Genomic DNA, 72,089 nt, shown 5'->3' with positions numbered 1-72,089 from the left:
CAGTAGCATTGGCATAAAGTAAGATTAGCTCTAGTGAGGAAGATGGATAAGGAAAATGATCATATTGAATGGCAGAGCACAAGAGCAAGTTTTTAGAAGTAATCAGTAATTGTTTTTTAACACAGTTAAAGCAGCAATGTAGGATGAAGCCTGTCTTGATTTAGTATTTTGTAATAATCAGGATAGAACTGAAGATATAGAGGTAATTGAACCACTAAGGTCAAGTGACCATAAAATAATACAATTCTCAGTGTTTTGGAAGAATGAGGATGCAAAGACTAAAATTGTTAAGTTTAACTTTGGTAGGGCAAATTTTGAGCAGATGCATCAAAGGCTAAAGAAGATAGACTGGGATTAGCTCTTAAGTGTGGACACAGTCGAGGAGCGGGGGAACAGGTTTAAAAATGTTTTACATGTAATGCAGGACAGATACATACCTAAATTTGCAATTCATAGGAAATTTAATAAACTCAACAGTGTGTTAATAAAGAGTTAAAAAAAGAAGCTGCAAAGGAAAAAACAGCTGTATAAGGTGTATAAGACTAATAACTCCAAAGTGAATCATAGGGCATATGAGAACATGAGGGCAACCATTAAGAAGGATATTAGGGAGGCTAAAAGACAGCTGGCGAGGAACACCAGATAAAGCAAAAGATTCTTTCAGTATTTTAGTAGTAAACAAACAGTCAAGGAGGAGGTGAAGTGCATCAGGAATAGTAAAGGGGAATTATAAAATACAGACAGTGAAATAGAGGACACTTTAAACTTCAGTTTTTCTGTGGTCTTCACAAGTGAGGAAGTGGATAACCTCCCAGTGGTAAATGGGTCTACTAAGGAAGTTCTGAGTGATTTAGAAATTGTAGAGGGAGAAGTGCTGCTCATATTAAATAGGCTGAAATCAAACAAATCACCAGGACCAGATAATATTTACCCTCGAGTTCTTAAGGAGGCTAGCGAGTACATAAATAAACCCTTGACACCTATTTTTAGGAAGTCTCTGCACACTGGGGAGATTTCAAAGCACTGGAAAATGGCAAATATTATCCTGTTATATAAAAAGAGTGACCGGGCAGATCAAGCGACTATAGGCCACTAAGCTTAACGTGCATCACCGGAAAATTAATGGAAGGAATTATTAGGGATAGGTTTGAACAGCACATGGAAAGTACAAGAGTTGTTCTGAACAATCAGCATGGGTTCAGGAGAGGAAGGTCATGTTTGACTAACATGCTAGAATTCTATGAGGAAGCAACAAAAGGATATGATCAAAGTGGAGCATACGATATTAGTTATCTTGACTTTCAGAAAGCATTTGATAAGGTGCCACATGAGAGGTTGGGCCTCAAACTAAAACAATTGGGAGTTCAGGGTGATGTTTTTAGATGGGCGCAAAATTGGCTCAGACACAGGAAGCAGAGGGTGATGGTGCAAGGAACCTCATCAGAACTGGCTGATGTTAAGAGTGGTGCTCCACAGGGGTCACTGCTAGAGCCACTGCTGTTTTTAATATATATAAATGGTTTCCACAGGAATATAAGTAACAAGCTGATTAAGTTTGCACATGATACCAAGACAGGTGGATTGGCAGATAATTTGGAATCCATTAAATCATTACAGGTAGACTTGGACAGCATACAGGCTTGGGCAGATTTGTGGCAGATTAAATTTAATGTCAGTAAATTTAAGTATTACATGCAGGAAGTAAAAATGTTAGTTCTGAATACACAATGGAGGGTCTGAAAATCGAGAGTACACCTTATGAGAAGGATTTAGGAGTCGTAGTGGACTCTGCGCTATTAACTTCTAGATAGCCAGAAGCCATTAAGAAGGCAAACAGAACGTTAGGTTATATAGCACGATGTGTGGAGTACAAGTCCAAGGAGGTTATGCTCAGGCTTTACAATGCACTCATCTAGAGTATTTAATGCAGTTTTGGTCTCCAGACTGCAAAAAGGACACAGCAGCACTTGAAAAGGTCCAGAGAAGAGCGACTAGGCTGAATTCAGAGCTACAGGGGATGAATTATAAAGAAAGATTAAAAGAGCTGAGCCTTTTCAGTTTAAGCAAAGGAAGATTAAAAGGTGACATGATTGAAGTGTTTAAAATCATGAAGGGATTAGTACAGTAGATTGAAACTGTTATTTTAACATTAGTTTATCAAGAACACGGGGACAAATTTGGAAACTTGCTATGGGTAAGTTTCGCACAAACATTAGGATGTTTTACGTTACACAAAGAACCATAGACAATTGGAATAAGCAACCAAGTAGCATGGTACACAGTAAGACTTTAAAGACTTTCAAAACTGGATTTGAATTTTTTTTTAGAAGAATTAAGTGGACAGGACTGGCAAGCTTTGTTGGGCTGAATGACCTGTTACTGTCTAGATTGTTCTAATGTTCTAATATGTACAACAGTCACCAGATGTTAATTTCAAAAATTACATCAAAAGGAGGTAGACAAAAAGCAAAGTAAAAACGCAGGCAGAAAGTCCAGAAAAAATTAATTTCATAATCCCAATAAGCCAAAATAAAATGCTTGAGATGACTAATGTTTATTCATTGATGGAGTAGACAGAGGAAAACAACAGATATGCAAAGTAACTTGCGGAATCTGCATGTGACCAACAAATGATTATAGTTGCCTGGCAAAGGCAAGTGGAAGACAGGTCCAATGGACAGTATAAGCATTGATAAAAAAAGAGAATATGAAAATCCTGATACCACCAGGTGTTAACTGTAAAGTGGCAATTGTCTGTTCACTAGGTGTGTATACAAAGGTTTCTAAATGAAACACTTTACAGAAAAAACTTTAGATTTTTCAATTACTGTTAAAGTGCTTTGTGTGCATTATGCTGTCTTGTTCATTTCATTGTTCATCAAATGGATTAATAAAAATGTAAATACAGAAAATGTGCTATTGTCCTTTATAATCAAATAAGTGTTTCTATATTTAATGAGGCTATTAACAAATTGGATTCAAGCTACTGTATATTGCTTCAAGAGGAAATTTTTCAAGGATGTTATTGAATCATACATACCAAGAAATATTTTAAATATTATAAACTTAAGGTAATTTATCAATAAATTAGCCATCAAGGAAGAAATCAATTTATAATGACGAGTGTACAAATTATTTTTCTGATTAATATGATATATATTATTTTCCTTGAGTGATTCTCATTTAATTTATTTGTGCCTTAAACTCAGTTAATTTTATCATAATAGGAAATGTAGATTATTCTTACCGACCTTCCACAAACACTGATGTATAATTTGCAGAATGAGATAATTTTGGATTGGCTGCCAACAAAGTTAATTGTGAGCTTATTATTTTTATTTTGTAATAATTTCCCATTATAATCACAGCAGAAATTTCACAAAAGGAGAAATGCTACACCCCTCCTGACAGGTATAGACAATAGTTTTTTAATTACACGGGTAAAGAAAAATAACACATTTAAAATTACATAAACACAGAGAAAGAGTCTGTACATGTAGGAGGCAGCTTGTATAAAACGGAATGTGGAAAAAAGTCAACAATGCAAATCAAGGAGAAATGAATTGAATGGAAAGCAGTAAAAGTTGTAAAACCAACAATACATGTATATAAAATCAGAACAAAACATTGAAAACACTTATCTAACATATGTTTTAACTTTAGTGCCAGGAAAACAGGACATGAAAATATTTAACAGACTGCTGGCTGGATAACAGAGTTAAAAAAAACGATAGCGGTTACTCAGTTTTGGAATATAGGAAGGACACAGCATTAACATTTCACTATAATAACATCAGCTTGGCCCTGGATACTCTAACCAAATGTTTCATTTCTTTTGAAGACTAACAAGGTGGATTGCTACAGCAACTAGCTGAGGACTCCTGAACTGCTGAGCTTAGACATTATGCCCCTGGCAGCTTCTCCTTCACACACTGCCCATCTCTAAAAATCTGTAAGAATAATCAGGGTGCTTTGTGAATTGCAGATCTTTAAATTTTAATGCAGCTTAATATGGAGACATTGATCAGTCCATTCAGTTTTGCAGCCCCACTTCTCAATTACAAGAGCTGCAGCCTATCCCAGACGATTTCCCAGAAAGGCAGAAAAGTACCTCTAATTTGACAACCAGTCCACCAAAAGCCAAACCCACACACTGGACCAGTTCAGATTAGCCAAGCAGCCTGGCCACAAGTCTTTGGATGATGGGAAGAAACCAGACTGTCTAAAGAGGTTTATGTAGACACATGAAACTTTAAAAAGGGGTAATCATGCCTTTTGAAATAAAAAGGGCTGCAAGTGTTACAGCCTGTTGGCTGTTGCACCTTAATAAAAAAGTGGCCCTTGGGACAAACAAGTCTGCAAGAAATATGGTTTTATGCAATGATCCATTAATTTACAGCCATTAAATCAATCACTAAAAATTAAAGGGACCAACTGGATGCCACCTTTGTTTCATTATGTGATCCTAATATAATCACCTAACCTGGTCACACTATAAAACTATACCTTGATCAAAGGAAACTCCAGAAAGACTGAGGGAAAAAAGTTGTTGAAACCTTCCAGCCAGGAAAGGGTTAAAAGGCCTTTTTTTTTTTAAGGCTCTAAGACTCCACCGGATACAGTGAGAGCTACAGTATTAACTCCACATGGAGAAAGAACATTTGGAATAATTATGAATATTCCAATCAAAGGCCAGACTGGCAAAATTACCCTAAGGGCAGAGTGACGACTCATTTAAAAACTTACAAGAGTATACTTGAAGCCCATACAATATACTGCAGGCCTCTCTGGATGAGGTCAGTGTTCATAACTCCATGATAAGAACGAGAGTAAAAATGGGATCCATGGCAGAATAGCAAGGTAAGAACCTCTGCTATTCAAAGGAAACATCAGCGCTTACCTTACATTGGCAAAGAAATACCTGGATGATCCCCAAGCTTTTTGAAATAAAAGTTCAATGGACAGACAAGTCAAAAGTAGAACTCTGGACAACACAGGGCTTACTATGTCTGGCATAAAGCTAATACAGTGTTTGACATTAAGATCATCAGACCTACAATAATTCACCCTTACAAACCTACCAATGCAAAGAGGAGTAGGCTACAATCCCTCTGCAATTTTATGAAAGTCTCATATAAAACTATAGGAAATATTTACTTGTGATTATTGCTGCTAAAGGTGCAGCAACCAAGTATTAAAAACTATGCATTACTTTTCACATGGGTGATAAGCTGTTGGATAATGTTGTTTCTTGATTAAAGAAAATAATGTTTTAAAATGCATGTTTACTCAAGTTTCCTTTCTCTAATCTTTAATTTTGTCTAAGGTCTAACATTTATTGTACAAAATATGCAAAAAGAGAACATATTAGGAAGCAGACAAGTATGTTTTCACAAGATAACTCTACTCTTCATTTTACTCAAAAGGTACCATCATATGCCTAAAAGTACCTGGTGAAAATAAAACAACCTGTGTTCCTTTCTTCTTTCATCAAATATATAATCTTTTCAAATGTTACTGAATCATCAGTTTCATCATGTAGCAAGCCAAGAAACAAATGTCACTGATATTAAATCTTTTTATGATGGGAATTATCTACTGGTACTGTAAACTTGCAATAACTTGCAAGAGATTTCTATAAAGCTCTATGAGTCTAAAAAGACATGGTGCTAAAGAACTAACAAGTTCACTATACAAAAAAGTAAAAAGATTTACTGCTGGTTATCAAGAGCACATTAAGAAAGGAGACAAAAATAATAATTACAAACACAGGTGATTAAAAGGAGAATACAAAAGAACATGTTACTTGCAAAATTTCTAAGAAAGTAGCACAAAGATGACATCAAACAATTCAAACGAATCGTAAAAGCCGACAATTTACCTACTGTAACAAGCCCCTCTTTTGCTTGTGAGATCAAAAACAGCTATGTTACTTATTTTTCATAATTTCATTATATAGCACTGTACTTCTCCCTGAGAGCACATTGATTCTCAATTCTTACACACAAACCTCACCCCTATGACTTAAGATGAAATCAAACACTGATTTTGTTGGGAAGATTTGCAGACTGGTTGGACTGAGTTGCTGGGCACATGCCTGTCCGTCACTGAAGTGTGCCATGACTTCCCCAACTTGCTCAGATTATCTAGTGAAGTCTGTGACTCAAAATCACTGGGGGCCTCATATACCACTGTGAGTTGAATTCACACTAAAACATGGTATATGGGCAAAACTGGAAATGTGTGTACGCAAAAAAAAAAATCCAGATGCATACAACTGTTTATGCGCCAAATTCCATGCACTTCCCATTTATAAATCCACAATGAATGTGAAATTTAATGCATGTGCACGCACCTACAGCCCCACCCAAACTCCTCCCAGAATTATGCATATTTGAATATGCAAATCAATATAAATAGCCCCTTCAGTTCAGTGTTTTGTTAAAAGACAATAGCAAGAGCAAGTGGAGGCAAGAAAAGACATACTATTTGTTGGCTTAAGCAGTGGTATAAGCAACAAAAGGAAAGTGATGGAGTAATACAACATGGCGGAGACACTAAAAAGTTCAAGTTCAGAAAGTGAATGATATCAAAGTCGATGTGAAAAGGTGAGTCTGCCAATTTCTGTTTATTCTGTTTCAGGCAAAATTACAAAAGCTGACCCCCGTGCCAAGGATGCAAATCCCCTGGTGATGGTGCTGTTGTGTCCAGCATATCTTTGGGTGCTGGCTGCACACACACCTCTACCTTAGAAACCACCGATGGTGCTGAAGGACGCTGTTCTGGAGTCACAAAATGCAATAGTGGATGCTGTAAGAGGTGTGGTCAATAAACTAAGGAATATAAGGGCTGTATTATGTGATATTGACCACAAATTAAATGAATTGGTTAAAAATAAATGCTGCATCTGATTACCTGTTTTAACATTCTACTAATTATATTTAAAGTTGTAACATTGTCTGATTTGGCGGATCAGGGTCAAGTTCATCATACAGCACCTCTTCAGGTATGATTGTGTGCCACATTATCCATCCATCCATTATCCAACCCGCTATATCCTAAGTACAGGGTCACTGGGGTCTGCTGGAGCCAATCCCAGCTAACACAGGGCACAAGGCAGGAAACAAACCCCGGGCAGGGTGCCAGCCCACCGCAGGGCACACACACTAGGGACAATTTAGAATCACCAATGCACCTCACTTGCATGTCTTTGGACTGCGGGAGGAAACCGGAGCACCTGGAGGAAACCCACGAAGACATGGGGAGAACATGCAAACTCCACGCAAGGAGGACCAAGGAAGCGAAGGAACTGCGAGGCAGCAGCGCTATCCACTGCGCCACCATGCCTCCCATGCCACATTATGCACCACACTAAATGCTTGCCCAATGTGAGACACTTACTGTGTGCTATGGAGCAGCACATTAATTGAGTGGAATTGCTTTCTATTTACATAAGCAAAATCATTCTCTGAAGGCGACTTTATAGTGTAGCATAGGCACCAAGTGCCACAACGGATATATTCTCTGCTCTTTACATGGTTCTTCAGGTGACTTGCTATCCTTAAAAGGACTGCTTGCCTTTTGCCCCACTAGCTGGAAAAAGCACCTGCAACTGTGTGGAGCTGTCTTTTTATAGGCTCTCCTGTTACAGATGATGCAATGCCAACTCATACTTTTGGTGATTCATCCCTGGCTGATATATCTTGGCCAGTACCGTTGCAATAGCAATGTGAAGGGAAACGACACAGAAACAGCAGCACTGCTTTGATGCTGGGTGCTGCCCGTTTGTAAAATCGAGTAGAAAAGTCCGTTCACACGGTGTATGGCTGCAGTGAAAATATGTGTGGCTTTACAGCATACATCTCAAAGTGAGCGTGGAAACAGGCGTACACAACATTTTTGTGTGTACACACTGTTTATACATGAGGCAAAGTTATGTAATGTTGAAGGGCCTTTAGGTATCTATTTGCTTGTCAGCAACAATGTAGCCACAGCAAAAGACATCTAACTCTCATAAAGACTTTAAATGAAAAATACATAATGTCTTTAAATGATGACCAAATAGGGAGAAGGAATAAAACTTAACTCAGGAAGGGGAGAGAAAGAGACAATCAGTGAGAAAAAGTCTCACTGACTTTGGTCACCAGGATAGTTGTTTTATTTTACTTATGTTGTTTCATGATCATTAATAAAATGGATATTGATGAGACACAAACATTCTTGATGTTTTCCATCTATTTGTGTCAATACTGTATATGGATTTAACTCATCAAGTAATACTAAGAGTCAATAATAAACAAATGCCACAAGTTTCTGAGCAGACTATACAAGATACGAGGGGAAAAAGCTCGCTTCGCTCGCCAACCCCCGGCGTTTTGAACCCATGCCCGCTGGGCAGCCGTAGTTTCAGACGCGCGTTGTAGGAGCTTGCGTTGTTTTGAACCCGTGCTTGCCCTGCTTCTGCGGTTTGAGACGCGCGTTGTAGGCGTATATCCGTCAGTCGAGCTCGTTCAGTTTGAACCCGTGCCTGCTTTGCCTCCACAGATTCAGACGGTGGGTCGCGTTCGGTGTTTTGTACAATCCCAAGCAGCACATTATTCCTAACTTCACTCTGCAGTAGTGCCACGCACAATATGGCGGTGACGCCTGCGCCTTCACCACGCAGTAGTGCCACTCACAATATGGCGGCGACGCCTGCGCCTTCCGTATTATGTCGGGTTATACCATGCTGTGTAGGCGCCTTTGCCTTTCGTACTTTCCCGCGCCTTCCGACGCGCGATGTAGGCACCTGCACCTTCCGGGTTAGCCTCCGCTGTGTGGTGTGGACGTTTAACTGTCGTTTTTTCTGCTTTTATATTCTGTATCTTGCTGTGCATGTGTTTCGTGCCTAGGTTTTTTTGAAGCTGTTGCATTCCAGTTTTCATCATCTGTAACCTGCTCTCCATGTGTTTGGCCCAGTTCTTTAACCTCTTTATGACGTTTTACTTTGTTTTCTACTCTGTCTTTTATTTCTGACCTCGCTTTATCCTGCTTTTGTTTCAATGACACCTGGTCCGTGGTGATTATGTTCTCCCTTTTTCGAGGCATGTCAGACAATTCGTAGTCTCTCCCGTTTCACTCTGGGGAGGGGGGCTTTGTGCGGCGCCTGCGCACTATGTCTCCTGCGTCCACAGGCAGGTCCCTGCGTCCATATCCGGTTTACCATTCTCGGTTAGTAATATAGATCTTTTGACTGTGGTAACTTATTACCACCATTTTTGTATGGAGAGCATTACAAATTGATTATGATCAAGGGAAATGTTATCCAGTCGTTATAAAATATTAAAGAATACTACGAGTCAAAATAGGTTGTGAAGTTTGGGAAAGTTCATTTAAGAATGTTGCACAAGGTGTTATATTATTTAAATGTTTCCAATGTCTCTGACATGAAAAAAAGATATTTAGAAAATGGATAGATAGGTTTCTCAATGATGGACTTTATTTTTACTAGTTTAACAATGGAGGGATCTTTAAAATGTTTCATTAAATCTTCCTGAATAGCATTAAAGATTAATAAGAATAAGTTCAAGATAAAAATTGTATTTATCATTTGTGATTACTTCATTAGGAGTCTTGTTTATGCTTGTTAAATAAAAAGGAAAATATACAATATACAGTGCAGAAAACAATGTATACCAATACAGAACAACATACACTTCACCCATTCACCCCTTCATTCACTGTATCTGCTTAATTCAAATTTGAGTCACTGTGGCCTATGCCTAAACAAGCACTAATGGACAAATGGCAGAAACCAACTGTTGACAGGATAACTGTTCATCATAGGGCCCACTCACATACACACCCACACTTACTCATATAAGGCCGATTTATAGCAGCCAATTAATCTAACATGCAAATTATTAGGAGGTGAGAGGCAAACCAGAGTACAGTACCTAAAGAAAATCCCGACCAAATGTGGAGAGAATGTACAAACTCTATACAATTAGCAGCCAGCCTTTAGATTCAGACTTGGGCAGCACAAGTGCACAGCATGCAGTACAACAACAAGAATATTCAACAGTTACAGTGATGATGGTGACCAATAAGGAAATCAGGGTGTGTTTAATTATTTATGGAGGTGGAAACGTTTTGGAACCTTCTGGGCCGTAGCTTTGATGCTTTGGTTCTATTTGCCAAAATATATAAATGAGAAATGAGCACTCCTAGCATATTTGGATTCCTAGCTTTTCAGTGGCTTTGTGTGCAACTCTTTTAAACTGATGGTAGGTCAGATCCTATGATTTTTGTGCCAAGGCATGATTGCACTGTCTCTTTGAGGTACTGCATCTCCTGATAATGCCACCAGTTAAGACACTTGTTGCTGTTATTAAAATTCAAAAGTATCTAATTGCATTTCCTCAGGCTTCTCATAAACCAAAGGTATTATAACTATATGATTTCAGCGTTGGGGTTTCATTCAGATCCTTTTAGAAATCAAGCCAACAAAATCAGAATTAGATAAAACTTCTTCAGAGATGTTGTATCTTTTGCATTCCATTGTGTTATCACCAGGGCTGGATTTTCCTATAGGCTAACTAGGCTTCAGCCTAGGGCCTCAAGATCAAGAGGGGCCTACATTCAAATTGTTAGCAAAATTTTATTATCTCTCATGTAATTTACAAACTTAAAAATGGAAGGTGAAAGGGCCTCATAAGTGGAATAGCCTAGGGCCTCTTTTCATATAAATCCGGCCCTGGTTATCACCTCATTACTGAATTCAGCCTCATCATCATTGCTAATTTGTGCAGTTAATGTCGAGTGATTGCTACGGTAATTGGTTGTATAGTAATGGGTGAAAAAGAGCACATGGAACTGACTAGAAATCAGAGTGCACTTACCTTTAGCATTTGCGGTTTACTGGCATAAAAAATAATGTGTCCGGATGAAAATGCAATTACATAGAAGGAGAAGCTCTACTGAAGGTCATGTGGGATTAAGTAAAAAAAATACTAACATAGTGTCTCTCAAGTGTCAAATAATTTAATGTCAAAAAATTGGTGTCAACAGCTTTATCAGAAATATGATGTTATGATCTCTAGAAAATCTAAGTAGGTGGCAAGACTGGGAAATGGCTCCGGATGAAACAGGCAGTAGTTAAAGTTGAAGAGGTAGTCAGCAGTCTTTTACCGGAGAACGAGAGAGAGCAATCCAGATAAACAAACCGAAGTCGTAGAGAAAAAAACAGATGGGGTCCTAGCACTCACATTTTTCTGAAAGCAACATTAGACTTCCTCTAACGTTAAGGAGAATAAACTAACAGGCATGTGGTCAGAAGCAGACTAAAATGACAGAATTTCGGAGGGATGCCAGAAGAACCATTTGTCAAAATCCAAATGGCTAGAAACAAAATTCTGATATATGGTGGGGTACAGAATTTGATTTTGCATGTACTTTGTAGTTTAATGTCCGTTTTAAAGTCGTTATTAATTGCTTTATGGTCGTCCTCGTTTACAGTATTTTCTTTTTCTCTCTCTCTCTTCCAAAAGACTTTTTACTTACCAGCTCGGTGGGGAGTGGCGGTGTCCAAGGAGAGTAGTCGGCTGGGGTCGGCCTCAGCATATGCACCCTGTTTGGGTGCGTACGTGTATGGGATGTATACTGTATGTCACTGTCGTTGACTTCATATTCCGCAGCACAGTTGCCAGTGAGAAGCAAGGTGAATTGTTGCAGATGGCGGTGAGGTGTTTGCCCGCGAATAACAGGCGGCGGAGACGATAGCATATGAACTCATAAACGCGCGCGCGGATGCTATTTAAATAATGCGCGTGCGTATGATCCGGGAGAAAGCGGCTTCAGAACCGAATCAGGTGTCCAGTCTCGGTGGTTTTTAAAACCGTCAGCGTGCGACAAATGGTTCAGTTAAATGCGGAGCTGGAGCTGTCGTACTCAATTTTGTGATGCACCTAGAAGATTCAGAAACGTTGGCCATAGATGTTGACCAGCTCGAGCTAAGCAATAAGTGCAAATATGCACCTGACTTTAGACTCGTAAAACAAAGGTGAAATATTCAGTTCAAAATATTATTTGGCGCTGCTTTGGGCTTTCTGTGTTAAAGCGTCTAAACTGATCCAGCCGATGCTGCTCACCGCATATCTCACTGGCTCATTCACCATGTGATCGCCTTCTCTGGTACATCATATATATCTGCAATCTGTTGTACTTTTAAACCGCATAAAAGAAAGTGTGCTATTCACTCAGCTGGAATGTCAAAGAATGAGCGTCACGGGCAGGTAACTTCGTCACCTGAACTGGCGGGTATCTAGTCCGTTGCACCAGTTCTTCGATGTTTTCAAAATTAGTTTCATCAATGTCGCAGTCTAACAGGGCCGCCAACATTGTAATTTCCCCTGATAAATCTTCAGTTTTCTCCCTGAAATACGCGATAACTTCGGCATAATCAATTTCATTAACAGTAGTAAGGATTGTTCAAATTCGTGTACTATTTCATTAACCTCTATCTTACACACAGCCGTATTGAATTAGGCTTGAGCGATCTAGAGAAGCGATTCACCAATCAAAACACAGTATGTGGTAGAGCCCACCCTCTCAACATTGACGAGTGAAAGTGACAGTTTTATTTCAAGCTGTATTTCATGATACATTTGGAGGAATATCCATCCATCCATTATCCAAACCCCGGGCAGGGTGCCAGCCAACCGCAGGGCACACACACACACACACTAAGCATGTACTAGGGACAATTTGTCTTTGGACTGTGGGAGGAAACTAGAGTACTCGGAGGAAACCCACGCAGACACGGGGAGAACATGCAAACTCCATGCAGGGCGAACCCAGGAAGTGAACCCGGGTCTCCTAACTGCGAGGCAGCAGCGCTACCCACTGTGCCACCATGCCGCCCTTTGGAGGAATATTACGGACAAAATTAAATGAATTAATAAATAAGCAACAAAAACATATTTTGTGACACATTTATTTATGTTCACATTTCATTACACACTTATTTATTTATGCTTACATTTAATGACACATTTATTTATTTATACTCACATTTCACAGCATTTATTTATTTATTTCATTTTGTCTGAAATATTCCTCCATAGACTGGTTTCGTAACACAGACAAACTATATAAGAAAGGTGTTACGAAACCAGTCCAACCTTTCATTGATGTGGACCCCAAAGTACTTGTTGGAGTGCACCAGCTCTACATCCACTCCCTGAACAGTGACCAGACACAGAGGCTGCTTGGTGTGGCAAAGTCAATAACCAGTTCCTTGGTTACTGTAAGTGGTAGACAATTCTTTCTGCACCAAGAAGCAAAGTTGTCCACCTAACTCTTATACTTTGGCTCATTCCCCTTATTGATACACCCCATAAATGCAGAATCATCTGAGAATTTTTGCAAGTGACATGCCTTGGTGTTATATTTATGGTCTGAGGTTTAAAAAGTGAAGAGAAAAGGAAACAGGACTGTTTCTTGTGGTGCTCCATTGTTGCTTGCATCCGTATCAGAAACATAGTCCTTGAGTCTCATAAACTGCGGTCTGCCCAACAGATAGTCCATTATCCAAGACACTATAGACTCATCTATCTGCATATCTCTGGGCTTACCCCTTAATAGGGATGGCTGGATGATATTGAAGGCGCTGGAGAAATCAAAGAACATAATCCTAAGAGTGCTCCTAACTTTGTCTAGGTGAGGTTAAGCCTTGGTGAGGTTAAGCCTTGTGAAGCAGATATACTGTATAATATATAAATATAATTTTCTTAGGAAAAGATTTATTGGGGTACACATTCCACTGTTTTTTAAAATTGTTTGAGTGTTTTATTTTTTTTGTTTGGTCAATAAAAGAATTTTATTTTGTAAGTTCACCTTTAGTGGTACCACCCTACCGTTATATTAACATGTTATATGTGTATTTTTGTGTACTTTGTTTTTTCTCACATAATAATTCAGTTTCTTTGATTTATTTTTTATTTTAACTTAATTTGACAAAGATATGGTTTTGCTTGCATCATGTTTTCTTTATTAATGCAACATCGCTTGGAGGCATTATAAATCCACAGTCATTGGCTGATGATGTAATGAAAATGACAATATATAAATTCAAAAGACACTTTATGCGCCATCCTCCAGTGGAAACATTTTTTGGCAAAGGCTTCATTAGTGCAATTAGTTTCTAAAGTAAATAGGTCTTGTGCTAGGTTTATATTCCTGTTCTCCCAGCTTCTGATCAATATCTTGTCCCTTTTGTTTTGGCTTTTGAGTATTTCTCCTCTTACAGTTCTAACTTCTTGCTTTGCCTGACCATGTCTCCTGGCCTATTTCTCTCACATAGTAATCTTCACACTGATATGCCAAGCCAAGGTAAGACAAATTAAAGACAGAAAAGGAGAAGGAAACAGACAAGCTATAAGCATCACCAAAAAAGGTTCTAAACAAAGTTAACAAGAAAAAGCTGTGCAATAAAGTCAGAACATTACGGTAAGACACAGTCAAAAAGAAGTGAGATCATAGCCAAAAAGGAAAAACAAAAAAAAAACACAGTGTTTTTAGTTTTCTTTATAAGATTTGTACTGCAAACATGAATAATGTTATAACTGAAAGACCAATTTACATAGCAACACAGGAATTAAATATTGCCAAACGACCTCCAAAGACATGCCCCCCCAACAACCCATACAGGCTACACAGAAGGAAGCACAAAATAGCAGCATTAATAATAATACAAAATCACATTGTGACAAATTCCAAAAAAATATGAAAAGTTATATGGAAAAATATCCTGTCCATAATGCTCCATCATATTTCAAGGAAAAATACTTTAAAATCCATCCATTATCCAACCCGCTATATCCTAACTACAGGGTCACAGGGGTCTGCTGGAGCCAATCACAGCCAACACAGGGTGCAAGGCAGGAAACAAACCCCGGTCAGGGTGCCAGCCCACCGCAGATACTTTAAAATAAAACTCTAAAAATATTTATTGAAAAAGAAATACATTTTTAACAGACTCTAACTAGTACAGATATGCCTTGTTATTTTATATCAATTGGGGGATCAAGAGTGGGCTTCTCTGAAGTACTTCCAGGCTAGACCCAACTCATGGAATTGTAAGACCAGAGCTCCCTCTGGTGGAGCCAGGCATTCCTGCCAGACTATTGGCTTACTTTTATAAAAATGACATGCCAACCCTACAGGGACCCTAATAAAAGCTCTCTGCTGCCAGCAGTTACAAAGGTGAATTGTATATAATATTTTATAGTTCATTCCCCACTGTACATACATTATACTTACTTCCTTACAATAATTCAAGGACTGTCTTGCCTGAGTCACCTTTAGACATCCAAACCAGGGCAGGTAAAGATTGACCTCCCATCAGGATACAATCTAACACCTCTGATGAAGGGTCAGGTATATTTGCAACCAGAATGATGGCAAAAAGGCCATATTATAATGTATTAAATAAACTGTCATGCATGCACATCACAGAGTCATCCTCTGGGCTCTTTCAATTATGTAATATCACCACAAGCTGGGAGGGGGCATAGCCACTAACAGTCTTGTCTTCACTTTCTCCCGCATAGCATAGAAACTGCCCCTTCAGACCCACGGAGAATAAAGGCTCAATCATGCTGGAAGGATGCATCATATATTGACCAGAGGAGTTGAGAGACAGAACAATCACAAGACGGAGAATGGATAGCATTAATGTTTAAACAGCCACTGTCAATCACGGCTACCTCTTTTGTGTTCTATTTTGATGCCACCATGCAGTGTTTCTGTTCTATTATAAGAAGTAAACAGGGACAACCAGGTTAGCACCTCATAATTTCTTCACACCTGTAGAGCCTTATTTCCATGCAGCACCACAAGACAAAACACAGGGATGAGATAAGTGTGGGATTTATATAAAATATAAGAAACAAACTGAACAAAACATTGAACATTTAGCTTTCTGTGCCCACTTGTAAAGGTGTAACTCCCTATCAGTTTAGTTGGGAAGCTTGTCTACTTGCTCACTACTCCAGTAGAGTAAATTCTCTCTCTCTCTCTCATTCTCTCTCTCTCTCGCTCTGTAGATCCCAGAGTCTTACCCTCTGCCTGCTACAAGTTCACCCCAATTCACCATTCAATCATTTAACTTTTCACTAACCATCTTTCTCTCAGTTTCCAGAATTAAATTCACCTTTTTATACTTTGTACATAGTTGCCAGATTCCCAGCATCTTACTTTAATATTGCAAGTTGTTTCCAGGTTGCATCTTCCATTTTAAAATCTGTGAAGGGTATCTGGCATGATTATAGTTTATTGTATAGATGGGATGTTTGACATGAAGCTTGTGTCACTTTTGTGAATCAGATTGTGTCAAAGGTTGTTTCAAATTCCCATTATCATATGACTGATGATGACTAAAGCTTTGAACATCAGTTAATCCCTGGGAATGATCTGACTGCTTTGAGGTTTTGCAATAAAAGGGAATGTAAACCTATCAGTCTTATTTTATGCAGGAATAATAAGGGAATGTAAACCTATCAGTCTTATTTTATGCAGGAATAATAAGGGAATGTAAACCTATCAGTCTTATTTTATGCAGGAGTAATATTAAATTAAATATAGAGACCAGAAAAAAGTCATGAGTCTGGGAACATTTTGACCTGTTATTCAACAGTAAGGCAAATACTCAGCTCTTCTTCTGTAGTGTAGCTTATAATGTGTCATTGATGTTATAAGTCACTGTTGGAACATTCTTTAAATCCCATTGTGATTCTCTTCTCCCCTTAGTAATATTATTCTTGAAAAGCAATGAGAAAATATTAACCTTTTACATTTACTCAAAATGAAAATTGATTCACATGATATAGTGGTCACTTAATTGTGAATCATTGGTTGCTTATAATGTATTCACAATGGTTGTAGGCATAGCGACAAATTATATCTTTAGGTCAATACATTTATTTATTGTAGAAAATTGCTGCATATAAGTTGACATACAGTAAATATTTATTGCAGTATTTCAATGACAACATGATTATCAAGTTCTGAGACTTCATATCATATACTGGCACAATCAGAAAGAAGCCTCAAAAGGTTTATGATGTTTTCCCACACATCACTAGTTTATTCCCTTCCAGAGCTACCCTTTACTTGCATAACAATATAGTATGGCGCCCTCTATAGATGTACTTCTGAAGGAGCAAATTCATATCATTTCAAGTCCATAACAGCAGTATACCATGTTGGATTAATTCAATCTAGCTCCCTGTCATAACTGTTGTGAAAGAATCATATACAGTATATATTTAAGTAATCAACATAAAGAATCAGACAGGAGGAAACTTGTTCTTAGTGTCTTTAATTTCTGTCCACGAAGAGAGATACACTCCATCACAGCAGTCTGTGAAAGAATGGTCACAGAACAAAGACAGAAACTCATATTTGTAGACAATTGAGTTTACATAACAGTGCTGAATTATTACTTACACACCATTTTGACATTTACTTTGATTGGTTCTTTGGCTTGGACCACCTGAATATTTACTCTGATTGAATAAATATTTAAAAGTCTTATTCTACTGAATTCTTGTCCTTCTCCATATCTGTTAAGTTCAGCTCTTACTCTTTTATAGAAACTGTGTATGTTACAACTGATAAGTCGTACTGGGTTCATGAAAGAATATGACATCAGCCAACAACCACCTAAAACACCCTGGGCCTCATGTGTAATGGCGTGCATAGAATTCACACTAAAACATGGAGTACAGACAAAACTGGAAATGTGCCTACAAACAAAAAATCCAGATGTATTAAACTGTACATACGCCAAGTTCCATGCACTTCACCTTTATAAATCCCAGTTAATATGAAATTTAACACATATGCACACGCCTACAGCACCACCCTGACTCATCCCAGAATTTTGGATATTTAAATATGCAAATCAATATAAATAGCCCTGACCATTCAGTGTATTGTTAAAAGAAAATGGCAACAGAACATGGAAAGAAGAAGAATTTCAGCGGATGTGGAGTGGAGGTAAGGAAAAAGGTACTGTTTGTTGGCTTAAGCAGTGGTAAAATGAAAGTGATGGAGTGATACAGCAAGGCGGAGACACTCGAAAGTTCAAGTTCAGAAAGTTGAACAGTGCCTGAAATTAAAAAGAAGTGGTCAGATATCAAAGTTGATGTGAAGAGTCAAGTCACAGCTCACTGTCTCTTTATTCTGTTTCAGGAAATATTACTAAAGCTGACCCTCGCGGTGGGTATGTAAATCCACACGGTGATTGAGCTGTTGTGCCCAGCACATCTTCGGGTGCTGGCTGCACACACACCTCTGTCTCGGAATGGAAATTAAATGAATTGGTTAAAAAATAAATGCTACATCTGATTACCTGTTTTTACATTCTGCTAATTACATTCAAATGAAGTTGTAATATAGCATGTCTGATTTGGCTGAACATTTTGTGGATCAGGTCAGGTTCATCATACTGCATCTCTTTCAGGTATGGGCAAGCCACAATTGTGTGCCACATTATGCAGCAAACTATGAACTATAGAACAAACTATGAACTGTGGAGCAGCACATTAATAGAGTGGAAATGCTTTCTATTTACATAAGCAAATTCATTCTTTGAAGGTGTCTTTGTAGTGTAGCTTCAGAGCTGAGCGCCACAACGGACAGATTCTCTGCTCTTTACATGGCTTTTTGAGGTGACTCAATATCCTTAAAAAAGACTGCTTGCCTTTTGTCGCACTAGTTGGAAAAAGCACCTGAGACTGTGCAGAGTTGCCATTTTTATACGCTCTCCTGCTATAGATGATGCAATGCAGGCTCATTCTTTTGGTGATTCTTCCCTGGCTGATGTAATTTGTCCAGCGCCATTGCAATAGCAGTGTGTGCGCAGTTGAATGCTTCGATTACATTTGGAAAACCGGATGTGGCTGCAAATTGTGCTTTGATGTTTCCCAGTTCAGCCACAGTGTAAAGAAATCATATATCTCTATGGCAAGCAGATAATACCATCCTATACAGCTGGCATGGCATGAAGCAGTGATGATTGAGAAATAACCGATCAGTCAGCCAGTTCATGTTGAAAAGCTCCTGTGCCTAAAAACCCAAGAGTGGACAGAACTTGCAATGGAGTCTGCCTTTGTAAAGCTGGCGCAAGTTCAGCACACAGCACCAATAGGATAGCTCTTGGCTCTTGGAAATCGAAACTGACTTAGAACTCAGTCATCATCACCTATAAATGTGTGCTCTCTTCTTATTCTTCCATTTGCCATGTCTTCTAACAAAGCTAAAGCAGCTATGGCAGTTGGAATAGTGTGGCCATTTTGTGCACCATTATATTGTTACAACCTGTTATTCCATTTCCTGTCACCATTTTGTTTGCTATAAAAGCACATGCAATCATGCCTTTGTTATCAAATCTTTATTTTGGTCCGCTTGCATTTATTTTTTGCATCCATCCTTTGGACATTATATGGGGGTATTCCCCAATTTTTTTTGACGTGTTATCGTCAACTTATTGTGATTTATTTCACTACATAATGATTTTGAAAGTTTTTTTGGTTTGTGTTCATTTGTAACCATTTAAAAATGTATATTTGTGTTTCATATTATAAATTAAATTAAATTGTGTGTAGAAACACACTGCACTGAAAATCGAATTATGATATCAATTCTGATAACAAGGAAAGGAACCTCAAGATAAATCAAATATTTTTGCAAAATGCTTCAACATTTGAATGGAATATTAATAGAGACTTTTAATACACAGTACCAATCCTGGAAACATTTAAAAATGGGAGGCATTATTGGTAGGGAAAAAAATCAAGTAAAGTGGCTTTACATGAGAAGACAACTAATCTAGGTTTGTTTCTTATAAAGTGCAATGTTCATGCATCTTTTTATAATGTTTGACAGCTTTAATGATGATTTTAGTGTGACTTGCAGCATTTTCTTGTTTAATGGATTTATCCAGCAGGGACATTCGCTCCATGGGAATTCATTCCTTTCAGATATTTTGATGATGCTAAAATGCTATAACTCATTATTAATGTGTCAGTAAGGTTTTTTTTTACTGCTATTTGTACTATTGCTAAATATCAGAAACTCATTTTATTTTTTTTATTTTTTTATTCTCATTAATTTTCATTCATTTTTGGAATTTTTACTGTTATTTTGATTGCTATACATTTTTATAACTATTTTTCTAGGCACTACCATGTTGTTGATAACATCAGTTTCTGTTACTAACCTTGAGAGCTGGCATGATGTTAAAAAGTAGTGGCATTCACATACTCATGTCTGCATGCTGGAACAACAAAGGTATATTTCGCAATACTGATGAGCTGAAACAACTAAAAGAAAAGCGGAAATAATGTTTTTTGTTTGGTGATGTCTCATTTTGATTTTAAATTAGAAATTCTGTCTAAAGTTGGACTGTAGCATTACGAAAAATTAAAACAAATAATGACTAATTTAGTTTCTACATTGCATGGATATTTTGGCTAGGAATTTGGAAAGATATTTTAGCTTATAATTTTTGGGATTTATATGTAATAGTCCCCTGCCTGCTGACTGAGTAATATTTTGGCTAGTCACACAATATCTATGTCTCTCAAACACCTCAAAAGTATGCTTATAAGTATGCATTTTATTCTTTCCCCTACTTAATGGATAAAATAAATTGTTGTCTTCTTGTCTTGGTTATTATTTGATCTTCTCATTATGAACCTGTTTTTTTTTTACAATGCTTCATCTCCTGAATCTTGTTCCTAAAATGCTTACAATTTCCACTTTCTAGCAGAACAAAAGCTTTTCCCTGTACATAACAAAAAAAAGCAAAAAGTCTTTTATTACTGGAGAGGCATAATGTGTTCTTTCATCCTTCGGAAGACTCTTTCAACTCTCTTCTACCACTAGGACCTGCATGTGCTACCAAGCCTGCTGTAGATGATTCAAATTACAGCACCATGTTTTGTGAGATGGCCTCATGTCACTCCCTGTAGCAGCATGTATTAAGATCATATCCTTGATGCTTGACTAGAGAGTAGTGAATGGGTCAGCACCTATACATGTGGGGACATTTGTGAGGTCCTACACTCCTTCTTACATGCTCAGTGTTAATGTGGTTAATTTTCCAGCTTGATATATATATATATATATATATATATATATATATATATATATATATATATATATATATATATATATATATATATATATATATATATATACAGTATACAGTATATATATATATATATATATATATATATATATATATATATATATATATATATATAAACTGTATATACTTGGAGGGCAAGCCCCCAAGTGCCTTCAGCGCCCAACCCCCAGTTGTGGTCAGTCTGCCACTTATATTAAGAAGTGGAGGGCTGAACGCACCCCAAGGAGATATGATTGCTCCTTTGAAACCCCCTGTTAAACGGTGATACAATGGGAAACAAATAGTTTTTTTTTTTACCTCCTCTTTGCTCGATCAACTGCTGTTGCTGTCGTGCTGTGTGATCTGCATCTCATGCGCCGCTTCAAACATTTAAAAGCCTGTACAGCAGCTATCCTACTCTTTGTCTTTTATTTCTGGCCCCGGGCGTAGTTAAATCTCTTGGCACTCTTGGTTAAGTCTCATCTCGCGGGATGTGAGTTCTTGATATGTTTTAGTTTATAATTTAAAAACAGAATAAAAATCTGAAAATCTAACAACATCACATTCAATTTCAATAAATTCTGAAAAGAATGATACTAAACATATATATGTAGGTTTTAAAATGAGCCAGATTTAAAGCATGACAAAAATGTGACATACAAACATCACATAAAATCGTTGCACTTTTAGGCTTAGGATTTTATATAGAGATAGTAGATATATACATATCTTTTATGCTTATCCCTTGTGACAATTAAAGGCACTGTCGACTCCTTGAACCCTCAGACCAGACGTCAGACACCAGATAAAAGTCCAATAATAATTTTTATTATTATAAATAAGTGCACAAAGCACCCTCCTCTCCGCAATACCCAATAAATGTAATAGATAGATAATAACCAATAAACAATCCTCCACTCACAGACACTTAGCCACCCTGCCTCCCAACTCAGCTCATCTGTCTGGGATCTCCCACAGTCCTTTATAGTCCTCGACCCGGAAGTGCTTCTGAGCCCTCAGTCCATGTGATTATCCAGCACTTCTGGGTCAGGTAAAAACTTCTCTTTTTCTTCAGCCCGGAAGTATATAATTTCTTCCGTTCCTGTGAGTTGGAAATACTTCTGGGCTATACGGAAAATATAAATCCCTGGGCCTCCCTGCAGTGACTCCTGGCGGCCCCCATGGTATCCAGCAGGGCTGTGCATTATAACTCCACTGTCCATGATTCCCTGCTGGTATTTGGGGCACCTCCATGCTGCAAGGAGGGCTCCATCTGGCGGCCTGGGTGTATTGGCCGGGATGAATGGCCGGCCATATCTCACACCCTTTAAAACAAAAAGTGAATCTCAGATCACAGGCAAGAGGTAGATTCAAGTTCATTGTCATGTGTACAGTATAAAATACAATGAGATCCTTATTTGCATGTCCTACAAATGAATGTACCAGAGACTACCAACAACCTGTACTAGGTAAAAAAGGGCTGTATTAAAGAACTCATTGTGAAGAATTTTTACAAGTGATAAGTGAAACAAGCAAGTTTTGATTCTCACAGTTTTGCAAAACCAATACTAAAATTTGTTTCACAGGCGATTTCTCAGTTGTGACATCCAGTGCTCACAAAATACTTTTGGGGGGTTTTAAATGTTTTTGTTTGGGTGGAATATTCCCTAATGTCTCATTCACACTTCCATGTTTACCTTTGTTCCTTTCTGCACTCGTGTAATGCATATAATTCATACTACACCAGTAAAATCAATTCTACTTACTTTTTCACATCACTGTAAATGAGTGCAGTATTTTTTTTTTAAATTGTAATATGCTGTATATTTTACACATGAAGACACACCAAAATGCAATGTCATGCACACTACTTTGTTCTCTTCACAGGAAAACTTAGTACACATAAAGCTGCACTTGCCAACACTCCCATTATTTAAAACCCACCTTATTCTAGTTGGGGATATGCATGATATTTTTTTTACTAGTGGTGCTTATTAAATACTCAATGTCTGGCAGACACATGTGGAAAGAATGCACGAAAATCCTTCCAGACAGGACCAAACACATTTCTTGTTGTGTGAATGGTACACATTTTATTGGAAGTGAAACAATATTTTTTAGCAAAGTTTATTGCAAAGCAAAACACAGGGTTTGTGGCAACTTGACATTCATACAGATTGTTTTTCTCATCAATAACCTTACCATGCACCATGCAACTACACAACTGCAGTGTTTCAGGAAGGATTTGTCAGCTACATCTTGAATGTTGCTTAAGAAGTGCTCATGATTTTTAATCATTGCTTAATATTGTGACACCTATATATATATGGTAGAATGCTTTTAATAGAATATTCTACCCAAAAATGAACCTTTTTAAATATATTAGTTACCCTATGTATTTTGTAGTAATAGCCAAGAAAAATTTTAAATCTCATATTTTCATGCAGAATGGAGATAACAAAAGGTTCTAATTTAAAAGGCTTCTATGGTGACCAACACTGGAAAGCAGCAAACAATATCAAAAAATCACTCATATTGCATATTCCATATGTCAGGCCGACCAGTTATATTTACATTTACATTTACATCATTTAGCAGACGCTCTTATCCAGAGCGACTTACAACAGTGTTTGTTAGTTTTTTTTTTTTTTTTTTCGCATACCCCTTGGGGTCAGAGCGCAGGGTCAGCCATTGTACAGCGCCCCCTGGAGCAATTACAGGTTAAGGGCCTTGCTCAAGGGCCCAGCAGAGTAGGATCTCTTTTGGCACTGACGGGGATTCGAACCGGCAACCTTCGGGATACCAGCGCAGATCCTTAGCCTCAGAGCCACCACTCTCAAATTAGCCCAAACACATGCATTTTTACTAAAATGTGGTTAAATAAACCACATCCGGAAAACATTGTCATATTAAAACATTAATGTATGCAAATACATCATTTTTTGGTGGAATTCTTAATATCTGATAATTTTCTGTAAAAGAATTCCCTATAGAAATTCTAATTGGTGTCCTTTTTTTCAAAATAAAATAACATAGAAAAGAAACCAAAATTGAATGGAAAATTTTAATCATGGCATGTATGTCATCCAAGATGAATCTGTATGCCACTGCCATTAAAGGTGGTAAATAAAACAAAGAACGTGACTGTGATTCTCTGCACATTATAAGCTTACCTGATTTTAAAATGTTTATCACAGTACTTACTGTATCACTTTGTTTAAATTTTTGCTTACTGAAGATGCACTATGATTTAAAGGTAAAAAGCTAATGAGCTCCATTGCCACTGAAGCTCAGATGTGTGGTGCTACTTAGAGATATTCATCATATAAGTGATCTTGTCAAATTAAAAGTACTTTTTCCTTTGCTGACTGGAAATCTGATATCCGGATGTAAACATTAATGCTATGAAGAAACCTGCTGTTGCATCACATCAAACTGACTTTATAAAAGCGAGAAGCAGACGTGATTGCTTAAATGTTGCCCAATGCAATACTGTACATTTCAGAAGTTATCCGGAAAAAATATATTTTGTTAATCCCCTCAATATCCAAACAAATGCCAGAGGGCTTCCTAGTGGTTATCACAAATTAATTCACAAACTTCAGGGACTTGGGTTACTGAACATTCTCCCTCTGGGTTTTCTGTGTGTATCCTGCCTTCTTCCCACGTCCCACAGACATGTGTCTTAGTTTAACTGGTAACTGAAGGTTAGCCAAGAATCCATGAGTTGTGCCCTATGTGTGACCGAAATGTTTTTAGCGCGAGAAACAGATTAAAAGGGAGCAAAATAGAAGTTTAAATTATCCGAAGAATAAAAAATCGCCAGCCAGGTATTTTGTTAAAAGAGTCTGTTCTGTGGAGACACGGGGACTCTGACTGAAGCTACGTTATGTTATGTTACAAGAACATTTCAGTGCATGAGGAAATGTATAAAAGTGGAAGAAGGTTCCATGTACAGAAGTCGAAGATAGCACATTGGGGCTCTTCATATCCATCTGTACATCCATCCATTCATTTCAACTTTTATTTTCTTTTAAGTAGAAGAGGGGATTAAAGTCAATTCAGGCATTATCAAGCAGAAAGAAGGAATCAGGGCATGTTTACTCACTTACTGTGCCAATTTAGAATCGCTAATCAGACTAACATGCTTGTGTTTGGAATGTGGGCACCCAAACTAGCAAAGGAAAATCATGCAAACTCCATAAAAGGCCAGGATTCAAACCAAGGATCGTGGAGCTGTAAGGCAGTCATGATATCCACTACTCCACCCACCTTCACTCTTCTTTTTGATATCTGTTGGGACTGATTAATTTAGTATGAATTGATGGATTATTTTAGGCTGAATGAAGTGTTCTCATCATCTCTGTTTTTTCTCTTGAGTGGTGAGAGGCCTTTTCAGAGAACACAGCCACTCAGACAGTCATTCCATCTATTCATTCATTTACTAATCCTACATGATCTATTTTACGGTCCAGTGCAGCCGGTGCCTAACCTGGCAACATCATGTTCAAGACAGGAACTGTTCCTGGACAGGGCACCAGTAGTACATCATAACATAACTAGCTGAGATAAAATACAATGGAAGTAATCCAAAGGCTGAGAATATAAGGAAACTAAATTTTAGATCTTATGGAAAGTTCTGATATAATAAAAATAGTATAATACCTGTATCGAGGTAGCTGTAATAAGGTGCTTTACAAAAAGAAGATAACAAAGCCAGGGGTCAAAGTGACAGATGTCTGGCAGGACCGCCTTGCCTAAACACTGTCTATGTCACTTGGCTTAGCTGATTCATTTTTAACTTAACATCTTTGCTTGCATTGTTCTCTTCAGATTTTTCTATACGAGCTCCAGAGAGAGGTGCTTGATGTGAGGGTTTCTGCACTTATTATGATAAGTGCACTGATTTGGGTCTGCATTCATGGGCCTATGGGCCAACATGTTTGCTCATTTTTTGTGCAGTGTCACTCATAAAGTAAGAAAATTAAGAGGAAATGCATTTATTTATGACTAAAGCCAGGAAGTGTTTCTTCACATAGACATGTGGAAATATCTTAGTTTGAAGCAGAAATACTGACCACTTTTAAAAAGTAATGAAATACTTGGAGAGCTTACATATTAGCTAATTAAACAAGCTTGATGGTCTGAATGATCTCCTCTCATCTGTCAGTCCTCTTATGTTTTTCATAATAGAGCACAATACAATATTATTCAGTTGTAATAACAGTTATGAACAAAAGGAGTATGTTTCTGGGGATGAAACATCTGCAGAGTTTCAAAAGTAGAGAAATACAGCATGCAGAAGACAAAGAAGAGGTGACGGCATTCTGGCATTAAAGAATAATGTGCCAGAGTAGAAGATCTTTAGCTCAGTGCAATGTAACTGAACCATTGGCAGCAATTTCAAATGTGTGAAACTACTCCAAAGAGAAAAACAATATCAACATTTATTTGTATGGTACATTTTCATACAAATGATGTAGCTCAAAGTGCTTTACAGCCGTGGTCCCCAACCTTTTTGACAGCAAGGATCACTTTATTAGATGCAAATTTTTCCACGGACCGCTCTTGGGGGGTGTGAGAAAGAGTTTTATACACAATTTACATAACGTTTCTTTTATTATTAAGTTATTAAGCAGTTCGCATACGTTTGCAACCTGAGATTTTTCTTCTTTTTTTGCATATAACAAAGACATATGCTTTGCATTTGCCATTCAAACAGATTGCACATCACAAACATTAACACTGTTATCGTTTTTTTTGTGTCTGCCATTTCTATAGGAGGGTGACAATGAGTTAAATTCCAATGGATGTTTTTCAAATGTTGACAAGCAATAAGCAAAAGGTATCACTGAAAACCACAGAAATCAAAAACAGCAAAAAAAAAAACAGTACGAGGAAAGTTCGGAGAAAGAATTTTTTTTACAATGTTTCTGTTTGGGGATCGTTGTGCAAACGTGCACATCTGAGCTGCGACCACAGATCTAACTGCTCTGTGGATGATTCATTCAGGCATTTCAAGGTCACTTCGTTGTAATGAAAGCATCTGCTGAATGTACTTCGTAGTAACGTGATTTCTATAGACTCGTGTCATATGGGGAAACTGTCGGGACCGTAACAATACTTTGTTGTAATACTCTCTCCTCTCTCTGCGCCGCTGCAAAGCCCCGCCCACCAAGCGTTCTGAAAAGTCTGAGTGAGTCTCCGTTGCCGGCAGTTCTCTCGCGGCCCGGCTGTCAGACGGCTGCGGCCCGGTAGTGGGTCGCGGACCGGTGGTTGGGGACCCCTGCTTTACAGGATGAAGAAAGAAAAAAAAAGAATAAAGTAAGGTCCGATGGTCAGGGAGGACAGAAAAATAAAACCTCCAGAACTACCATCTTCAAATTAAAAATTACTAAAGTGCTTTTAAAACCCATTTCCTTGTAAAATCCTACATTTTTGAACAATTCGCTAACAGAAGAGAGACCGATACCATTAAAACTGTGGTGGCAAAGCAAGCCAAAAGGACATGAGATGAGAGTATCTATAGAAGAGTGCAAATCAAGTATTATATTTAAAGTGTATTTACTACATACTGTAACTAAGTGTTGTCACACACATGCGAGAAGGAGGCAGCTAAAGGGCCTGAGTAATTGTAATACCACCACCGACCAGGGGGTGGCGGAGTGTGCTGACTGTCTTTCTCAGTTACTTGCAGACCATTCCCGGGAAATCCCACCAGGTTCCGGCACCCTCGATGACATCACTTCCGGGTCCGGCCCCAGAGATGATGTCACTTCTGCCCCCCTCCCAAAATTGAAAACATTACTTCCAGCTCTGACCCCCCCAGAGATGATGTCACTTCCGGGCCTGACAACATCACTTCCGGTTCTGCCCCAGACATGGCGTCACTTCTGGTCCTGACAACATCACTTCTGGTTCCGGCCCTAAAGATGACATCACTTCCTGACCGGGGCTTTAAAGCCGCCATCTTTACTGTCTTTGATCAGTTCTGTTTTGGACTCAGTCTTGTGAATATCTCTGTTCAACTATCTCAATTTTAGCAGCCAGGATACAATATACGGAAGGCTGCCCCAAACCTTTATCATGTCTTTTGACATTTCTTGTTACACGGTTATTCTTAGCAGCTTCCCCACACTTGACATTGCCACTGCGATGAACTGGTACCATGTCCAAGGTTAGCTCCTACACAGTGACCAATGGCCCTAAAGAATATTACTTACATAAATGAAATAAGAATTTCTAAATTCTGCAAAGCCATCACCTCAGCTTGAAACTGAACCCATATCCCTGGAGTGGTGATATAGCAGAACAATCCACTGTTCCATTATACTGGTTCTAAGTATTTTATGATACATTTATTAGTGAATTTAGGTCCCGTATAGGTGCGCGTTAGCATGTGAGTGAGGGTGCCTGTTTTGGACAGGTCCAGGGTTGGTTCCTGACTTGAGGGCTAAGTTAAAGTTTGTTTGTGACACCAAACTGGTTTAAGTGGCTTTCAGAATGCTATTTGTAATATCCATCCACCCTTTCATCCATTATCAAACCTGCTTAATCCAGTTCCTGGTTTCACGGTCTATCCCACCAACATGTGACACAAAGAAAAAACAACCTTAGATGGGGCACCAGTCCAGATGTGGTGCAAATTAATGCAGTGCTTTCTCAGTCATGGAGGGCCAATGTATAGACCCCATCAGCCTAACCATTTATGGATTGAACAGGCATAACCACAAGGGTGCAGGGAGAATGAAGGCATTATTAGCATTCATTTCCCTTCAAACCACATAAGTTAAAAGGAACCCCCAATTGCACTTTTTATTTTAGGAGATGCCTAAAAAGACAGCCTTTGACTTCAACTCTCTCTTTGTTTCATGGGACGGATTTGAGGAGGGGACAGCATTAAGAGCCATTCACTTCCTTAAAGGGCATTAAAGGCGGTGACTCACATTTACAAAGGAAGGAGAAAGCTTTCCGAATCAAATCAGCCACACCTTCCTATACAGATTTACATAAATGCCCTTCTAGTGGAGACCTGTAAGAACTCGGCTGTGAAAAGGCACCAAACTTATCACTGAAAAAAAAGAAAAAAGCGAGCAACATGCAGCGAGCCAGCATTGTAGTTGCCACCTTGATTCTTGGTAAGTGCTCACATTGCCTTTTTCTCCATTTTTGTGTCTACTTATCAGTCTTTTATGTGCCCATTTAGAATTCATTTAAATATTTTTATTCTAAAATACTGAATAAATTTGTAGCTTTGAATGAGAAAAACATTTAAGAAACACCTCTAGTGTGATCAGAAGAAAATATTCTAGTTACCTGTTCTTTTCCACACTATATAATTTCTTCCAAGTGTTTGTGAACATTTGTCTGGTGTTTCTGGTGTTATTTATTTTTGCTGCCTCCTACCTATTTGCTGTTCCTCTTCTTTAGGTTTCACATTGTTATTATACAAAATTCTGACCGAGTGAGTGTTGTAAAAGTAAACTAGTAAGAGCTTTGACAGTTCACCCCAGGGAAACCTTCTCTTGTGCATACTACCCCAGAATTGCATCACTGACTTCCTTTTGCAAACTTAAAATAAGGTTAACACTCCTTTTTCATTCAAGCACACTTCTAATTAACTTCAGTCTGCAGTCTCCATCATTAAAAAGGTTTAACTTGTAGTTTTTCCAGGGAGCCAGTTCAGGTCAGGAGCAATACCAGGCTTAATAGAGAAAATTTTCATTTGGTTAATTCCCCCATCTCCTTCTTTTAGAAAATTACATTTTATATTGGATAAAATAACAAGTTTAACAATTATCTCATAAACCCCACTTTTTCCAATTTAAGGATGGCAGTGGCCATGGCTTAGCCTTCCAGCAAGCTTCACAAAGAAGAAATTAGCCATAGACAGAGTGCTAGTCTATCTCAGGGCACATTTACGCATTCCCACACTCACAAAGGGACAATCTAAAATTGCTTGCAGAACGTTGGTTCCACTACTATTTTTCTTTTGTTTTTTTTTAATTTGAATTACATTGTTGTATTTGTTTGACTAAACTGTGTGCTGTTATAACGTTAAGTTTTTAAATGAAGAGAAAAAGCAGAACACTCAAAAGAAAAACCCACACAGAGATGGAGAGAATGTGAAAAAAGGAAACAATACCCATCCATTTTCTAACCCACTAATCCGAACACAGGGTCACGGGGGTCTGCTGGAGCCAATCCCAGCCAACACAGGAACCAACCCACAGCAGGACACACACAAACACCAAGCACACACTAGGACCAATTTAGAATCGCCAATCCACCTAACCTGCATGTCTTTGGACTGTGGGAGGAAACCGGAGCGCCCGGAGGAAACCCACGCAGACACGGGGAGAACATGCAAACTCCACACAGGGAGGACCTGGGAAGCGAACCCGGGTCTCCTAACTGCGAGGCAGCAGCGCTACCACTGCGCCACCCCAGGAACAAACTTGATCATTCTAGAGACTGAATTGCTGAATAAAATGTCTTACTACAGTACATTTTAGCAGTTTTCAAATATCACTTTTTATACATCTAGACTTTTATCTAGATTAAATTTTTATTCTAGGTCATCTGCTTTATTGTGATATTAGATTATGCACACCTAATATGAAAAGTACCATCATCTAACCTATTGGTTCTTCTCTTAATGAGGAAAAGGAAGAAATGTCAGAACCTGCTATAAAGCTGTTACCTATAACCTCGTACCTGTCTCACTGTCCATATTTTACCCCACATATTCAACCCTAGAGACCTCTTACGGCAAGCTACTTGTTCAACGGAGCTGTCTATTACTTCCACTCCTTTACTTTTATCCAGTTTACCACCAATAGAGGGATTTAGCAGATCATCCTCTCGTGCCTTTAGGGAACCACAGTTACACAGGGAATGGCCAATTTACCTTCTCTGCCACACTAACAGTAATCAAACAAAGAGACACTGTTTTTTTAGCTTTCAGTTAAAGATTAACCAACACCAACTTGAGCCAAGGCCCTTAATCTGTAATTGCTCCGTCCTGGGTATGACGCTAATCTGCATCCAACCCTGCATGTAGGTCCTCCAACCTGCAGGGAAAAACCTGGGGGTTGATGGCAGAATTGGCACTCCAGCCACTATAGAAAACCTCACACTGGTTCCATTCCATTTTAACTAGTGTGGTGCTGAGGTGTCACCCGTTGCATGGCTGCACTCGGGTCCTAATATGGATCCTGAGTTGGTTTGTCGTGTGGTGGGTGCAGTAATGCGCTGTATCAGTGCGTGCTCCTAACCTCCTAATAAGAGGAAATATAAGCAATGCAAAGAATTAAACAGCCTGTGCGTGTTCATCCAGCTTTTCATGGTCTTTGGTTAAACTGTGCATGCATCTTTTCTACAGTATATTGCTAGAGATAATGCTCTCTCTTTCTCCTGTAGTTTAGCTTCTTTAACTATTACAAACTATTGACCTTAAACCAATTTCTTTATGTATAGGTGTTTATACACTTGGTTTTAATTATTCACAGTGATTCCTGTTCTACTTTGTACAAGAAAGCAAAACGTGTAGTTTGTTCAGCTATAGTAGCTGCCTTAATTCTTCAGAAGCTCCAAACATTTAAAATTTTGGAGGCATCTAATGGCTGATTAATGAGTTGCTATCTTCTTCTAGCTCAAGATGATAGAGCACCTCTGCAACAGCTACTTTGGTATCCTTTGAAACTCCAAATCATCAATACACAAAGTGATATTCATTAAATCAAAAAGCTAAAACAAAAACAAAACCAACAGTATTTACAAAACAACATTTAAATGATGAAAAAAAACATAATCAGAAAGCACACTTGAGCCAGAGAAGAAATTGTGGCTGAAACATAACATTGAGGTAGATGCCTCCAACCTGGAGTTTGAGTTGTGCTTTCCCAAAAGTAAAGCCAAAACCAACACTGTTTGTCCATTTGCCTTTTGTTCCAGGAAACTTTCACTAAAAGAAGTTATGATGTAGGAGATGGAGAGTAATTGGCTATTAAGCCAGCTTTACAAGGGGAGTGATGATGGCTTGAGGGTACTGAAATGTAATTGGTCATGTTCAAGGATTGTAAGAATCACACATATCTAAAGTAACCAGAATCTTAGTAATTTGCTATCTATTCACTCTTATTCTGCAAATAACTGTAATTAAAATTCTGTTTTTGTTTGTTTTAAATAAGAAGGAATGGTTTCCCAAAGTATTTTTAGGTAATCAGCATGCAGCCAACTAGTTGTTATTCTTTTATCAAAGTAAATATTAGTTTTAGATATTACCCGATAACACAAAAAGAACTAACAACAGTGAAATGTTTGTATTTCATTGCATCACTACGTACTCCTGCATTATGACATAAATGTTATCTTTATGGTGAAACAATAATAAAAACTTTCTTAACTAATAATGTAACCAAATGATCCTGCACGCCAGGAAAAAACATTCTTTATAACAAATGTCAAAAATGTAGGCACTACATGACACAAGTGGGAAATTATATTTTTCTGGGATGTACTTTAATATTTTAAAGTAAAAGCACTATTAGCATTCAAATAAAATTATATTATAATATAACAGGGTGTTGTACAGTGCTATTGCATTTAAACGTGTTAGTGCCTTGCTTCAGCTGTTCCCGTTCCAAACTGACCTGAACTTGAATACATATACTTTATACACATATACTGTATATTTTTTAAAAGAAGAATATCAAAAGTTGGAGTACCATCGAAACATCTCTTCACATGTAGCATAATGACAAGTATCCCATAAATACAACAAATGGTGAATTTATTACAGAAGGGAAAGCAAACCCCTAAAGCCTACCTCCCCTACAACCTACACAGGTTACTGAACACCCTGTCTCACCTGTAGTTTCAAACCTCAACATTGGCCTCTTCCTCCCACTAGTGAACCTTCGCAGCATCACCCCTTTTGACACATTATTTAGCATATTCTCAGCTATGATCTTAGGCTTTATTACCATTCCTGGGTCACTTCTGACCATTCCAGGAATAATTTTTGCAGAACATTAGGCCAGGACCTTAATAATAAGAAGTATAATTAATAAATTTGTTAAAATTATGAAATTAATACAACACAACACAAAGAATCATGACTTGATTTGGGAAATGTTGTCAGCAGTAAACAATCCACAACTAACACAAAGGAGTCCAACAGCTGTTCATCATTTGGACTTCGAACAGGTACCTTGATCACGAGCATTGGAGACTCCTAGTTGGACAAAAGATCAGTAGGCATTTAAGCACTGAAGAGAACTGTTTCCTATTAGGCCATTACTTTTTAGGGCCATATCATGCCAGGCAATATATTACAAATACATTTAAATTTACATAAGATAATGTAGCCAATACCGCCAAAGTAAACAACAATTCTGGAAACTTCTATCACGTTAAGAATATAGCTGTGACTGAGCCTTAGCTACTTGCTCATTTGCCCATTAGTGTATTGTTCTGTTTATTTGATTGTTCAAATGTGGTCATATTTATTTATTAATTTACTTGTCTCAAAAGATCAGTCTCACAAAGTTTTTTGCATTCTCTGAAGAAATGTGTAATTTCAGTTATAATATTTTTAATTCTGTTTAGCTTTCGGCATTGAATCCTCTTGGTCCCAGAGTGATGCCCAGTGTACACAGCAAGGAGGGTACTGCCAAGATGTTTCTTCACCTTGTAGTGGGTCCTACATGAAAGGACTTTGTTCCGGACCTGCCAGTCGCCAGTGCTGCACTCAGGGGGGCGATGTCAAGTGTACACAGCAAGGAGGATACTGCCAAGATGTTTCTTCACCTTGTAGTGGGTCCTACATGAAAGGACTTTGTTCTGGCCCTGCCAGTCGCCAGTGCTGCACCCAGGGGGGCGATGTGAAGTGTACACAGCAAGGAGGGTACTGCCAAGATGTTTCTTCACCTTGTAGTGGCTCCTACATGAAAGGACTTTGTTCTGGCCCTGCCAGTCGCCAGTGCTGCACCCAAGGGGGAGATATCAAGTGTACACAGCAAGGAGGGTACTGCCAAGATGTTTCTTCACCTTGTAGTGGGTCCTACATGAAAGGACTTTGTTCTGGCCCTGCAAGCCGTCAGTGCTGCACCCAAGGGGCCGATGTCAAGTGTACACAGCAAGGAGGGCGCTGCCAGGATGTTTCCACATCTTGTAGTGGGTCCTACATGAAAGGGTTTTGTTCTGGCCCTGCCAGTCGCCAGTGCTGCACCCAAGGGGGCGATGTCAAGTGTACACAGCAAGGAGGGTACTGTCAAGATATTTCTTCACCTTGTAGTGGGTCCTACATGAAAGGACTTTGTTCTGGCCCTGCAAGCCGTCAGTGCTGCAGTCAAGGGGGCGATGTCAAGTGTACACAGCAAGGAGGGCGCTGCCAGGATGTTTCCACATCTTGTAGTGGGTCCTACATGAAAGGGCTTTGTTCTGGCCCTGCCAGTCGCCAGTGCTGCACCCAAGGGGGCGATGTCAAGTGTACACAGCAAGGAGGGTACTGCCAAGATGTTTCCACATCTTGTAGTGGGTTCTACATGAAAGGGCTTTGTTCTGGCCCTGCAAGCCGTCAGTGCTGCACCCAACGTAAGTATATTTTCACTGAATGCTATCATCCTGAAAACAGACCTCACTTCAGCAGTTAGAAAAATCTCAGCGCAAAGTACACATGCACTATTAGCAGATACAGAGTAGAGGTCTTTTCCAAACTTTGTTATGACCGTTGCTGTCATTAAACAGTAGTAAAAACTTTAAAATCCAGTTTATAAAAATAAGCTGAGGTTGAGGGGATTTTGTTTTTTCTTTGTACGATGAGCACTAATGGATGCTCATTTTGGCTTAGGTGCTTATGACTGAGTGCTTTATTGCTATGGGCTGGGTCTGTTCATTACACTGTTCAGCTAAAAAGGAAGCTTTAAGAACGAATATTTTCCACCATAATTTTGTGGTTTACATAATAGTCTTATTCCAAATCTTAACTAATGGCTCTGATGTATGACAAATATCCTTTACCGTTCTAAAGTGGTTTTGGTAGACAGCATGAAAGAAGTTCTTTGTCCCTTGATGATTTTAATAAAGTCATTTTTTTCTTTACATTCATACTATTACCATTATTAGGATGAAAGCTCAGATTTATTAAAATGCTAAGTCCAAAGAGAACACAATTTTTCCATTGTGAGATTAATTTATTTTTCTTCTTTATACATATCTATTTGCTTTAATCTTCAATGTCATTTCATCTATCACTTCAAACTAACTAACTGATTAAAGTCAGTAGTAGGCTAATTCAGATCCTAAAATGCATACAGGGCAGTTTTCAATAGACTTGCTTTACCCATTTCCATTGAAGTTTTCTGTTCATCTACATTGAACATTTATCTGGGATGAAAACTAAATATATTTTTCAGGCACCAAGGATTATCAAAATGCCTGGGAGACTAATAAGGAACAGCATACAGTTATAAGCTCCACAATATCTTAAAGAACTCTATTTATTACAATCCACTACAAGAAACCTCCGTTTTACAAATACCTACTGCCTTCGCCCCCCTGTGACCAAAATTCATACAATGGGAGACTGAGCCTTTGCAGCCACTGCTCTATGGCTCTGGAATGCCCTACCAGAAAGCTTAAGAACACAGCAGATTGTGGGCTGTTTTAAAAAACAGTTACTTTTCTATTTAGGAAAGCTTATTAATAAGAATGCTATAATTATTGTTGTTTTATCTCTGTTTTTATCTTGCCTTGCTGTTGTTTAATCTTTTTATGTTGCACTTTGAGATTTACTGCTAATGTAAAGTGCCCCTATAAATAAAATGCATTATTATTATTATTATTATTATTATTATTATTATTATTATTATTATAAGCTCTCTTAAATGAACCTAACCTTTGGAAAGAAATTACCATGAAGTGCCTATAGATAAGTCCACGAGGGTTTTCTTGCCCACTTGACTATCTCCTAATCAACAACAAAACACCACAGTGCTGGAACAAAATAAACATTTATTATATTATTAAAACATAATGCTCTAAGACAGTTTAAGCTTCTAATTGTTAAGCAAAACAGCATCAAAATATAAACAGATGAGGAAAGCTGATGATCTTCCCATGTCTACAGGTCTCAATATACAGGGGAAAATGGCTACAATACTGTACAACTAGGGATGAAATGATACCTATACTAGTATCAGACTTTGGTCTGACACAGTGCTTATGTACTTGTACTCGTACTCATAAAAATACCCTGATGCCTATAACTGGTACTATTAACATGCATGTGTGATTGTGTGAAACTTAAGGAGGAGAGAACACAAAATGTATGCGATTTGGAAGTTTATTTTTATAATTAACGATGAAAAACAAAGCCTAATGGACTGTAAACTGTGAAAGTAAACATAAGAATGAGCATGATGAAATTGCCACTGGCGGAGCACGACATCCACCAATGTTGCGGCAGACTCTAGCAAGGGGAGGAAATAAAATGTCTAATGATAACCCCCACGTAGTGAAAATAACAGAAGCGCCTGCCCAGTATATTGTTCTTGACAATCAACCACTGTCAGTTGTTGATAATGTGGGATTTCGGTGCCTCCTGAATGTGTCAAAACCCAAGTACAACATTCCAAGTCATACCCTCATCACAGAGATCGCCTTACCAAGGAAGCATGAGTTTGTAAAATATCATGTTGGCCACTTAGTGCACGACATAACAGTGGTTAGCTTCACCACTGTCATTTGGAGCAGCACTGTTTGTCCAATGTCTATCATCACCTTAACTGCACTGTGGATAGATGAAAATTTAGCACTGAACATAAAATATTAGTTTTACTTGGTATGTGCGTATGCATCAATATTGACAACACTCCATTCAAACTGATTATTTTACTGGAGAAATGCTATTTTTGCTTTTGTCTAAGAAAGATTGCATATTTCTATCCCAATTCACTGTTAAAAATTTGTTCAATGAAATATATCTCATTCTCACTCAGATAGATAGATAGATAGATAGATAGATAGATAGATAGATAGATAGATAGATAGATAGATAGATTTTCTTTTGAAACTGTGTGTGTTAGCAATAGGTTTTAACAAATTGGTATCCTGAAAATGACTGTAAATAAATTAGAAAAATGTATTATTAATATCTTTTCTAGGGTGGCTAACGAAAAAAATTCTTAATTGCCAAATTTTCTTAAAAGAAATATGTAGCTTTTTGAAACAATCTTTTCAATGACTTTCATAAATGTCTTTAAGTATCAAAAATTGTAGATTGAATATACATAGAATTGGCATGCGTATCATCAGAAAAAAAATGCTTCCTGCCATATGTGTAAGGATCAGTTGTTTTCAAATATCAGTACAGCCAACGGAATACAACATCACATACAAATAACATAAGTTAAAAAGAAAAACTTCATACAAGTTTGATGATGTGTAAGTGAAAGTGTGAGTGTGTAGTGTGTATGCACATGCACACACATACGTGTACATATACTGTACATGATGCACACATTCATGGAGTATCTGACAATGCATGAAAATACAAAGAGGTCAAGCTAGATTACTGCTTTGAGAGGGCTATGGCTCTGGAAAAAAGACTGCTGAGCTTGTCTGTTAGTTTTAGTTTTTATTGACCTGAAGCGTTTACCAGAGGGGAGTTTATGGAATAAGTGATAAGCAGGGTGAGATGAGTCTGCAGTGATCCTTATGACATGACTAGTGACACGAGATGTATACAGGTCTACAACAGATGGAAGGGTACAGCCAAATAGTAATTTATTTTTGGAGTGTTCTGTTGCTGAACCAAACCACATAACAATGGAGAATGTGATTACCCTTTTAATTATGGCTTTGTAAAATTGAACTAGGATTGGCTGGGAAATATTTAATTTAATTAAAATGTAATTAAAAGCCGTAAAGAACAGTTGGGAAAGCAAAAAATAGCAACATTGTAATTGATAAAATAAAATGTTATTAGCAGCACTTCACATATTTTGCTTTTCAAATATGCTAAGATGCCACCCACATCCACTTTTCAAATAAAATTATGAAGAGGAACAATAACCAGTTATTGAATTTGTGTATTGACTGCACAGAGTAGCAGTCATTTTGAACAGAGATGGGATCAGAAAGTTGTAAAAAATAACAAGTCAAGGTCTAAACCAGTAAGACAAAATTTAGTAACACAGCCTAGGACATCGGACAGTAATCGTTAGAAGAGAATCAGCAAAATGTCAGACGCAAAACTCTTGAATAGAGTCAAAGCCAAAAGTCTAGTAGCAGAAAAGAGTTCAAAACCACAGATTCTTTTAAATGCTCAAACAAAATGCTTTATATTAGCTTGTATCCACAAACTTGAGCTGCCAGCTTATGAATTGTCACATTGATGATGCATGTCAGGCATGTGCATCCAAGGGTCACCATTCAGGCTCATCTGTGGTAAGTGCTACCACTCTGGAACACCAGGGGGCACGATCAGTAACTCTTGTATCACCCACAGCTCCGAGAATATGCCCACTCAGGGCAGCTGACCACACCCCTTGAGTCTTGGAGCTGTAAAAGCGAGGTGCTCCCAACAAGTGGCATCTCATTCAGGAGATAAGATCAGATCCTGTCATAACACTGCTTTCCAGAGCCTATTGCTGTGAAGTCAATTGTTAACTCTACGTTAAAAATGACATATTGTTTTTTTTTTTTTTTTTTTCAATTAAATGGGGTGGTCTGAATGGCACACCAACTTTCCGTTTGACTCCTCTGATTCCCTCGACCAACGACATGTCACTTGGTGTAACTTCCAGGAGCCCCTGTCCACATTTCACTAACTTTGTGTACTGAAGATGACATGCCTGTAACAAAGACAAGATAGCACTGTGGGAGAATATATTTACTTTTAAACATGTTTATAAATACTTTAGATTAAACAAATTAAGGTGATGACCAAATTCCTTGACCTCTATAATACTGAGTGAATTATTTTAGAGGCCAAAGGTAAATATTAAAAATAAATGCCAGATCATAGCAATATGGGCTGTGAAGCAATACGACAAACCCATTTCTAGTTAAAAACTATCAACAAAGATCGTATCGTTAGAGTGCCTTCAAATCAATTGCTGCACACCTACTTAAAATTATTTACAACACTAGGAAGCAATTTTCCATTAGTTTATGACAAAGTGCTGTCACTCAGGAACTTTTAAGAGTTTGCCAGTCTGAAATACTTGTTTAATCTTTCTATTAGGTTTAGGCCTGACATGGATTTTCTTATTCAAAACCACTAGTATTTCTTCTTTTCAGCAGTCATTCAGCAGCAGTAGCAGCAGTGCACAATCAGGACAACCTTAAGAAATTTTTGTTGCTGAAAAACCTTTTTTTGATTTGAATTGTGTATATCAGCATTCCTTTGGTCCTCTTAGGGAATACCCTAAAACCCCTCCTTTCTTCCATTCAACTCCCGTGACATTCAGCATGCACAAAGAGTACTTGCAGTCCTTTTTTCCATTTTAGGAGCTGAGTTAAGAAATTTTTAGCAGTGGGTGTAACAACTGAATTGCTCAAATGATGGAATTCTACTGAGATGCCAACTTACATGGAATGAATTTAACCTGGGGTATTTTTTAATAGTAATTTTACTAAAGGTAAAAGACTCCCTAATCTTTACTGAGGTGTGAAAACATTTTCTGACATGAGTGATTCAGACAGGACTAAAATTACAGAGGTTAGTGTAAAAATAATGTAGTCTGAATTGGGCTTAACAGTATTCATTGTGCATCAACACTACACCATTTCAGCAAACAAGAGGAAGACAAGCTAATTCTGGACGGCAATGTTCCTGTCTTTCATTGACTCCTATTTTTTTCTTCTGCCTTTGCCTTCCTTAGCTTAAATTAATTTTTTGGATCAAGTTTAGTGAGCCACAGGCAGAAAAAAACACACCAGTGTTAAGCAAAATCACAGGGACACAAGTGGAAACTTTTAAAGGTAGATTTTTCACAAATGTTAGAAATTTTTTCTTTACGCAAAGAACCATAGGCACAGAAATGAAGATTATCAAGTAGTTTGGTGGAGAGCAGGACTCTGTGGACCATCAGGTATTGATTTGATGTTATTTTAGGCAATCTTGGTGAATAGGATGGACAAGCTTGTTAGGCTAAATGGTCAGTTGTTCTAATGTTGTAAATCCCTATATATAATGGATTTGACTATGCCTCGATAGTGCTGCCTGGCTTTGTTGTGATAGTAGTAAGTGTTAAGTGCTAAAAATCAATATCCAATTCTATATTACTTGTTTGTTTAAAATGCCTTTGAAGTGTCTTTGCGCCATTTGTTTCCTTATGAAAAATTCTGTCTTTTGCAGTTTAATGCTTGCTCTGCTCTCATTAGCTTTTTCTATATTTATATTTATTTTTGTTTGGTTTACTCATTAATTTATTTGATTAGATTTGTTTTCTTACAAGCACAGTATAATTTAGAAAAATAATTCTGAATTGTTTGCAGTATTTCTGAAACTGGAAATTAAGAGTTTCTAGCTTTCACAGACTTAATGCTTTAAAAGCTGGGCTTCTAAGTCAGACAATCACTGTTTCATCCTGAAAGTTGCAGATAAGCATTACTTGAGAATTTTCACAGTTCCACTTTTGCCATTTACAGGCCACATCATGACCTATGTATAGTAAACTAAAACCTTACTAGAATGTAGAAAATTCAGATTTCTCACTTTTGCATTTTAAGACTAGGTTTTATAAACCAATTTTGATATAATAGGTGTAACTAATTAGTGGAACAGAGAGAATATGGATCATGAAATTAAATCTGCTTGAATAAATTATCTAACGAGTAAGTTACAGCATATCCAAGACTGTGCATTGGTTACATAGATAACAAAATGATTAGTTAGCCTTTGCTGGAATTGTTTGTTTTATTGTTTTGTTTTGTTTTTTTGTGGCGTATAATGAATGGCTGATATTTTTGTTAATTATTTTGTATTTTCTTTTAGAAAAATCAGAATTTGGCCCCCTGTGTAGTGGATACAATTCCAACATTCCAAGGACCTGTGACAGTTGGGGCTGTGGACAATACGGAGCAAGCCGAGGGTATACAAATATTACATTATAACTGATATTTTAGTATATTGTAGTTACTGATGATATTCAGATTAAGTGCAAGTTTTTATTGTACCTGCACAGAGTTGTGTCATAAATTGGAGTTGACTCTGCTTCAAAATAGGGTGTGAGACCTCCTAACCGCTCCACACACCAGGCCAGGCCTCCTTGGCTGTCTGATAAAAGTTTCACTCACTGGGCCCAATCTCAGCCGTACTGGCCTAACTTCAATGTTACAAAATTTATCCAGAAAAAGAAAACTGTTAAAAACTGTGATTGATAGATAATGGTTGATAGGTTCCAAAACCAAGTTCTTTAAAAAGTAAGTCTTTAATTTTCAGAAGGCAGAAAAATAATAAAAAAAGCAAAAGGAGTTGTGTACATGGCAATCCCAAAAATAATCAAGTCCCAATACAAAACCCAAATTATTATTTGCAATTTAGTGCAAAAGAATCAAAGAAACCAAGAAATCTAGAGAAAGCAAGCAACACTCACAAGAAGATTACACGTCACCACAGCACATTCAAATGAACCACAAGGAACTTGATTTCCCAGCCTGCATTTAAGGGCTAGCTGGGGGCGGTTCCCTGCAGCGAAATATTGATGGCCCAGGAACATAAGAGAACTAATTTAAGCATATGGAAACTGCATAATAAAGAAAACTGACATACTGTAAAATACATAACCAGACCAATAATAAAAATAAATCACAATATTGACATAAATAATAATAATACAAGAATCAAAAATGAACAAAGTGGACATAAAAAAGGAATTTAAGTGCAACCCAGGTGGAAATAAGTTGACAGATGGTTACCTAAAAACAGAACAGTACAGGCCATTACTCATTTAAATTTATCTGACACAGGCACATCTAATTATTTTTTTATTTTTGTTTTGCTTCTTATATGTTAGTTAATAACATTCAGGTCTTTGGACTTGTTTGATTTTAAAGTTGTCAGTTATGTTCAGGCATTCGTTTTTAAAAAATGTTATTAAATGATGGTGGATTAGTGACCAATGCTGTCTGTAAACTAAATGTACAATGGAATTAAAGATGAAGCTAATTCTCAAGCAGCAATTCAGTTTAGGGCTTCCCACTGTCACTTGTGGAATTGAAGATCAGACACTTTATGATTCATTTCTCTCTGAGTTTTTTTAGTGCTTGGCTCTGACTTGCCAACTCAGCTCCTGCCCTTGTCACTTCCCTCTCTATTTTAATAACCAACAGGAATGCAATGGTATCTGTTTTGGACCTTTCAACTGCAAGTGCCAATACTGTTGTCAGACTGCAGCATCTGCAAAAGAAAGGAGCCATCATGGTATTGTTTTTCTGTGTGTGCAATACATAAGACATGTTCTGGTGTTGTGGTGCACATTGCTGTTTGAGGACAGCCACTTAGAGAGATTTGGTTATTAAGTTTGAACCATGCAACAATCTGTCACATATCCCCATACTTGGAGCATTGTCATTGGTGACACATCTATGCCGCATTGTCCAAAAGTATAAATAATAAAATCAGCATCAGTGCTCAATTAAAAGGAGTGAACACAACGTATCGCTGAGTGGACAAGTAATTTTAATGTGATAATTTTTTTCTGTTACAAAAAATTTTTTTAAAGAGAAAAAAATCAAATTAATGTAATCAGGATTTTTACTCACAGCTGGCTCCATTTAAAATCTTTTTAGAATAAACAAATTAGCAATGCCATTGAGGGCAAAACCTTCCTCTGCAAAGAATGTATAATGGACTGAGACCAAAAAACATTTTTTAAATGTTTTCCTGTTTATATCTGGAACATTTTTATTGCCACAATTGGAAAGTTAAGATTACTTTTGTCAAAAAAAATTACATTTGATTGAGTAAATTGGAAGTTCCCATGTGCTGATATTTTATTATCAATAGATTTTGATCATTTAACATAGTATGCCAAATCTGTTCGCAATCATTAATTCCATTCAAAATTTATGTGTGTCACAAGAAGCCAAGAACACAAATATCTACAGAGATGTTGAAAAGTCAAAGTTGAGATTTTATTCTCATTTCTGTCGTGTATTAGCAGGGGTACCTGGTGCAGCCAGGGAGGAATAAAGTGCAGAGGCAGTCACTAAATAAATTACACAGAGAGAAAAATGTTGGCTTCAAACCAAAATTTCCCTAACTAAACCCACCATAGAAAGCAACTTGGCATACTTGTGCCAAATCACAAAAATGTCTCCTAGTGGCACATCCCTAATAAACCACAGGTGTAGTCATTAAATAAAGTTCCCCAAGGTAAATATTAGAGAATGAAACATAGCCCATGATGTTCCCTGAACAAACATTGATAGTATGTCAAATTTGGCAGAAATAAGTTCAAAGGTGTGGATTTCAATACTGGAAAACATACATTCAGCTTTAGATATTAGATATTTTAGTACATTGCACAACTGTCATTATTGAACATACCTGAATGACACTGTCCTTACTTATTCCTTAGATGGTCAACACTTTTGTGTTATTCTGTTATATATAAAAAATGTTCTTGTAAGAAAGACCAAATGATGATGCACAAATATAATAATCAAAAAACTATAAATTCATATATGTAGAAATGCATATATGTACATTGTGATAAAAGAAGAACACAAATAAGCAGATAAAGATTTGGGGAGCCTCCCCACATACTGGTTGCAAATCCCAGTTTCCAAAAAGCGGTTAAAATAAATCAAAACAGACATTTGACAGTCACACAAAGGGTTCCCGGAGCTTTTATGGAGGCGTAAAAGGAAATACAATTGACAAGAAATGAAATGAAATGGATATGAGGTTGATTGAAGGAGCCGGAGATGATGTCAGAAGTGGGTGGATGGCAGTGAATTCATCAGAATGAGACAGAAGTGAAGTAAGCCAGTGGAGCCGGAAGGAGAATCTTCAGTAGGGACTTGGAGGTTTTTTCTGGTATGAACATTATTTATTCTTTCGTTTTTCTGCTGACAAAAGAGAAAAAGTATTTATGCTCTGTTCCAAACCCCCATTCTGCATTCTTTGCCCCTTATTCATGTGTGTGTGACTACATATATATATATTTATATATACTCTATATATATATATATATATATATATATATATATATATATATATATACTGTATATATATATATATATATATATATATATATATATATATAAACACTTTGTACACTATATAGAATTGACAAAAATTATAATATCCTTAATTTAATATTTGCTGCACAACCTTTAGAGGCAATCACTCCATAAAAGCAATTCCTGGAGCTCTCAATGTGGTTTCTGCACCTGTCAACAAGTAGCTTGGCCCACTCTTCCTGAATATACTGCTCCAGCTATGTGAGGTTTGAAAGGGGCCTTCTCCAGACTGCATGTTTCACTTCTTTCCACAGATGTTTGATGGGATTAAAATCAGGGCTCAGAATAGTCCAATGTTTGGTTCCTAATCATTCTTGGGTGCTTTCGGCTATGTGTTTATGCTCAATATCCTGTTGGAGGATCCACGACTTGCGAGAGAGACAGAACTTTCTGACAAGGGGCAGTACATGATAGTCTTCACATTTCATTGTTCCCTGCACACACTCAAGGCACCCAATGCCAAATGCAGCAAAGCATCAACTAAATGTAACTGAACCTCTTCCTTGTTTCACAGTAGGTATGGTGTTCTTTTCTTTGAAAGCTTAATTTTTTCATCTGTAGACATAGAGCTGATGTGAATTGCCAAAAAGCTCCAGTTTTGTCTCATCTTCACGCATTGAAGAAATTTCCAGTATGGCTTTTTAAAATTTTTCTTTCAACAGTCTTCCTCCTGGGTCTTCTTCCATTGAGCCCACTGTCAGACAATTGGACACTGATAGACAGTGACCTTGGAGTTCACCTTGTATCTCTTTGGAAGTTGTCCTTAGGTTTTAGTCTGCCATTATCACTATTCTGCTGCCCCTTTCTGGAGTTGATTTTTCTCTTGTGTCCATGTCCAGAGATGTTGGCTACAGTTGTACTTTAAACTTCTTAATAATATTTGCAACTGTTGCCACAGGAACATCAAGTTGCTTGGAAATGATCTTATAGTCTTTGCCTTTAACATGCTTGTCTATAATTTTATAATTTCTGATCTCCTGAGACAACTCTCTCCTTTGCTTTCTCTGGTCCATGTTCATTGCGGGACACACGATGATACCAAACAGCAGAGTGACTCTTTTTCTCCATTTACTTAGGCTGGATGACTGATTGGACAATTGGAGATGTGTGATACTAATTAAAGAAAACAGCTAGATTAAAAAAAGTCAATTATTTATATTCTTTTCCAGGGTTACCAACAAATAATGTCCAGTTTAAAATATCTTTGTAGAATAAGCAATACAGTACTTTATTTCTTTTTACACTTGCTTTGCTTTACTCAATGACATATCCAAGGCATGCAGGTATATACGAGACAACAGCTTTTCATTTAATCACTTTTCAGAAGGTGTACAGCACTTTTTCAATGAGCTGTAAAGGTACCAACAAAATTATTAACGTCTATACATACATACAGTATATACAGTATATGATATTTTGAAGTATGTGTTGTTGTCTTTTTCTTTTTTTATGTGTGTAATATGATTTACAGTGATGACTGGTTAAATAGTTAGGTGTTAAGCCAGACTACAATTAATCAAATCCCACTTTCTTTTCAGTTCATTTAAAGAAATAAACTGCAGAAAGGTTATAGCCCAGATGAAAGCTTCCTGTAAACTTCAGAAGTGTTGGCAGTGGAGGAGTATGTTATCCATTTTAGAACATTCTTTTCATTCTGACAAGACATTGGCCCTTTGACATTTGTCAAAAACTATCTGCTCCCTCTTCTGACAAAACAAAAATTTCTCCCTGCTGCCTTAGACCAAGAAAATAAAAAAACGCAAACCTGAAAGGATTGAAAAGGAGTTACAGCAATGTTGTACTACCAAGTAATCATTACAATACAATACAATACAGTTTATTTTTGTATAGCCCAAAATTACACAGGAAGTGCCGCAATGGCCTTTAACAGGCCCTGCCTCTTGACAGTCCCCCCAGCCTTGACTCTCTAAGAAGACAAGGAAAAACTCCCAAAAAAACCTTGTAGGGAAAAATAGAAGAAACCTTGGAAAAGGGTAGTTCAAAGAGAGACCCCTTTCCAGGTAGGTTTGGCGTGCAGTGGGTGTCAAAAGAAGGGGGTCAATACAATACAATACAGTACACAGAACAGAACAATTTCTCAATATAGTAAGAAATAAAAAATATAAATTTTAGAAGTACAGAGCAGAATTTAACAGTAGATGATATATCCCATAATAAGATTTGGATTTGTATAGAGTCCTGGAGACCTCATCCTTCAAGCTGCCTCCCCCATTTGGCCATTCCATGGCTGAAACAGTGCTGGGCCAGCCAATCCGATGAAAGGACCCCTCTCTCCCATGATTCCTGCGATCCTCCATCTGGGATGACTTTTCCTTAGGCAGGCAAAACAACTTGGCAGGTGGGCCATGGCACCAAGTGCCACATTTAGAAAAGGGTACAGTTTGACACAAACATAAATCATTGAAATCTATGAAATGGTGATGTTATTTCTGTCAATTTGTTTTAACTCTAGCCATTCCCTAGGGTAATAGCCATCCAATCACCATCACTGGATGTTTATTTTCTGTTTTAAAGGTCTAAATCTTTTGAATCACAAAGCAGTGAACTGTTTTGAATATGTAAAGTTTTGCATAAATCACATTTTTGTTGAAGAGATAATGCTACTTTCTACAGTTTTCATTTTTCTTTTCCACTGATATAAAATTGAACCACTCTTTAAGAATACAGTTAAATGTTCCATCATCAGAATAAGAGCTTCCATTATTTTAGTTATTTACAACCTGTATTAACATATTTCAATAAAGAGAGTGTTTCTCTTGCATGTTTTTAGATATACAGTAGCTAAGGGAATACATACAGTTAAGAAGTCAATTTAATGTAATTTCTGTCATTGGGAGCCCAGTCATAAAGTGCAAAGAGCACAAAGGCCTTCAGTCAGGCTGACTGGCTTTTCTAAGCTGTCTCAGTGTATTTGAAGGTATGTAAGTGGGATGGCACCTTGCAATGGACTGATGTTCTATCTTGGATCATTTTCAATATTGTAAAAGATTGATAGATACAGACAGTTTTTACTTTACTGTGTGTAGGACATTGACAGCTTTTGCTTTACTGTATAAAACTATAACAATGTGTAAGACTTTTAAACAAAAAAAAACTTACTGTAAATGTAAATATTTCTATGTCACATTTTGTATTGCATTATCAATTAATAAGCTAATGACTTCAGATCTGTGCTGCATTTGCTGATTGTTTTCAAGGACAAATGTAATGCATTCTCTGCTGTATAACATTATTAGAGCTTTCCTGTATTCAGCATGCAGTGACATTCTCTTTTTCATACAGCAATGGCCGTAAACACGGTGGAGTAGATATTAAATGTGGAGATGGTTCGACTGTTTATGCCCCTTTTGATGCAACACTTACTGGCCAAGCTCGACCCTACGGAAATGGAAATGCAATTGATAATGGAGTTGGTTTATCAGGGCAAGGTAAAGTATTCATGTTTAAAATTCACAGTAGATATTTGATTAGTTTATTTTAGCATTTATAAGTGAGAATGACTTCAAAACCATTTTAACTGTTATTTTAAATATTAAAACAATTTATTAATTTATTATTGATTTTGAAAATATAAGTTCACATGATTCAGGTAAGGGTAAAGCTGTCAGGTTTTTTCACTCATTAATTGGATTTAACAGTTTTGTGTTATGTGATTTTCTTGTTTTTCTCTCATTTTGTACTGCTCAACTGGTATTCTTTCATTGTTCCATTGTTTTCTTTTCTTTACATTTTTTTTAGCATCATAGAGTTTCTTTTGTTTTATTTTCTCCAAAAAGATAGTTCAATGTTAATCAGGTACTTCCGTTTGTCTGTTTGAATAAATGATCAAAGCTAACCCTTGAGGAATCATTTATAAGAACCTTGTTTTAAGGGTTATATGTGGACACTACATGACAGAAAGCAGATTGGAAAAGCAGACTAAGGAAATAAATCCAAAATGTTGTTGCTGTGTGCCATCTTAAAATAGCATGTGCACAGGAATGCCATAAGCCTCATTTGTCAACTGAAAAAAAGGAATCATTAAAATAAACAACAATCCAGCACCCATAACAACAAAATGGTTGCATGAAAAGTAATACTGTAACGACGTTGAACAAGTTACACCCGCCAGGGATGATCCATAGTATGAGCTGGCATTTGAGCTTGTAAATGAGCAGCTTTAGGCAGGGTTTATACTTCATGTGACACGACTCATGCTGCAGCGGACGCTGCTACTACGCAAGCGTTGCAGTGTTTATACTTGCGCGCGTACTTATGTAAATCTGGAGGAATCCGCCAGGTGGCAGTGCGAGATATTATCAGGGTGAGAACATGTTCGGCTTCTCTGTGTTGTGAATTGCTTAGAACATCCATTAAATTCCAATGACACCTTACCGCAATGTCTCTGAAAAGGATGTTTATTGATTAAATCCAGGGATGTGTCCATTCCAGCAAGCATTGGGCACGAGTGAGAAACAATCCCTGGACGAGGCCTCAGCTCATCGCAAAGTGAATACAATCACATACATACACTAGCGTCATTTTAGCGGCACCAAATCCCCAAATCTGCATATCTTAGGAAGGAAACTGGAGCACACTGAAAACATGTAAACTCTAGGCATGGAATACCAGCGATGTGACTCCCTGCAAGACAGCAGTGCTAACGCTCCGCCACTGTGTCACCCCCTTGTGTGTAATTATTAACAGTATTCATTATTTAAACAAAATTACCAATTTATCTGTAAAATGTAATATATACTTTAATGCTTTTCATCGTGAAAGTGATATCAAGTATAAATCTAAGGACTCTAAATGTGCAGAGAGTTATATCATACATTTAATGTGCTCAGTGTGGTGATCTATTGCTGGCGATCCGCTGCTGTCAGGACCAGAGGAAGCCCTAGAAAAACAGACGGCACAGAAGACGGTATGTGGGACTATTAAAATGTATCGTGTCATTACGATCAGGAATATGCGACACTTGAATATAAAAGCACCACAAATACTGTACATCTGTATGTCGGCATTTTGCTTCACCACATCGAACCATTTATCAAACATCGAAGAGCACACACCGATCTCGTAGGATCCGCAAAGCGGCTTTCTGTCACATGTTGATAGTAAACAGAGACTCTGATGTCACATTCCAACTTTTAGCACACTGCGCCCCTCGACTTTTTGCTGGTACTGCAACTCGCGCATGCGTCACATTAATTTCTGAGGACCTGCTCAGAGGACGCATCAAATGAACGCTGAGAATGCGTGGCAGCCATGATGTGGGCGCGTACGCGTTCTGAGCGTGAAGTATAAACGAGCCCATAGAGCCAGGGACGGGGCTCCTACTGTATAAAAACAGCATTCCTGCAAATCACATACGTTTCTAGCTTAATGTGGCTAAACCTAGTGGTCCTTTTAAGAAAAAGCAAATAAATAAATAATAACCACAATATAATTCAAGACTCTGACACCTGGTCATGACACCATGTGCTTAGTTTTAAATTGGCAGTGTGGTGTGGTGGTTAAGTCTTTGGATTTCAAACCCGGAGGTTGTGGGTTCATATCCTACTACTGACCCTTGAACATAAGCAAGTCACTTGAGCTACCTGTGCTCCCTTTGGAAAACCAAATGAAATGTAACCCATTGTATATAACATAGCTGGTCTCACTACCATACTGTAGACCTTCCCTTTCACTCTTGCTGATATCCGTCTGTCACAAATTACTCCTGACACTGTTCTCCACCCATTCCACCCTGCCTGCACTCTCTTTTTCACCCCTCTTCTACATTCCCCATTACTCTGTACTGTTGATCCCAAGTATTTAAACTCTTCCACCTACACCAACTCTACTCCCTGCATCCTCACCATTCCACTGACCTCCCTCTCATTTACACACATGTATTCAGTCTTGTTCCTACTGACCTTCATTCCTCTCCTCTCTAGAGCATATCTCCACCTCTCCAGGGCCTCCTCAACCTGCTCCTTACTATCGCTACAGATGTCAATGTCATTGCAAACATCATAGTCCATGGGGACTCCTGTCTAATCTCGTCTGTCAACCTGTCCATCACCATTGCAAATAAGAAAGGGCTCAGAGCCGATCCCTGATGTAATCCCACCTCCACCTTGAATGCATCCGTCACTCCTACCGCAGACCTCACCACTGTCACACTTCCCTCATACACATATCTTGTACAACTCTTACGTACTTCTCTGCCACTCCCGACTTCCTCATACAATACCACAACTCCTCTCGAGGCACCCTGTCATATGTTCTCTCCGGGTACACAAAGACGCAATGCAACTCCTTCTGGCCTTCTCTATACTTCTCCATCAACACCCTCAGAGTAAACATGGCATCTGTGGTGCTCTTTCTTGGCATGAAACCATACTGCTGCTCACTAATCATCACCTCACTTATTAACCTAGTTTCCACTACTCTTTCCCATAACTTCATGTTGTAGCTCATCAATTTTATCCCCCTGTAGTTACTACAGTCCTGCACATCCCCCTTATTCTTAAATATTGGCACCAGTACACTTCTTCTCCACTCCTCAGGCATCCTCTCACTTTCCAAGATTCCATTAAACAATCTGGTTAAAAACTCCACAGCAATCTCTCCTAAACACCTCCATGTTTCCACAGGTATGTCATCTGGACCAACGGCCTTTCCATTCTTCATCCTCTTCATAGCCGTCCTTACTTCCTCCTTGCTAATCCGTTACACTTCCTGATTCACTATCACCACATCATCCAACCTCTTCTCTCTCTCGTTCTCTTCATACATCAGCCTCTCAAAGTACTATTTCCATCTGCTCAACACACTCTCCTCGCTTGTGAGTACGTTTCCATTTTTATCCTTTATTACCCTAACCTGCTGCACATCTTTCCCAGCTCCGTCCCTCTGTCTAGCCAATCGGTACAGGTCCTTTTCCCCCTCTTTAGTGTCCAACCTCTCATACAACTCATCATACGCCTTTTCTTTAGCCTTCACCACCTCTCTCTTCACCTTGTGCTTTATCTCCTTACTTTCTGCATCTCTCTGACTATCCCACTTCTTCTTTGCCATCCTCTTCCTCTGTATACTCTCCTGTATTTCCTCATTCCACCACCAGGTTTCCTTTTCCTCCTTCCTCTTTCCAGATGTCATGCCAAGCACCCTTCTTGCTGTCACCCTTACTACATCTACTGTAGTTTCCCAGCTGTCTGGTAATTCTTCACTGCCACCCAGTGCCTGTCTCACCTTCTCCCTAACTCAACCTTGCAGTCTTCCTTTTTCAACTTCCACCATTTGATCCTTGGCTCTGTCCTCACTCTCTTCCTCTTCTTGATCTCCAACGTCATCCTACAGACCACCATCCTATGCTACTTAACTACACTTTCCCCTGCCACCACTTTGAAGTCTTCAATCTCTTTCAGATTGACTCTTCTGCATAGGATATACTCTACCTGTGTGCATCTTCCTCCACTCTTGTACGTAACCCTATGTTCCTTCCTCTTCTTAAAATACATATTCACCACAGACATGTCCATCCTTTTGGCAAAACCCACTATCCTCTTACCTACTTCATTCCTCTCCTTGATCACCATACCTACCCATCACCTCCTCGTCTCCACTGTTCCCTTCACCAACATGTCCATTGAAATCCGGTTTAATCACCACTTGCTGTCCCTTGGGTACACTGTTCATCACTTCATCCAACTCACTCCAAAATTCTTCTTTCTCATCCATTGCACACCCAACTTGCAGGGCATATGCACTAACAACATTCATCATCACACCTCCAATTTTCAGGTTCATAATCATTACTCTGTTTTCACCTCCAAAATACTCTTTACATACTGTTCCTTCAGAATAACCCCTACTCCATTTCTCTTCCTATCCACACCATGATAGAACAATTTGAATTCACCTCTGATCCACCTGGCCTTACTTCCCTTCTATTTAGTCTCTTGCATGCACAATATATCAACCTTCCTTCTCTCCATCATATCGGCTAACTCTCTCCCTTTACCACTCATACTGCCAACATTCAAAGTTCCTATCCTCAGTTCCACTCTCTTTACCTTCCTACTCTCCTCCTGCCTCTGGACACGTCTCCCCCCTCTTCTTCTCCTTCTTTTTCTTCGGACAACAGTAGCCCAATTTCCGCCAGCACCCTGTTGGCTAACAGTACTGGTGGCACTCATTGTTAACCCGGGGATCGACCGATCCGGTATGGAAATTTGTATTGTTGTTCGCATACTGATTTGGCAAAATTTTACATCGGATGCCCTTCCTAACGTAACCCTCCCCATTAATCTGGACTTGGGACTGGCACGAAGAAACACACTAATTTGTGCATCCTCTTATTTGTCTCCATATCGCTGCTATAATCCGAGATGTCAAAGACCTTCTTCATTTTGTCACCAAAGTATTAAATAATGTCCTCTATTATTTCTTGTTATTTGTTTTTTTATTTAGATTTATTGTCAGTTTATATAACTTAATCATGATGTTATTTTGTTTGCTGTTTTTCTGTGGGCACTGCCATTTCACACAGTATTATATATAGGCTTTGCCAAATTGTTGATGGCAATGATTGCTGTTACCTGTCACTTAGTTTCACAGTGACTCGATGTGAAGCATCATTACATTTGCTCAGAATAATGTTCAAGCTTTTTTTATGAAAGACATCATATAAAATACTATTAATAAATCTTATTTTTTGTTTGGCAATTGGCCATGACCTATTTCTTCATTGATTCTTTTGAAATTTTCCTAAAATTGATTACTACTAAATCCCCCAGTCCAAAAAAGGGTCTGTTTGGACAAGCCTGCCCAACATGACCTTGACGCATTTTAAAATGTTTTTGGTGTGTTTTTGGATTTGTTGCCTCTTTCCTTTTTTCTTTTTAAAATATAAAAAAAAATAATGAAATGTATAAATTGTTATGTATATTTACATTGTTTTCAACCAGTTTCTTTGACTGCGGTGGGCTGGTACTCTGCCTGGGGATTTGTTAATGCCTTGTCCCCTGTGTTGGCTGGGATTGGCTCCAGCAGACCCCTGTGGCCCTGTGTTAGGATATAGCGGGTTGGAGAATGATTGACTAACTGACAGTTTCTTTGAGGTGATCCTTGAGGTGTTATTGTCACAGTTGTTTCTAGATACCATGTGTACATTAGTAACAGAGTAGTCAAGTTTTTCATGTTAAGTTTACATAAAAATAAAGGAAAGACTACCTCCTTTCAAAGAAAAAAAATCTACATTTAAGAATTTCAGGTTACAGAACATTTTATTTCACAGCTACAAGCCTTTTAAGAAAGTCTGTAAGATCAATTAAACTAAGGTGACCAGAATTTTTTGGGCCAATCCGGGGACATGATGGGGGGATGATTTGGCTAGTGGAGCGTAGACTACATACGTCTCGAGAAGAATTCATGCCTGGTTGTGAAAATGCAGTTTCATTACGCTGTGCTAGCGTACACGAACAAGCAAAACTTAACGCAAGATCGTGCAAGGACTGGAAATGTGGACAAATCTTAAACCGGGGACATGTTTCTGAGTGGGGACAGTTGTCCGAAAAAGGGGACTGTCCCCGGAAAAACGGGGACAGATGGTCACCTTAATTAAACCTTGACAGTTGTAAGGTTCTGATTTCTGACAGTTCAATTTAAGATCTCTTCTACTTAGTAATAAAAGCCAAAAAAACAAACAGTTCTTAGAAAAAATGTGTTTGTTGATTACGCTCAGTGACTCATAAGAACATTCTGGGATGCCTGATGATTATTATTTATTTTATTTTTTTACACCATCAGAGCCGTGAGAGAAGTCACATTGCCATTTTTGGCTGTTGGTGACTTCTACAAAAAAAAAAAAAAAAATTTAGAAAATAAAGCAAGGTTGCTGTTAATATTCTGTGAATTGTATCAAATTATGTCAGCATCTTCTTGTATCCAAAACTCTGATTGTTTGTGTTTAGTTAGCATTCTGAACATTAACTCACAATTACTCCTTTGTTGGAGTGGATACATGGCAAGCCCTGCTTTCCCTCCTGCTACTATCTAATTGAGCACTTGACACCAACAAGGTTAGCAATACATCTTGCCTGAAACCTGCAGCATGATTTTTATTTTTTATCAAAAGCTGAAGACAAATTCACTGTACTTCGAACCTGAAGGTCCTTTGCCAGGATATCAGACTCTTATTTAGAAGACTAACTTTACACTGAGCTAAAAATTCTAAATGTCTAAGTGTGAGTGTCACTGGAAGGAATTTTAGTAGTCCTGACCTTTACATGTAGACTGATAGTTGCACTCTTCCTTTCTAAGAAGAGGTGAGCATGGTTCTGGTTAGCTGTGTGGTTATCCTGATTGGTAGCTTTAATAAGACACAATATTAGTGATACAGTAATATGGTATCATTTACAAGGATGATTCCTGGCTTGTGTGCAAAGCTGTCCAATCAGCTTTGGGCTCTAAGGACCTGTGTTGCTTCATAAAATATAAAAATGACTGAAAGATTATATGAAAGAATTAAATTATTTAATAAAATTTGGAAAAAGATGCCAACTTGACTCACAAAAAAGATTTATATAAAGCCCACACATAAACATTAAAATTTAGAGCAAACTAAAATGCCCCAGTTAAGAATATATCCTTATCGCATAATTATGTGGAATGTATCCTGAGCTTAGGTGATGACAAGCACAAAATAAGATCCTCAAACAATGACAATGAGTCGAATCCGATGGCAGAAAAAGCACTGAATCAATTTCATCTGGATAGGCCTTGAGGGGCAGAATGAAAGCTGTTTTTCTTCAGAATGTAGTTTGTATTTGTAAATGAAACAACTGCCTAACCATATTCTTTATTTTGCGATTCTTTTTTATTGATACAGATTTGTCTTGTTGAAATCACTGTACTGTTTTTAGCATTTGTTCACTTTAGGTCACGTAACTTCTTTCTGTAAAGTTAAAATAAATCACTGTACTTCTGATGAGCAGACACCTGTTTAAATAACAAAATATTATTCATCCCAATGTCTGCTCATAACCTGGGGCCTCATGCATAACACTGTTCGTAGAATTCACACTAAAACATGGCGTACAGACAAAAGCGGAAATGTGCATACACACAAAAAAATCCAGATGCATAAATCTGTGCGTATGCCATCTTGCACGTTCTTCCACTACATACCTCCCGGTCAGCGTGAAAAGTAACGCATGTGCACACACCTGCCCTCCCACCCTTTCTCTTCCCAGAATTGTGCCTCTTTGAATATGCAAATCAATATAAATGGCCCTTAAATTCAGCATTCTGTGAAAAGGCAGTGGCAAAAGCAAAGGGGAAAATAGAAGAATTTCAGTGAATACCAAGTGGAGGCAAGGAAAAACATACTATTTGTTGGTTTAAACAGCGGTATAAACAACAAAAGGAAGTTGATCGAGTGACATAGAGTGTCGGAGAAACTCGAAAGTTCAAGTTCACAAAGTCAGACAGTGCCCGAAAAAAAAGAAGTTGTTAAGATATCAGAGTCGCCGTGAAAAGTCGAGTCCTAGCCCACCATCTGAGTGTCATATGTAAGCTTATTAGGGTATAGAGAAAAGAAAAAAAATAGGAACCCAGTGGGAAAAAAAGCTTGAAATGTCAACTTTAATCTGAAAATTTCCACTTTAATCTCGTAGTTTATTTTGTCATTAAAGCAGACCATCATAAACTTCATCTTAAAATCATTTAATTTACTGGTTTCTCAGATACCATCGTAACTAAAGTAGCACGTTAAATGCTTTGTTTTGTATGTGTTCTATGTGTGTGAATGACTACGTGCTTCTTAAACTGGCTTTCTCTTCCTCCAACAGGACACAGAATCCATTACATTCATGATATTAGAGCTCTCTGAACATTTTAAATACTAAGATGTATATTTGATATCATTTTCATGATTCATGGAATTAAAGCATGTATTAGACATGGGAACACAGTGGTGCAGTGATAGTGACAAGCTGGTGCCTCATCCAGAGATAGTTCCAGCCTCCCACAAGATGCTTGCTGCACCTTGTGCAATCTTCGATGAAATAATTTATTGCAGCAAACATACTAACCCCCAATTCCTGTCCTTACTTTTCTTTCTTCAAGTAACTAACCACCACACAATCAGCTCTGTAACAGATGTAAAGCCATCTGTAAACTTAGAACGGCGATTCTTCAAAATTTTTAACAAACATTGAAATATCTTCATAGTATATGTTTAACACTAGAATTACCAGAGTCTACAAAAAAACTCGTAGATCCGGCCCACCTTAAACCTCTCTTTTGTCTTCTAAATGTGCCGATTAGGACGAGCAGCAAAAAGCCGGCTATTCCATCCCCCACCACTGCAAAACGTTCACTAAGTTTTCCCAGCTCATGCCTTGTTTGATTATCTGGGAGTGACTGAACTGGAGTTTTAGAGTGGAAATAATAGATCGTTATTTGGAACACACGTATTTCATGTGTGTTCCGTTTCTACAGTAATCTGTGTAAACACATTGTTAAAACAGAAACTTTTTCAAATTTTAGTAATAAATGTTACAAAATGTAGGCATAAACTATAGAATGTGTGAAGCCTGACGGCCAAACATCAAATAAACACTTTCACAAAAGGTTCAAGGCTGTAGGAACACTTTCCGTGGTGCAACGCTGAGATTTGCTAACTCAGAGCACGGCAACCCTGCCGTGCTGTAGAGACCGGAGTTTAGTTCCCCGCTAGGGAGGAAATGCTTTTTTTTTTCTTTGTAGCCTCAAATGGACATAAAATTTATAAATTGGTATGCACTGTAAATCGTTAAGTTTAAAATGTCGATTGCAGTTATTTCTGTTCATTAATTCATGCTTTTTTACTTAGAGTCAGAACAGGAGCTTATTCATGCTTATGATCTGACTCTAAGTAACAGCGCCAGTATAAATCACACCCAATCTGATGCTGTTCGTTTTCAAATAATATTGCATTACAGTAATCCCTCGCTATATCGCGCTTCGCCTTTCGCGGCTTCACTCCATCGCGGATTTTATATGTAAGCATATTTAAATATATATCGCGGATTTTTCGCTTGTTCGCAGGTTTCTGCGGACAATGGGTCTTTTAATTTCTGGTACATGCTTCCTCAGTTGGTTTGCCCAGTTGATTTCATACAAGGGACGCTATTGGCAGATGGCTGAGAAGCTACCCAGCTTACTTTTCTCTTTCTCTTGCGCTGACTTTCTCTGATCCTGACGTAGGGGGATTGAGCAGAGGGGCTGTTCGCACACCTAGACGATACGGACGCTCGTCTAAAAATGCTGAAAGATTATCTTCACGTTGCTATCTTTTGTGCAGCTGCTTCCTGAAACGACATGCTGCACGGTGCTTCGCATACTTAAAAGCTCGAAGGGCACGTATTGATTTGTGCTTGAAAAACAAACTCTGTCTCTCTCTATCTCTCTCTCTCTTTGTCTGCTCCTGATGGAGGGGGTGTGAGCTGCCGCCTTGCAACAGCTTTGTGCCGCGGTGCTTCGCATACTTAAGCCAAACAGCCCTATTGATTTGTTTGCTTTTCTCTCTATCTCTGTGACAGTCACTGCTCCTGACACACACTCCTTTGAAGAGGAAGATATGTTTGCATTCTTTTAATTGTGAGACGGAACTGTCATCTCTGTCTTGTCATGGAGCACAGTTTAAACTTTTGAAAAAGAGACACTTGTTTGTTTGCAGTGTTTGAATAACGTTCCTGTCTCTCTACAACCTCCTGTGTTTCTGCGCAAATCTGTGACCCAAGCATGACAATATAAAAAAAACCATATAAACATATGGTTTCTACTTTGCGGATTTTCTTATTTCGCGGGTGGCTCTGGAACGCAACCCCCGCGATGGAGGAGGGATTACTGTACTTCGACAATGTTTTCTGATTGGTACTATTCACGTCATAAAATGATTTCTTCAAAACGTCACATATATTTGTTTTGAGATAATGAATAGAGCTGCAAATTACAGGTGCTTGTTCAGTGTAATAGGAACCATAGCACAGAGAGATGTGTACACTGCAACACAAGTACACATGTTGTAAATGTAGGAAGGGCGCTCCTTGGGTGAGCTATAGCGCGTCTTTATGTGAAAACAGCAGTGTCAGATGCGGAGTGTCTGATGATTGCATATAGCGCTGAAGTTACTGCTCTTTACTATGCTTTCCTCTGCATGTCCTGGAGTACAAAAGAAACAGCATACAGCAACATGTGGGGACTGGCAAGATTGGGGGAAAAAAAACACGCGGTCGTATGTATCGTGATATACTGCAGAGCTATAGAGCGTCTTTATGTGAAAACAGCAGTGTCAGATGGGGTAGGGAGAGATCCTGAACGCGACTGAGAGAATGAAAAGTGAATAAAAAAAAACAAAAACAAAGTTAACCTTACAAATATCATAAATTACACCGGCTGTTACAGACTGAAATCAAATGTATCTTTTTATTCTAAAATAGTAAAAATAAGAGCAGTTCTACTTCTCAAAAGAGAGTCATGCAGGATCGAACTTGTGACCTTTTGATTCTCAGTCAGCAACTGATACTGTTGCGCTACAGGGCCATCGTAGTAAATGAGTGTCAATGTCGCACACTAAGGCGGCTTTTTTTTCTGCAGTTATATTTTTGAATAAAAGCGCACTTGTTCTGTTATATTTGTACCTGTCGTGAAAGTGTTTCTTTGATATTTGGACTTTAGGCTTCATACATTATATAGTTTATGCCTACATTTTGTCATTTACTACTAGAATATGAAAAACGTTTCTGTTTTAAAAATGTGTTTACACAGATTACTGTAGAAAACGGAACACACATGAAATGCGTGTGTTCCAAATAACGATCTGTTATTTCCACTCTAAAACTCCACTTCACTCCCAGATAATCAATCAAGGCATGAGATGGGAGAAGTTCATGCACATTCTAAGTCGGTGGGGGGATGGAATAGTCGGCTGTTTGCAGCTTGTCTTTATCTGCACATTTAGAAGACAAAAGACGATGGCGGAGAGGTGCGGACGGATTTAAGAAGCGATTTAAGGTGGGATGGATCTACGAGTTTTTTCGTAGGCTCTGGTAATTCTAGTGTTAATTATTCTATCCATCTGTCCATCTGGGGTTGCGCCAATCCCAGCAAGCATTCAGCGTGAGGCAGGGACAATCCCTGAATGAGGTGACTGCTCGTCGCTAGCGCTGCAACACTGTGTCCTCATGTGTTTAATTATTAACAATATAGATTATTTAAATGATGTTAAGATTTTATCTGTATAATGTAATAAACATACTGTGCTGCATTTCATCTTAAAACTGATATCAAGAGCTCCAAGAAGATAGCGCTTGGAAATCTAAATCGACTTAGAAGCCAGTTGTCATCATATGTAAATACACACTTTATAAAGTGTCTCAGGTTGTGCAATATAATAACTGTATCGCAAGTTTACAGTGAGGTAATTGTACTTATAAGTACAAACAGTTCCACCAGGAACACTTGATGGACTGATTGAGTGCGTTTATAGTTTTTGGGATGAAGCTGTTTCTGAAGCGCAAGGTCCCTACAGGAAAGGTTCTGAAGCATTTGCTATATGGGAGAAGTTCAAATAGACTGTTCGCATGGCTGAGGCAGCATGTGCTTGATGCTGCATACCAATAATTCTCTTTCTGATCAGCTGCTGTAGAGCTATGATTCCACACTCACATGCAGTGGTATAAATACTCTGAGTGGTGCAGTGAGAGAAACAATGCTAAAGCAGCTATAGCATTTGAAATAGTTTGGCCATTTCATGGACCATTATATTGTTACAGATTAATTACAATCAGATGACTTAAACTAATAAATGATATGCAGTTAATTTCAGTGTATTTGATAAAGCCACATCAGGAATGTGGATCTAAAAAAGAAAGGGAAACCACACTGGAACAATAGCACTGCTTTAACGCTGGGTGCTGCCAGTTTGCAAAACCAAGTGGAGAACTTTCATATGCCAGGGATTGAGCTGGCGTGAAAATGTGTGAGGCTTTACGCCAAGTTTAGTTTTTATACATCGCGATGCGAGCGTGGCATACACAACATTTTTGTGCATTCACACTGTTTATACATGAGGCCCCTGATGTTTACCTATATTTATATGAGATACAGTACATGTCAAATAATATAAAGAGTACATGACACATGTTTCATCCTTATTGGGGCTCATCAGGTGTATGTACCTTTGCTTCCCATTATGAGCCTGGGGCAAAGCCTGTAATGTTGCGCTATGGCAATTGGTTCACATACTTGACAGGCTGAAGATTGGAGTATTACATTCATAGGTGTGAATCACAATCTGATTATTTGGGTGTTTACCTACCAGGTAACGCTTGTGGTTGGTCTGTCAGTCGGCAAACATCCGTAATGTCCTCTCAGTTGTAAGAAGAAAATCATAGATATGTAATACTATACCTGCCAAATACTACAAAGAGTACACAACATGTGTTTTATATATCTAAGAAAATTCAGTGTTTTCAGAAATAATGCAAACATGCTTATATTTCGGACGCTGTGATTAATATAAATATAAACAGTTAAATGTAAAGCAAATAAACAAGGAATCAGATTAGGCAATGAGGGCAACAAATCATTGGCAGATCGGTGGCAACTAAAACAAGGTCATTGCTTCCTACTCCTAATCGTAAATAATAGTACTTCTAAGATAGATATGTTGTAATTCTGTTCTGAGACTTTTTGGGCAAGGCAGACTCACATTTTGGAGTAAAGTGATCATACTCACTGATCATGGCACCAGAGAGTGGAAATGTGTTGCATGTTGATTAGCACGTGCAAGGAAAATTTTCAGTGCACTCTATAAATGTGACAGTAATGACCCTACAAACCTATAAGACATGAGGTTGTTGAGTTATTTTGAAAAAAAATTTTGCAGACATTTAGAAAAGGAAACCAGAGATGACAGATTCCATTAAATGACAACTCTTTTCTCTTGCAGGTCTGTGTGTGAAACTGTTCTACCTGAAGCCATACAAATACACGGGTAGTGTCAAAAAGGGACAAGCAATTGGAACATTGCTGCCAATGCAAAAGGTGTACCCAGGTATCACCTCTCACATTCATGTGCAGATGTGCGATAGGTCTGATCCCACAAAATATCTTTAAGCATTTCTCCTCTCATCTAGCTTCTCTCTGTCAAATCATATTATTGACAGCCTAATGAGTAAACTCTGGAATCTTAAGTATTCATTATACTGGAAAATTAATTTAAAGCAGATTAAAACTGATTTTACACAAGCTTTGGAGGCATTCTTGATAAGGCACCATCCCAAATGAAAGAAACTATCTGTAAAAGTTTATTAAAAATCTTCAACCTAATTGTAAACTGTTATTATAAAAAATAGAGACCATTTGGCCAGTATTTGCTAACTCAATACAGGTATATAGTGAAGGAAGTAAACATTTTTATAGGAATTCATTATTTTTAAAAATTCTTACCAGTATGTCAAAGCCTTTAAACTAAACAAGGAAGCTTGTACTTGTGGGCACCTTCTAAGCTCAGCTATACTGTATTGTACTGCTTCTAGTAACATACTGTATTTTGAAACTGGTTATTCATGGGACCTACAAAACAATCACCATTGCAGACTGGCCTAAGTTAATGCAAAGTAGAGCTTTAGATTTTATGAGTGATTTGCTTGCAGATATGTTCAATGAAATTTACAAAAAATGTAAATCTTAATTATTCATCTTGCAATTAACATTTTCAAATAAAAATACTGTTGCATGCAAGTTCTGCTTTTCATCTGTGTACTTCTTTTCTACCTGTCGCTTCACCAGATTACAGGATTAACATCTCAAAAGCTGTCCCAGGTATAACAAGGTTTTTGACAAGCATAACAATGTTTTATAAAGTTGGAAAACAGAGGTTTAACAAAAAAAGTCAATGTTGTTGTAACATTAAGTAGCCATCTTAAAAGACATATCATCCTTACAATGAGTTAATCACCCATTTTCACTCAGAACAGCCTGAATTTGTCTAATTTATTTCAAATATTTGGCCTACATCAAGCCCAAAGTTAGAAAACATTAGAAAAAAATTGACTACAACAGGCCAATCAGTCCGAATAAGCTCACCAATTCTATCCACCTAATTCTTCAAAAAAAGATCAATTCAAGTTTCATAGGTCCCTAAAGTCCTACTGTCTAACACACTACTTGGAGATTTATTCCATGTCCCTGTATTTCTCTGTGTGAAGAAAACCTTTCTCAAGTTTGTGTGGCATTTACCCTTCACAAGTTTCCAAATATGACCTAATGTTCTTGTTTCACTTATTTTAATGTAACAGTCTGGATCCACTGTACCAACTCCTTTCATAATTTTACAAAATTTCAGTGACATCACTCTATTTGCTTATGTCCCGATGTTGTTAAGGTATAGCTTTTGGGAGCATTTATAGCTTTGGGTGCAGATATATAGCTTTGGGTGCATTTATATATACAGTATGTATATATATTCCTATATTCAAAAATCTTATTAAGTTTCATTTCACTGGCAAATATGGAGGTCAATATAACACTTCGAATTCACTGTTATGCTCCTGAAACCATTTCTATAGTTTTCCCTCATTACAGCATGGCACATTATTCTGCTGAAAACCCCATTCACCAATGGGTGCACTTCTGTCAAATGGATGCAGTTCTTTGGTAAATGTTAATTTGCATTGTTGAACCACAGCAACATGGATCCATGAACTTGTTGTCCTTCCACAACTATAATTAACCGCAATGTTTTTCCAGTTTTTTCAATGTGCTGTTTTTATGCTTCTTAGCCCACTGGTTTAGCAGATTTAGCAGACATGCCCATCTATGACAAGGATATTGTTCATTCTTATGCGCATCATGCTAGCACCATATTTGTACTAGATGACTGATTGTAGCCAAGTGTCATCATTATTCTTTATTGTTCCTTGGTGGTCTGGACAAACTCCAGTAGTTCCCTGGCATCTCTCCATGACCTCTCGCCCTAAAACTCTTTGCAATATACAGAATATTATTCACAATAAGTGGACATACCATATAAGAAGCCTCTGCCCCCCATATTATTATGCAAATTGCCTATAAATCTGTCTATGTGGGTTTCATTTTCTTCCTGAAAGATATTCTCATGCTCTGCAGCTGCCCTGAAGAACTTTGTCAGTCATAAATCTCCAAATTGTGATCATTGTTGGCTAACAGATGTTTCATCAACACTGGTGAGTCACATATCCTGTTTGTGACAGACCTCTATAGTTTAGCCTGCAATGTAGATCTGATATGGGTATCCACCAGTTAGAGAGAGCATGATAGTTTAGAGATGACCTCATAGATGACCCTCTGCTGAAATGAGCAATGATCAGATTCTCATATTCACATACTGTATCAGTGTGCACGTGGTGTCCACTGGGAGGACATAAGCACAGGGAGCCCAGTGGCTGGCTATTGATCACTAGTAGGAACTGCACTTTCAAAGAACCTTGGATGCTCAGTAGTGAAGGTGCCATAAATAGAATCACTTCTCATACCATGGTAGTGTGGTGGCCAAAGCAAACAGAATATTGTAAGGAGGTATTGTTGAACTGATGGATTAATCACTTCAGGTTTTAAAATTAAAATCAGACAGCTTGTGTTTTTGTATAGTTATTAAAGACATGACCTCTAATAAACATTCCTTGACAATAATGTATAGATTCTGCTGACTTTCATTTTTAACCTTTACCTGAGTAGAAGCCTACTCACTTAGTAACACAAGTGTGAAGCCTTATGTACTCTTTTCCATTCCTGGGGTAGTGGAATAATGATAGCGAGATAATGATCTACCTTAACAATTTAGAATACCATGGCTGCTTTGTTACCTACTCTCATCTGTTAAGAAATGCCACTCCGATTTATACTCATCTGTGCAGCCATTACAGCTCCAATATAAAAACCACCACATAAAGAACTCCAACTTACAACAATGTAATATATACTGTAAAACAAAACCTCAGTCCTCTCCTGTCCTTGCTCTCTTGTAACAAGTGCAGGATGGTAGAAAATGGTCTGTTGCAGATTCTTACTGTGATTTTCACTAAGCATATAAACATCAAACAAGAATGCAAAGCTCAGATACAGTATGTAATTGTGCCTACTTGGACAGCTATGTGTCTAAAATCTGCACAGAAAACAAAAAAACCCTTCACCCTCTGGCTGCACTCATCATTTTTTGTCTATTTTGGTATGGGCTGGTTGTTTATGCCAATAAAACATTGATCTCAAGTACACTCCTGGGAAAAATAAGAATAAAATAAAACTGAATAATACTATCACAGATGTGGTGTTATTATTGCCTCCAGAAACTCGGAAGACTGCCTACTTTCTGTACAGTATGGTTTACTCATAGAAATTATAGGAAACCTCTGGTATGGACCATTTCTTTATAGCTGTATGTTAATAAAGGAGGACTGCCCCAGGTTTAGAAAAACATAAATTCATATTTCACTTCAGTTTTACCATGATGGATGGGTTTTGGCATTCTATTTTTACTCTGCTTCATATGTTGTTTTATATGCGGTCTAACTAGTGGAATATAAAGTTTGGGCATAACATTCCTTGATTTATATTCAACAGTTTTTACAATTAAATATAACATTTTATTTCCCTTTTTTAGCTTTGTATTGCTTAGATCAGTGATTCCCAAACTCAATCTTGGGGACCCACTGTGGCTGCAGGATTTTGTTCCAACCAGATTCAATCAGTGGTAATAATTGATAACAACTGATCCCATTTAATTAGCTGATCATTTTAACTCTTCTCCTATTCGGTATTCAGAAAAACACAACAGTATGGTTTTTACATTTATAAGACATTTAGAAACATTTCTATTTTTTTCTAAAGCTATAAATGCTTAACTCTTTTTTGTTGTTTTCCTATTATTCTCCCCTTTTCCTGTGTAGTTTGATCCCTTCATTTAACCCTAATAGTGACAATTAACAACCAGCACAGCAGACACCCGGGATGATGAAAGCAGCAATGACTTCAGTGTCAGACCTGCTAATTAGTAAATAATCAATTAAATAACCTGGAAAAGCAGAATGAAAATTAGGTTGAAAATACTGTTAATGACTTAAAAAAAAATATTCCCTATATAACTGCTTATTACATTTTAATAAAAATCTACCAAAATTTCTACATTGCCTCCAAAACACAGAAACTGGGAAATAATGACTCACTTAATTAGGTTAAGAGTCCAATGAAAAATGGAAGTTGGCTGGAACAAAAACCTGCAGCCACAGTGGATCCCCAGGATCGAGTTTGGGAACCACTGGCTTATGTGATGAAATTGTTTGGTCAATATAAGCCACTAAATCCTTTTCAGAGGATGTCTCCTGTTGGACAATGTTTCCCGACTTGTATTTGTAATTGGTGTTCCTTTTGCCCATATGTCATTTATTACTAAAATATGAAAAACGTTTCTGTTTGAATAATGTGTTTACACAGATTATTATATAAAACTGAACACACGTGAAATGCATTTGTTCCAAATATAACGATCTATTATTTCCACTCTAAAACTCCAGCACTTCACTCCCAGATAATCAAGGCATGAGCTGGGAAAACTTTGTGCTCGTTCTGCGGCAGTGGGGGGATGGAATAGCAGGCTGCTTGCTGCTTGTCTTTATCAGCACATTTACAGGACAAAAGACGCTGACAGAAAGGTGTGAAAGGATTTAAGGTGGTCAAGATTTACGAGTTTTTTCGTAGGCTTTGGTAATTCTAGAGTTAATATACATTTTCCAAATGTTTGCCCAGTTTTGAAGCTTGTCCAAGTCTTCTTGAATCGTTTTTGGTGCTTACTTAGTGCCATCCAATTTTAGTACCATCTGCCAATTCCACATTTACTAACTATACCGAAATTTATGTCATTAGTAAAAATCTGAAAAAAAGTAATGGTCCCAAGAGAGACCCCTGAGGGACTCATCTGATGACCTCACTCCACGTGACACATTCTCCTCATATTTGTACTCTTTGTCTATTATTAACCAACTTGAGATTCAGTTTTGTAGGTTAACTCTGATGCCTACAGCATATTGTTTACCATTGCTATGCTTTTTTGCCAGCCATGAGACAAAGAGGTCACATAACAACTTTTGTTATCAGAACTCACTATATAAGATTGAGGCTCACAGTTTCAGGCATCCGTGTGTTGGATTCACTCTTCTTGGAATGGTATGTGCTTTCTGAAGAGTGTTACATAAAACAGTAAGATTTTGTTTTAATGATTGATGATTAACAGCTGATTAGAAGTGACCGTTGGCTATAGGTGGACTACTATTTCTTTGAATTTGGCAAATGGGTACTCAGTCCAAGACAATTAAAGAACCACTGGTGTTGGTGGACAGAGTTAACTTTTTTCAGTATCATTTTAGGTGCCAGTATAGCACAGAGATGACTTTAGTTTAGTTGCTTTATCGATGTATGTTAAAAAGACAACTGAATCGTTTTTCTCATTTGCACTCAATAAAAAGTTAACATGTAATAATAACCGCTTTGAGCCCTGAGCTAGCTGTAATAGGCTCCAGTAGACCCCCGTGACCCTAATGAGTATGTCATAAACTGCAACCATACAGCCTGTAATTTCGGGAATAAAATAAATCCAATTTTCTGGCTCCTATCCTCATGTATTTTGCTAATCTATATTGTGCATATTTTACAGTTATCTAATAGCACCTTCTATGGAGCACTTACTCCAGGCACTCACAATGTAGTTGAGGTTTCATGTTCTTAGCTGCCATGTCAGCAGATGTCCCTTTTCCAGGCCAGTGCTTCCTGTTGACCACAGTTCTCTCTACCCCCACCACACTTTATTAACTGTTAAGAAGCATATATAACTGAACCTGTAAAGGAAAAACAACAAAGAAAAAGAGAATTATTGTAGTTCATACCCACCAAGTAAGAGTACTATTTCAGGGATTAACATAGTCAAATACAAATAAATTTAAGGAAGATTCAAGTTTTGAGGTAAGGCAGTTTATTAAAGTAAGGAAGACAAACATTTTGTGACACAGTATTCGTACTCATTAATCTTGCCACTTCAGAGTAACAATTTTTTGCATGTTGACTAGCCCATGCAAGTAAGAATTTCACTGTACTCTTTACACTTGACAGTAATGGTCCTATAAACGTATAATATTATTGTCATTCTTTCACAAATCTGATTGTTTTGAATGAAATTCTACGCATAATTGTTCATTAAATTCATGACATCATAACACCATGATTTTATTGATGTTTTTGCCGTTCGCCATCAATATTTTGTGGTATTTTCTTATGTGGTCATGTTGTTTACTGGTAGTTGCCACCACGTGTCTGATGCTGCTGTGACACAAGACATTACAAGGACTATGCAGCCATTCCAGGTGATGTCATTGTTAGGCAACTATTTAAGCAAGCAGTGCAATCACACTAGTATCTTAGCTTTGGATATTTTCCAAACAAAATAAACAAAACATATTTTAAAACAAAATCTCTGTGAGTGAATTATATTTTATTTTTGATAAGACTTTCTGCAGATCACTTTGGTTTCTGTGCCTTGCATCCTGATATTTGAAAAATGTTTACTTTTACAAATTAATATTAATCTTACACAACAAAATATTTCATGTTTAGTTAATTCCACCAATATATATATATATATATGGTTGAAAGTTTACTGTCCAATAAAGCAAAGAGTACGCGACACGTGTTTCGCCCTAAGTCTGGGCTCATCAGGCGTACACACTCTACTGCACTCCCTCTCAGGAATCGAACCTCGGACGTCAGCGCCAGAGGCGATGCCCCTAATATTGCGCCACGGCGTGTGGTTCGTTTATTTGACAGCATGTAGATCGGGGTAATTACATTCACGGCATTCGTAGTCTGTGTCACAATCTGATTATATGGGTGGTTACCTACCAGGTAACGCTTGTGGTTGGCCAGAAAGTCTGCTAACATCCGCCACGGTGCCCTCAGTTGTGAGAAGCAGATCATAGAATGGTTGAAATAGTTTACTGTCAAATAATGCAAAGAGTACGCGACACCTATTTCGCCGTGGCGCAGCGTTAGGGGTATCGCCTCTGGCGCTGCCGTCAGAGGTTCGATTCCCGAGAGGGAGTGCAGTAGAGTGTGTACGCCTGATGAGCCCAGAATTAGGGCGAAACACGTGTCGTGTACTCTTTGCATTATTTGACAGTAAACTATTTCAACCATTCTATGATCTGCTTCTCACAACTGAGGGCACCGTGGCGGATGTTAGCAGACTTGCTGGCCAACCACAAGCGTTACCTGGTAGGTAACCACCCATATAATCAGATTGTGACACAGACTACGAATGCCGTGAATATATATATATATATATATATATATATATATATATATATATATATGTATACACATATGTAACCACTGCTGCTGCTGGGTGTAATAATCACATCATGTTAATTTACTGTAGTCAATGCAGGGCCGCAGAAAACAGAATGCTGTTTCCCACAGGCCGTTAGAGAAGGACTTGGCCCTTATTCAGAATAGATTGTGATTATGGTACAGTGGTGCAGAGATTCAAAGGCATACCAAAATGTACAGCCTAATTCTGATTCTGGAAGAGGCTCAACACACACCCTGGAAATAAACCTCAAGACTTGAGAAACTGGATTAGGTGTAACTCATTCATGTGTCATAAATCCAAAATGCCTAGATATGCCCACATGCCCATGAGGATAATTTACAAAGTTCATATAGACAATAATCTGGGCTACTTGGAACTATGAGGTATCATCTCTAGTCACTGCATTGCCCATGCCCTTAACTACTAATCACAAAGTATAATTTATGATTATGTTGTAGAATAGTATAGTCATGTATGAGTTTAAATAAAGCACTTTCCCATAATGCATTTGAATATCGTGAATAGCCTGCCCATATTGAAAAAGATTTGGGATCTTAGCCAGAGCATCCTCTCATATTTACTGTGTGGATTGGAGAAAATACAGTATTAAGAGGGAATTGTGCATTGTCAGTTACTGTTAAAGCAGAATTGATTCTCCCAGTGATAACCAGTTTCTCTTTGTTTCTCTCTCACTTTCACTCACTCTGTCTCTCTCTAAATATCAATTAGGCCTTTAGTTCTCAATTGGGCCTTTAGATCTTTCTGGTGAAGAGGCTTTTCAAAGGCAATATGGCTGTTTCCACGGTTCTATTTACAATTAAAACCATGGGTAATTTTCATATGGTTATCTGGATATAACATACTTTAAAAGTGTTTTTCTGTTGCAGACACACTTTTATATACTGTGATGTGTGAGTCACTGCCTTGTACCCGAGGGAAGACACTGAGGCCAAAGGCTTCAAGAAAACCAACTTTATTCCAATCAAAACATGAACGGTCAGGGTATTTATTCAAACAGGAGATACCACATCAATACACACAGACACAGCCAATCAGCAGTAATGGGGCCAGGTCAGTGGCCGGGTTAGAATGTTTCCCACATCAAACCATCAAGTGACAGACATGTTATGCAGGGAAGTTGTGAGCTTGAAATTGCCTTGGTGGCACCGCAAACCTGTGGTTGCCGTGGCGATGGACAAGCAATCCTCGACAGGCTTGTCAATTTCATTTCAGCATGCAGCACCTTGGGGGAGGGTCTCAAAGGGTCTCAACAATCTCATAATCTAATCACTTAGAGAGAAAACACACTTTCACACAGACACTAATGAAACAAAAGCAGGATCATCTGCTTTCACACGTGAGTCTCATATCTCATGGTAATAAAAATGTACATGTGACTGTTAAAAGTGTCATATTTCTCATTTTGACTTCAAAATAAATCAGTACTCATCTCAACGAGTGCTTATAATGAAAGTTCACCAAATATTTTCAAGGTGGCATTAGATGACACACATTTTGAGTGATATTTGAACTGATGTTCTCTGAAAAGTTGTTGTTAGAATGGTGTCAAGAGATACACAATTCCCAGTGCAAGAAGTATTTGCAACAGGAACAATCTCAGTGTAATTAAATACACAGCAGGCTGAGGCTACTTTATCATTTTCAAGATGAGTACTCATTTTGACTGCTACATCACTTTAAATACATGTGGCTTGCAACCTACAGTAGTCTGACTTATCAAAGCTATCTTGTGGAGTCAGAGCACTGGATATTTCATTTGCTATAAAAGCACTTTCTTACTTTACTGCCCACAATGTTTCTACTCCCCAATGTAAACTCATTTCCCCTTGAGGCAGATGCCATAAGTGCTTTCCGCAATGTTCTGATATCTTCTTGTCACAATTGACCTCAATGTATGTTTGCTTTTAAATTTATCCATTAGAAGTATTGCTTTTTATTTACAGCATTGTTTCCTAGTTCCTGAAATAAATGTTGCTGTGTTTCTGCTTTGTGACAACCATTCGTCTCTTTTTCATCTCTCTTTGGACCTTGTAGTCACAGTCTTACTTGAAAAAATATATTTGTAAATTAACAAACTCACTCTTATATTGTATGCTAAATGATGTCAGGAGTGCTTCTTTCTCATTTTATTTTATAAAATGAGCCTATTTTTAACTTCTTTTATGAGTTTTCACCTAAATAAATGTATTGCACAAAAGTAATAAATCTTACCCAGGATTTGAGTATGGCAGCATTAGTTGTATGGTTTCTAGAACATTTCCAGCCAGGTTTCTTGTTTTAGTGCACTAATTGAGTTAGTGTCATCTTTTTATATTATTTTTTTGCGAAATTTACTTACGTTAAATTTCATCTGACACAAATCTGCCCAAACCTGTATGCTGTCCAAATACCTCTATGAGCAACTTAGCTGATTCTACAGTACATTATCTAACCTTCATCTAACACCGGCAAAGTTAACCAGCTCATTGATTGTATTTTTGTCCAGATCATTTATGTTTTGTAAAAACAGCAGCAGCTTCATCACTGATCTTTGAGGAACAGCACCAATTCTAAAAATTGTTATGCTATGTTTTTTTCTTTCTTACCCTTCTTACCCATTAAAATCCCAATAACAGGAGGAAATTGGTTAATCGCCTTATGCATCACAGTAGGAACAATTCAAAACATCTTAAAAGCATGATTTACAGTACACACTACTCAGTTTGTAAATTTGGTAAGCCTGTGATTTAAAGTTAAAATGTCTTTCACAAACTGTTTGATAAAAAGATGAATTTAAAAGTCTGGTACCAGCAATGAAATTCCAGGGGAAAAATATCCACTTTAGCTAATCTGAGCAAGACCACATAATTAATTAGTTACTTATGGGTTTTGATTGTTTTTAAATGTACTGATCAGTCATAGCTTTGCAGGCCATACATAGCTTTGCAGCCATTAAGATAAGTGCAGAAATACAGTAATCCCTCCTCCATCGCGGGGGTTGCGTTCCAGAGCCACCCGCGAAATAAGAAAATCCGCAAAGTAGAAACCATATGTTTATATGGTTATTTTTATATTGTCATGCTTGGGTCACAGATTTGCGCAGAAACACAGGAGGTTGTAGAGAGACAGGAACGTTATTCAAACACTGCAAACAAACATTTGTCTCTTTTTCAAAAGTTTAAACTGTGCTCCATGACAAGACAGAGATGACAGTTCTGT

The 72,089-nt window shown here is 37.9% G+C and overlaps 1 protein-coding gene across 1 annotated transcript; it reads left to right on the top strand.

Moving 5' to 3' along the window:
• Nucleotides 1-29,146: 29,146 nt before the first annotated feature.
• LOC114660155 (loricrin-like) lies at nt 29,147-62,221 on the top strand. The gene is made up of 5 exons (XM_028812658.2): nt 29,147-29,313; nt 33,788-34,774; nt 41,184-41,280; nt 47,741-47,886; nt 61,428-62,221. Exons 1-5 carry the CDS (start codon nt 29,274-29,276, stop codon nt 61,592-61,594), a joined length of 1,437 nt encoding a protein of 478 aa, XP_028668491.1. The 5' UTR covers nt 29,147-29,273; the 3' UTR covers nt 61,595-62,221.
• The last annotated feature ends 9,868 nt before the right edge of the window (nt 62,222-72,089 follow it).

Source organism: Erpetoichthys calabaricus, chromosome 11 (genome assembly GCF_900747795.2).
Source record: "Erpetoichthys calabaricus chromosome 11, fErpCal1.3, whole genome shotgun sequence".
NCBI lineage: Eukaryota > Metazoa > Chordata > Cladistia > Polypteriformes > Polypteridae > Erpetoichthys > Erpetoichthys calabaricus.
Note: the sequence above shows the minus strand (reverse complement) of the source record. Positions and strands in the feature narration are given on the sequence as shown.

Bases quoted from the DNA above. Each gene is read 5' to 3' on its own strand.
- LOC114660155 (XM_028812658.2), top strand. From the start codon at position 29,274: ATGCAGCGAGCCAGCATTGTAGTTGCCACCTTGATTCTTG. The intron at 41,281-47,740 runs GTATACAAATAT...TTTTTCATACAG, and splicing joins CAATACGGAGCAAGCCGAGG to CAATGGCCGTAAACACGGTG. The intron at 47,887-61,427 runs GTAAAGTATTCA...TTTCTCTTGCAG, and splicing joins AGTTGGTTTATCAGGGCAAG to GTCTGTGTGTGAAACTGTTC.